Below are 64,074 nucleotides of genomic sequence, written 5' to 3' on the forward strand. Positions count from 1 at the left end.
CTGGTGTGTCTGTGCAGATGACCATCGCTTTCGACTTGGCTGGATTTATCTTGAGTCCAAGTCTGTTGCACTCCTCTTCTATAAGTTGGAGTGTGTGTTGCGTGTTGGCTAGTCTGTTTGCTCCTCTTACTATGAGCTGTAAGTCGTCTGCATAGCAGAGGAGCTTGGCTGTTTGTCTGAAAGAAAGTCTGACTAGATTTTCCATCAGGACATTGAACAGCGTTAGACTGAGGATGCCTCCTTGTGGGGTTCCGTTTTCATGGACCCTGTAGCTTGATGTTGCTCCCTGAAAGCGTACTCTTGCTTCTCTCTGTGTGAGGTAGTTCTGGATCCACCCCAGCAACGTTCCTTTGACGCCTTTTTCAGCGAGCGTCGTTATAATGGCCAGTGGATTTGCTAGCTCGAAGGCCTTCTCCAGGTCGAGGAAGACCACCAAAGCTGGTTTATTGTCCATTGTGCTGAGTATCTCTGCGATTTTGTTGCCTGTTCCGGTGTTCTCGGTGTAAGCAAAAATGTGAGGGTGTGGGCTGCCTACTTTCCACTTGAGTCTGTTGAGAGCCATTCTTTCTCCCGTCTTCACTATGCAGCTGAGGAGGGAGATGGGTCTTGGTTTGTCTGGTTCTCTGGGCTTCGGAATGGGCTGTATATCTGCCTTCTTCCATTCCGGTAGAAGTCTTTGTGCTGTCCACGAAGCATTGATGACTTGTAGCAAAGCCTCGTGCCTCGCTTCTCCGGCATGGGAAAGCATGGAGTAGGTTATCCTGTCGGCCCCTGGTGCTGTGTCCTTGCTTCGTTTTATCAACTTCTGGAGTTCTTGCTGGTTGAAGGGTCTGTCGGTGTCATCTTCACTACACACACTTACCTGCAATACTAATGGCCGACCTTAATGCACGTCACACTGCATTCCAACACAACCACACCGACCCCCACGGCCAACAACTACACACTGTGGTCACACACAAAAACCTTCACCACATTGGACCTTTCTTCCCCACATTCTACTCTGGTCACAGCAAAGGCACACCAGACATCGTCATTACCAACACCCCTGCCCTCCAATTCCAACACTACATTACGCCCGGCCCCCTATCAGGCTAAGACCACATACCCATCACACTTCACCTCTCCAACAATCCCATCCTCCTCCCAACACCCACACCTCAATACCAGTATCAACACGCATACTGGAATGCCTTCCAAACCACACTCTCTGAACAACAATACGCACTCAACCTCGAACACCAACCCACAAGGACGATTGAGGAAACCTGGACACAACTCTTTAACAATATCACCGCCATAGCAGATACCCATATTCCAAAACACCATTTCAAGAGAAAATACTCCTTCACTCCCTCCATAAGAACTCAACGCCTACTTCACTGCTACAGGTCGCGAGTCGAACTAAACAAACTTAACCTCACACCAGTACACGCAGACATCTCCACACTAAGAACACACATCATCCACAGCCTCCGACACGACCATGAAGTTCACTGGGCAAAACTCATAGAGGCCGCCCAAGAACACAGAACACATAACCCCAGAGAGTTTTGGCAAAGGATCGCCAAAATATTAAGAGGAGCAGCTAAGCCCCCCTTCGATTACCTACTAGTAAACGGTAGGAAAATCAAAGAGCCAGCAGACGTAGCACAAACGCTAAAACAACACTGGGAACACATTTTCCACCCACACCCCCCCCCCCACACACAACAAAGGCACATCTCAAACCACATAAACAACATCACCACTCAAATGCAAACACTACACTACAGAACAACTCCTGATAACACAATAGATACCTCCACACTCACACGGAACCACATCCTCACTGTTCCTTTCACTCCAACAGAAGTCAAACAAGCACTTGACAGAACCAAAAAGAAAACACCAGGCGACAGCAACATAGGTCAAGCAATCCTGAAGCACCTGCCCCCAGAAACAGTCACAGCCATTACCTCTACAACACCCAACTGGCTACAGGATACTTCCCAAAACTCTTTAAAACAGCCACAGCCATCATGATACCTAAACCAAACAAAAACCAAACAGACCCACAAAACTACAGACCGATCAGCATACTAGAAGTCCTAGGCAAAACTTTTGAAAGACTATACAACACCCGCCTCAGATACCACCTTGAAGATGAACAACTACTGTCCTACAAGCAGTTCGGATTCAGGGCACACCACTCAACTCAAGACGCACTCAACATAATGACAAACTACCTTCATGTGAACAAAGGAACGTACAAGACAGCACTCATCACAAAAGACGTACAAAAAGCCTTCGACACAGTTTGGCACAACGGACTAAAGTATACAATATGCACCAATTTTAACCTCCCTCAAAAATCACAGCAATTACTATGCAACTTCCTAACAGAAAAATGAGGATAAAATTCACACCTGCTCACTCGGACTACTTCACCCTGCAAGCAGGAGTCCCACAAGGGTCAGTCCTGTCCCCAACTCTATACATTATTTACAAAAATGACACCCGACCCCTTACACATCGACTATCTGACAATACAGTACGCCGACGATGTAACCCAACTAGTCAGACACATAAGAGATCTCGACCACCTAACAGACAAAGCACACAGGGAGCTAGAACAAGTTACACAATGGGAACTCCTATGGCGAATACTAACTAACCCTAACAAAGCACAAATCACCTACTGCGGCACCAAAAGACGCCAACCACGTCACTTGTACCTAAACCCTTACATCGACAACCCTACACCCATTACTGTCAAACAAACAAATACAATCCTAGGAGTCACATTCAGCAACGCCCTCACCATGACACACCACATCAAGATGAAGTCAGCAATCGCAAACAAAACACTCGGAAATATAAAGATTCAGAACCGCATCAATCAAAACCAAAACACACCTATTCAAAGCCCTCATACGCCCACTATTGACATACGCACCTAACACACTCCAACTGGCACCACCAACAAACGCCAAGAAACTTCATCAAGTCATACAAAACAAAGCACTAAGATTCATCCATAACACACACTGGTCATCCTTCACCCCAAATAGACACCTACATGAACTCAGCTCCATCCCTCCACACAACATCTCCTGGAGACAACTAGGAGACAAGCAAATAGAATCACTCCCCACTTCTTACCCTCAATGGCAGGAATACTTCGACAACATCATACTCCCACGCAGACTCAGAAACAGGAATCCCTCCATACTAAACAGACCAAGCACACCCCACCCACCTCCCCTATAGTAACAACCAAATACAGCTACCCGATGCCCTTCCCTATACACAACACAACCACCCCCACATCAAAACCTAACACCCCCCGTAACCATACCCAACAACCTCCAAAGAAATCAAACCCCTCCTAACCCACACCCAACCACTCCTCCCTAACCTAACCTAGCCTAGCATAGCCTAACCTAACTCACCCAACCTCTGTTAAAAAAAAAATCAACTCTTGACCCTGCCCCAGTCATACAGAACAACTACCACCCTCCACCCCACCTCCCCCCCCGGAATCAAAACCCTACGCCCCCAAACTCACACCCAAACACCCCTCCCGAGCAAAACCAAACTCACCCATTCTCTTTATATAAAAAAAACTTACCCAACCTTCACTAACAACCCCCCAAAAGAAAAAAAGAAAGAAAAACCTTACAATCCCCAAAACAAAAACCTAACATACCCAACCTTTACTAACAATCCCACCCAAAAGAAAACTAACCCAACTCAACCATTCACTAACCACACCCTACCACTCCTCCCAAAACAAAAACCTAACATACCCAACCTTTACTAACAATCCCACCCAAAAGAAAACTAACCCAACTCAACCATTCACTAACCACACCCTACCACTCCTCCCAAAACAAAAACCTAACATACCCATCCCATACTAACATACAGATCACTTGGACGCCTCCCTTAGCCAATGAGGTCGGGGAGGGATGCATAGTACCTATACACAAGCCCTCCCCCAAGAATGAGACTTTCCTCCCTCGAGAAACGGAGCTGTCCTCGCAGAAGAAGTGAAGCTGCTCGGGCCTCAATGAATGAGGTCATCCTCCCTCAAGGTATGGGGCTGTCCTTGTAGAGGAAGTGACGCCAGAGGTCCCGTGGGGAGTGCACAATACCTGCAAAAGCCCTCTCCGAAAATGCAGAAGACCTGTATAAGCCCAAGGAAAAAAAAAATCAACTCAATCAACCACTAACAAAACCTACAATCCTTCCAAAGTAAAAACTTAACATACCCGGCCTTAATAAATAACCCCCTTCCACCCCCCCAAAAAATAATATTAAAAAATAAAAATAAATAAATAAATAAATAAATAAATAAACAAACAAATAAATAAATAAATATAAAATAAAAATAAATAAGTAAATATAGTAAATATAATAAATAATTAAAACTTAACTTAACTCATTAACTACACAAAACAAATCACCCCTAAGCAATCCTACCACACCATAAATCAACTTAACCGACCTCCAAAATCCACCCCCACAAAAAAAAATAACAACTCCTCCAACCACATATCCATACCTACAATCCCCCAAGAAACTCATCATACCTGACCTTATAACCCCACCTCCCCCACCTTCCTAGATCCACACAACAATCCCCCTAGCAATCCTATTTTAGCACAAATCAACATACCGACCTCCACCCCCCCCCTCAGACAAAGCCTCACAGAAATACTTACAACTCTCCAGAACCAATCCAAACATACCACACCTCAGTGACAACCCTTCTCAATAAAAACAACCTAACTCAACAACTCCTCCCTAAACAAATACTATTACTCCACATATCAACTTACCGACACCATAAGCCCAGCCCCCGATTACAATTAAAACCAACCAACCTATATACACAACAATCCCCCCCCCAAAAAAAAACATCTCATTCTAATCTCCGTTCATAATTTGACAAAAAAGCTCAGATCTGTCTCCTGCTATTACTAAAAACTCTCCTACGATACGCTCATCCTTCCTTGCTACGAATACTTTGACATTTCAAGCTCAAAGAATCAAACTCTTCCTCCAACTCGCTCCGTTCCTCTTTGACATAGCTCAGAGACTTTACCTTCACCTTTCTCCAAACAACTCTACAACGATCTACATTCCGTTTTCCCCTTCCTTGTCTTTCTTTGAGCGAGTGGTGCCCATGCATCCGTCCACCTGCGCTTCTCTGCTTGCACCGCCGCCGTGGCGGGACGGCTCTTTCTCCGCTTCACCAACACAGCCTGAGCTCTAGAGTCTAGACGACAACCAAACCACCCACGCTTGGCCCGTTTGCCAGCCCGATCCTACTCCTGCCCCCCCTCTGCCTCGTCCTGATGGTGATTGTGTTGCAGCACCAGCCACCCATCTGGGCACTTTGCCTCACGCAAGCGGTGTTTAAGCCACTGCACCTTTCCTCTACTTCTAAAATTCACTTCAATCCTCCCTAAATCCTTTCCCCCTGTCACTAGCCTTTAAGTTAAGTTAGAAGCTTCTATTACTTGTAAGCTGATTGGCTGGTAGTTGTAGGGGAGAGTATCCACTACAGTATCATTGATTATTCAGCTCCAGTTCTAGCTTCTTACTCAGGAAAAGATCTTAGGCCATTAGAGCTTATTCAAAATGAAGCAATGAGGATTGTGCTTGGTTGTCCAAGGACAACAAGAATAGAGATTATGAGGATGGAGCTAAATGTCCCGAGCATAATACACAGAATTAGGGAGTTGACTGTCATTTCTATTCTAAGGCTTATTAGGCGTGGTGATGGGTATCTGAAGTCTGCTGTTGATAAATTTACTAATGCAATTACTAGTAATTTTAAGATGAACACTTAAACTAAAAAACTTTGTCAGATGTTGTGTGAATATAATATTGTAGATTTGTGTGCACCTTTGCCAAACAAAGTTTATTTGAAACCTTGGTTCATGGAGAGAGTATCTGTAAGAATGGATAAGTTAGTTTAAAAAGAATGTAATCCTTTTGAGTTACGGCAAATATTCCTTGAGAAAATATCTGAGTACTTACTATAAGGAAAATGTTATTCACATGTATTGTGGTGGTTCAGTTAATGGGAATCGGGCCGGATGTGGCATTGTTATTAGGGATTTTTTTTAATATGGTATTAGTGTTGAAGAAAGAATATCCAAGAGAATTGGGGATAGAAGTTCCAGCACCACTGCTGAACTTTATGCTATATATGTGGGACTTTGTGAGGAAAAAGACAGTTTTGGGTTTGTTGACAGTCAAAGTGCTCTATTTGATTTAAATTCTAAAGTGCCTCTTGATGATGATTTAGTTTTAAAATGTAAGAAGTGTATTCATGACATAAAATCACTTGGATATGATGTTAGTTTTATGTGGAATCCATTCTATTGTGGTATTTATATGAATGAGGTTGCTGATGATTTGGCTAAGCAAGGGTGTGGCAAAGAAATTGTTGAATACGATCGTATTTTGGGTATTAAAAGAATAAAATCTGGTGTGAGAGGTTTGAATAATAGACCAGGTTCCTTGCATACTTAGTACTACAGCGTCAGATGGTGACTGGCAACTGGGCGCTGCCATAGACAAGCTCCCACCTCAACACATGGGAAAACATATCGTATGATGATACTCCATTTCACAATCTCACATCTTCCCCCCCACAAGTTAAAAGGAAATGACAATGCACATTTGAACTAACAAAAGTTAAACAATGCATTCATAAAAAACATTAATGCAAGAGAAAACCAGCAAAACAAAGAGACACAGGAGGAAAAAAAAAAAAAAACTAATTTTACACCACATACACTACACCACGTAGTCAGCCAACCAACCCGGGGGCCTGCGGCCTCTCCCGGGCCTGGCCACGCCCGACTGGGGAGGGGCCGAGGGTGCAAGCGAGGGCGCAGGTACGGAGGGCACCGCAGAAGGGAGGCCAGGAGGCATAGCTTGATGCATCACCGGAGTGGTCGGCACAGGCGTGGCGCCACGTCGCAGGTGGCGTCTGTTGCGGATGGACACCCTGCCACTGCCAATCAACCTGACGGCATACTGCCTGTGAGGGCGGGCTTCCACCACTATGCCTGTCCTGTCCCAGAGCTTGGTAGCTGCGTCCTGCACACGCACCTGCGTGCCCACGGCTAGGGGAGTCAACTGGCGGAACATCTCCCCCCGCGACAGAAGGACCCCGTCCTGGGTTTCGGCCAAGCGCACCTCCCTCATACGAAGTGCCCGCCGCCAGTGCTGGTCCACCTTATTATAGTGCTGTCTGACCACGGGAACGCCGTCATGGAGCTGGCGGCCCGTGGCAAGTTGGGTGGGCGACTTGTTCACCCCCCGCAGAGGCGTGTTCAGGTACTGGAGGAGGGCCTGGGATGTCCTATCGCAGTCCAGGCTACCCCCAGGCCCAGTGCTCTTAAGTTCCTTTGATTTAGTGGGCCACAGATTGGGGATCTGTAGATACACCCGACGATAAGTAAGTCCCCTCCCTTTAATTTAATTTTTCACCACTTGGACTCTTCAAAAACATCCTCTCCCTGTACCCTCGCCTGGCTGGCTCTAAGGTCTTGCCTAGCATAGATAAGAACATAAGAACATAAGAATGGAGAAAACTGCAGCGGGCCTATTGGCCCATACTGGGCAGTCCCGTTTACACCCAACCCCTATTGCTCATATGAGCATCCAACATATGTTTGAAGCAATTCAGCGTATTCGAGTTAATGATGATATTTGGTAACTTGTTCCATTCATCCACTACTCTGTTTCCAAACCAGTGTTTACCTATTTCACGCCTAAATCTAAATTTATCTAATTTAAAACCATTGTTACGAGTTCGCTCCTGGTTGGATAATTTGAGTACCTTTGTAATGTCCCCTTTGTTTAGCCCTGCCTTCCACTTATACACCTCTATCAGGTCGCCCCTCGCTCTACGTCTCTCAAGGGAGTGCAAATTAAGATGCTTTAACCTGTCTCTATACTCAAGGTTCCTAATGCCCGGGATTAGTTTTGTCATTCTCCTCTGAATTCTTTCCAAGGATTCTATATCCATTCTGTAACACGGTGACCAGAACTGAACTGCGTAATCCAGGTGTGGTCTCACCAGAGCAAGATACAGTTTTAGGATGACCTCGCTAGTCTTGTAACTAACACTCCTTTGTATGAACCCAAGTACTTTATTAGCCTTGTTACGAGCAAAAACACATTGTTTACTTGGCTTAAGGTTCCTACTTATCATTACTCCTAAATCTCTCTCGCAGTCGGATTTCTCTATGGCATCGTTGTTCATCTGGTATCTGGTTTCCCTGTTTACATCTCCTATACTGAGTACTTTACATTTGTCGACGTTGAATTTCATCTGCCATTTTTCAGACCATTCGAAAAACCACACCCCTCTTGTAAGTTTCTTGAGAAAGGTTCGTAAATGAGTCATATCCAGCAAGACTGAACTCACATTCCTCTGGTTCAATAATCCTGTTCTTGTACAACAGTTCTACAGCTCCTAAAATATCTGGTTGGTGTGCTTTCAGTAGTGTTTCAAACTCCTCTCTCTTATCAAGAAACGTGTCAGTATTAGTGTACATGACATTCAAACCAGAATGTGTTCTCGGTAACGTCTCTGCACTTAGTAGTAACCCCGCCCCCCCACCACCCCCATTTTCAGAAGCTGCAGCATTTGCTAAGTACACTGTATTTTGCAGGGTGTAGTTAGAAATTTCATTGTTTACACGGCGCTCGTCTCCTCCTGTCTATTAGGCGGAGCTGGTGCCACCTCCCGGGTGTGGGGTAGAGCGGGTGGAGGGTGCGCTGCTGTCCCCTGGCCCTGTGTCGGCACACTTGTTTCCACTACCCTCCTCCTGAATATAACCCATGTACACCCGTCCCCGTTCCTCCTTGACTCCTCACTCTTCTGCTTCAAGTCCTGCAGGAGCTTCTTGTGCTGTTCCCTCTGCATTACCGTGCGATCTGGGTGAATGAATACATCCCGAAATGCCTCGCTCCTTGCTTAGTTTTTTGCCTGCCGAATAACCAGCCATTTCTCCTCCTCGCTCATTATTGTGATCCTGAGGGGGCGAGGCTTATCCCCCTGCTTTTGTCCCAGCCTCCTCACATCCTGTGGGGTTGATGGAATCTTCAGAACCTCTGTACAAATATTTTGAAACTGCATCTTATCGTGTGTTACCTTACTCTCAGTTCCCTCCGCCTGGCTCTCGGGGACTCCAAAAACTATTACATTGTTCCTGCGCTGGAGACGTTCCCGTTGTTCCTCCTCTCCCCTAACAGTAGGTCCATCCGTTAATTTTCATATCTTCGACACACTTCCCTAGCTGCTGTAGAACCTGTTCTGATCCTGCATTACTCTCCGCCCCCTCTCGTGGCCCTGCTAATGCCTCAGCATAACTCCTCTTAGCAACCACCTCCATTCTATCAGCTACTTCCTCAAGGATCTCTTTCCCAACTTGCTCTAGTTTGGCAACCAACAGGGCTCCAGCTTCATCTATTTTTGTCCTTAGGGAACTCGTTCCCTTATGGCTTGCAATCGCCTCTTTCACCTTGACTATGCAGTCAGGGCAATACCAGCAACAGCCTTCATGCTTTACGGCAGTTAAAAACTTCCTAAACGTTGCATTAGTCAGGCCTGTATCCTCCAAATCCGACGTCCCCCTGCAGTAATCACATATCAAACTCATGGTTGTTGTTGTTTGTGGGGGGGGGGATGCAGACTGTGTATAGATCTACACCTATTTAAAAAAAGAAAGAAAGGAAAAAAAGAACAGTACTTAGCTGCTCTCCTCTGGGTTTAACCACCTTCCCTGTTGCCTGTAGAGTTGTCTTATGCTATCACTGTGTACACTGTATCTCCCTGTGAATGGTGTATTGTAGACACAGTTTCAGTCCATGAGAAAGCACACAGACAAAAATAAAATTTAAAGTCTCTGTGGCACCTATAACACGATTTGGTTTCAGCTGGCAGCGGTGCCTTACCAGCTTGCTTGCTAGTTTGTATTTACTTTAAGTTATTTACAACCTCTTCCGCGATCACTGATTGCACTATGAACTGATTTACTTAAAATCACAGTACTACACTCCCTGGTTAGCCTTTATCACAGCCGTGACCACAACTCCGTAAATGAAAATAAAATAAAAGCTTTGTCATATGGCAGTGATTTTGTGGTTTTAGGCCTGACCTGGGCTGTACCTCCAACACGGTGGAAATTGAGTTTTCAAAAATACAATCGCGTCTAGCATTAAAAATCCTACATCGATGTACACTTTCACATCACTAAGACGATATTGATGTTCTTATGTAATCACTGTCCAATTCCTGCCACTCAACATCGAAGGCCCGAATGCCGAACACGCTTTGTTACAGAGACGCAACGACCGGACCCGCCCCCCGTAGTTATTAACCACAATATGAGTGTGTAACAAAAGTGTTTATAAACTGAGAAAACTCCTGTTACCTTAGTCCCCCCGACACCACACTCCCTCCGCGGGAGGCCCGCTCATGGCCTCCCCTCACACCGCTAATACGCTGTACAGTAGATGCCAATCTCCTTTGTCCTCTAAGAGGGTTACGCCTCCCAACCACCGCTGACTTCCTAGGAGTGCCAAGCAGTCCTCGGCCCTCTGACGTAGGCATATAAGTCGAGCCCTGTAACTCCACCATGTCTGAGTTGACTGGAGACCCAGCTGCTCGCTTTAACTCTCCTGATGCACTGAGTGAGCCAGGCGACTGTGGTGTTGACCTTGACACCAACGGAGAAGATGGCTTTCAACTAGTTCAGTCCATGAACAAGCGGAAGGCCGAAAAGGCAGAAAGACTTAGAGACAATCAACTACAACCACAACCCCCCATGAGAGTAAGATTATACTTCCCTGAAGGTACATCACCTGAAGACAAGTATCTCTGGCTGAACGATGCGGAAGACAAACACCCAGAGGCTAAGTTTCAGTTCAGAGTCGGTACACAAGATCATGTTCTGATTAGAAACGACCCAGCAGTCATACAGGATCTCCTCACCAATAGCATAAGGGGAATAACCATGGAACAATCATCCCAACCATGGAGCAAGAAAACCATCATAATCATAGGGCTCGACCAGTACCAGACCCCTACACTACTAGAAGCTCATCCCTACATCAGAAGGACGAAGCGACTCAGGGGCAAGAATGCAGTCATTGCAGACTGGGTTGGCTCGGAAGACCCACCCAAGACCACTCGAGTCCGTGGTGCCTATCGGACTCTGAAGGTAACTCTTTATCAGCCCCCTAACCGGAGGTGTTACAACTGTCAGCACTGGGGCCATGTGGCCCGGTTATGCCCCTCGACTAAGCCGTGGTGTGGTCTCTGCTCAAGGCAACATACAACACAGGTTTGCAGAGATACAGTTGCTCAAGGGGGTGTCATCCAACAGAAGTGTATTAACTGCAAAACAGTTGGAGTTCCTGTATGGCACCCTAACTGTTCTAGAGCTCCTACACCCCTTCAGCGCCCAGACCCGCCACCCAGGCAGGTCTCAAGAAACACTAATGCTGCTAGGGTACTCCCTACGGCCAACCCCTGGCCTGCCCTCCCCACCAAAGCTCCAGGATCATCACCAGCAGTCATCGAAAGATCAGCATGGGGCAACACAGACGTACCGACTCAACAGGTAGCTGCCAACACACTCCATGCACATCGTGAAGAGATCAATGATTTGAAAAATGAAATTAAAGAACTCAAAGCTCAGTTTACAGCTCAAGCTCAAGCTCAAACTGAAATGTTTAGGAGCCTCTGTGATACACTAAAGGAAAAAAACACCGCCAACACAGTGCAGCAGCTACGGAAAAATTAGTCAAACTGAAGACATTCAGATGTCAGTACCAGATGTGGAAACTCAAGACCCACCAGGAACTAGTGTCCACGCAGAGGAAAATAGTGATACTGGTAACAGTTCTACTGATGCCTCTGTGGACATGGTCAGTGAAGATGAACAAGCACAAACAGAAAATGGTGGTGATGTCGAGTGTAACCAAAGTGTGTTGTTGTCTGCCAATGAAATACAACAATTGTTGAGCCGTACGTGCTCCAGAAATGTTTCCAAAAGGTTAACTGGCCTACTGCCTGCCGAAGGGACAGGCAGCGCAGAAAAGAACAGTATCATACAGTGCCTTTTGCTTCTTTCCAAATACATTTCATAATGGCCAGTGTTAATACCAGACAAAGTTCCAAATACATTTCATAATGGCCAGTGTTAATACCAGGCAAAGATACAGAGCGGTGAAGGTGATGAGTTGGAACATCTCATCCCTTAGAAAACGATACCCTGACCTACACCACAAAGTTGTGACTGAGGACATCGATATTGTGTGTCTGCAGGAGTGTCTCACACCTAATGGTAAGCCCCCACCCAGTCTGCCCAATTATGTGTATTATGATCCTAGTTCTACTCACACATGTTTGATGTATGTTAAGAAGTCACTCCCGCATGTACCTCTTGTATCCAAAAAGACTACCAACCTTCAGTACCATGGGATCACTATCCACCTGGGCAACTCCACACTCAACGTGCTAAACGCCTATGCTCCCTCAGATCAGCTTCAATACACAGATCTCCCAGACTTTTTACACACTGAGCCCACTGTCCTAATGGGTGACCTGAATACTAGACACAAGAAATTAGGTGACTCCACCACTAACACCAATGGTAGGAGACTTATCTCACTTCTCAGCGCATATGAAGATGTTCAAATTATAGGTAATAATGAACCAACACACATCTATGGCGGGGGTCTAGACAAATGTATTGGCTTTAATCTATCATACACAACTCATAGCTCTGATGTTGTCACTGATCTTATGTCTGACCACAGCCCAATCCAAGCTAGTATACATGTAGCCAATGACACCCCCACTGGTGGTAAACTCAACAGACGTAGAATCACAGTCAAGCAAGAACATGAAAGCTAGTTCATAGACTTCATCCATGACTGGTACAAGGACTACAAGCCTGACAACTACCAAAGTTTCCATGATGATCTGATAGATAGGACTTATGCATACTTCACCAACAATGCCTCCACCAAAAAAAGGAGAAAACGTGGTCAGCATAATGGGAACAGGCAACAGCAGTGCTATAATGACCCTGAGCTGAAAAAACTCAGGGCTAGGGTCAGGAGGGTGGGTAAGGGTTACAGACAATTTAGAACACCTCAAATGTTACAATTGTATCAAGCTTCCCTTGCTGCTGTCAGGGAACGTGTAAACGAACTCAGACAAAATGCATGGGAGACATATGTCAACAGTCTGAACCAACACACATCCCTCAGCAAAGCCTGGAAAGACATAAACATAATCAGAGGTAAAAACAGTAGACACGTCTCCCATCCAAACCCTCTGCAAAAGTCGAATGAGCTAATAACAAAGTGGGCTCATGTGTCGAGCTATGACATGTTACCAGCTAGGACTCGGGGACTCCTTGATGCGAAGTCTGTAGAGAGAAGTAATCTTATTAGCTTTATGCTGGGCAAACAGCACGATGAGTGTGATGTTCCATATACTGAGTGGGAGCTTGACGCCGCCCTCGCCAGGGGTAGGTCTACTTCCCCTGGAGAGGACGGAGTCACCTACAACATCATTAGACTACTAAGGCGCGTGCCAGGCAATCCATTGTTGGTATTGTACAATATGAATCATGCCGAGGGCCAACTACCCACATCATGGACCAGCAGTATTGTTGTACCAATACCGAAACCAGGACAGCCTGATGCCTTTCGTCCCATATCACTAACCAGCTGCCTGTGTAAAACCTTTGAGAGGATGGTTCTTGGCAGACTCTTATATAGAATCAGAGAACACATGTCTCCTAACATAAATGGCTTCACCCATGGTAAAGGTGTACATAATTGCATCACCACATTCCTAACTGTGCATGGTGATGAAAGGCACAGATACACCACATTTCTTGACCTAAAAGCTGCATTTGATGTTGCCAATAGGCAACTGATATTGTACGAACTAGCCAAAATGGATATAGGAGGTAGGCTGTTACACTGGATAAGTGGTTACCTAACCAACAGAAGGGCTGCTGCACTGTTTCAGGGTTACAAAAGTGAAGTTAAAGATATGCAACTTGGTACCCCTCAAGGTGGAGTACTTAGCCCCACTTTGTTCAATGTTCTTATGAATGCATTATTAAATTTAATACCAGCCAACCCCAGCAATATCTCAATCAGCTATGCTGATGATATTCTTATACATACTAAAACTCATCGTGAAATGCAAACCACCCTGAACCATGTATACGCAGCCTGTGAACACCTCGGTCTTATTATCTCCACTGACAAAACTAAGGTGTTCAACAAACAAGCTGGGAACCGCAAACGCGGCCCCGCCAAGTTCAAGATAGGTAACAACACTATTGACTATGTTTCTTCTTTTAAATATCTTGGTGTTTCCGTCCCTTGTACCCTACCTGCCATACAACAGCTAACCAGCCAATGTACTGACAGACTGAGACCTCTTAGAAGTGTAGCGGGGTACAGCCCGCACTATGGTGCTAATATTAGAATTGTTAAAACAATGTGCCTAGGCTATATAAGATCTCTGATAGATTACCACGCACCAGCCCTGGTCATTCGTGACGGGAAAGGCGTTGACAAGCTCAAGAAAATGCAAAATAAAGCCCTCAGAATTATCCTAGGATGTCCCATGAGCACTAAAGTACTTAATATGAGGAAAGAACTAGGTATACCCAGTGTTAAAGATAGAATAATTGAAGTCAACCTCATGATAACCCTGAGGCTTCTGCGTGGTGATCCTGATAACATTGTTTCCTTAAAATTGTTAGAATGTATGAACCATGGGACTACTGAGTCTAAATGGATCCAAACTACAGCTACACATATGAAGATGTTTGGACTAGACCACCTGTGCAAAGTTGAGACACAACAGCGCTTCCTGCCACCCTGGCGGACAGTTCCCTTCGATATCACAATACCGACGTATCCGCCTAAAAATTAATTATACAAAGCATTTATCTCCAACACACTGCCAAATTGAGAGCTCTTGAACACATACACACTCTACAGACTGATGATAATATCACACAGACCATCTACACTGATGGATCTCTAAACACCGCCTGTGGGAGGGCTGGAAGTGCTATTGTTGTGACTCAACCTGACAGTAATATAATTGAGAAAGGAGTTAGAATTAACAACTGGGCATCCACTCTACAAACTGAATTAGTTGCCATACTCACAGCTATTAAATTCATTGAAACCACTGTTACTGACAGTCTCATCATCACTGACTCTCTATCCTCACTACTTGCCCTTGGTACCCTCGACTCAGGTTGTCACGATCTTGTCTCTGAAGCCAGACACAAATATGCGTGCCTTGTTGACCGGGGTGTCAGGGTCAAACTGTTGTGGATCCCCTCTCAGATAGGCCTCATAAAACATGACAGAGTTGATGCCCTCGCCAAACTCGCGTCTAACAAAGACACCGTGGAATACAATTTGGGTCTGTCAAAAAGAACCCTTAAAACTGTAATTAGGAAAGAACTTATTGATGAGTTTGACGCAAGTAGACAAGTGCAAACAGGCACTAGTCGATCCATAGTTTACCATGATGAGATGTATCAAGTGAAACATGTATATGGAGCAAGTAACAAGATCACTAGATTACAAGATGTTGTAACCGCTAGATTAAGGTTAGGATATAAGTACCTTTGGCAGTATGTTCCTCAAGCAGATGTAAACAAAACTAAATGTAAAGTGTGTGGCCATACATATGGCCACACACTTGAACACTACGTCCTCGACTGTGTGAAGATAGAACCTTTTAGGGACAGTTCCAAGCACACTGTGTGTGAAATGGCACAACACTTCATCTCTAATGGCAAGATAGCCGACATATTAAGATTGTATCCACTTTTTTGCACCTAGTAACTATATCAGTATAGAACTAAACAAATAATGTAAATGAAATACTGTGTAACTTTCAGTGCCATAATATCCTGACAACCGGGGTTAATTATATGACCCTTTGTAAACCCTACTCTGTAATCCTTTTGCGCTACCGCTCACAGGATGAGTGTGGGGTGCACAATAAAGTAGCCGCTGCAAGCGGCAAAATCAAAATCAAATATGAGACTGAATGTGAAAAGGACCTGGGTGTGTATGTCGACAAGGAACTTAACTTCTCGGACCATTGTGAAAAGAAGGTGAATCAGGCACAGAAACTAGTTCTTATAAGAAGGTCGTTTAGATATCTAGATGGTCAATCGCTCATCACGATCTTCAAGAGTGAAATGCTTCCCCGTCTGGAGTACTGTCACCCCGTGTGGTCCCAGAGGTATGCTAGAGACTGTCAATTGATTGAAAATGTCCAAAGGAGGGCCACCAGACTGGTGCCTGCTCTACGGAACCTCAGCTACCCAGAGAGATTAGAACGCCTGCAACTGCCTAGCTTATACTACAGACGGGCAAAGGGCGACCTAATTGAAGTGTCTAAACATCTCAGAGGGCACTACTCGATCGAGTGTACAGTCTCCTTCAAGATTCTTTGAACACTGCTGGAGACAGCTGGCAACTCAAGTGATCGGTGATTTTTTATTTAGTTCCCCGTTGCTTAATTTAAGGGTAGGCCTTTGTTGTTTCGTATTATATTATACTACGTACTATAGTAAACAAACGGCCATGAGTTGCCAGCTGTCTCCAGCAGTGTTCGAAGAATCTTGAACGAGACTGTACATACCTGAAGCTGGAGGACGCCCGCCCCACAAGGGGTCACAGCTCAAGGCTGAAGAAGCCACAAGTCCTGAAAACAGCGAGGGCCAACTTTTCGGAGTGAGAAGTGTGAACTCTTGGAACACTCTGCCAGAGTGTGTTGTTACGGCACCGAGTGTGAGATGTTTCAAGACCAGACTTGACCAACACTGGAGCAGGTTCAGATACATTCAGGAACCAGTGCAAGCCAGTACTTGCTAACAGTGTGTAACAGAGACGTGACCGATCGCCCAAGCGGCTAACGAGCCGATCAGTGACGAAGGTGATAAAAGTAAAAAAAGTATGTATTGTCAGTGTGTTAAAAGGTTTTGATGATGATAATAATAGACACAGTACAGCAGCCGCCTCAGTCCAATATATATATATAGGGAGATGGAAAAAAAGATGTTTAAACAATATTATTTAACTATAGCATTTTGGTCATAAATTTATATTTCGAATATTTTTACTTTTCGATTTCACTTAAATGTACTTCTGATCACTCAAAGTGGGCAGGGCTTTGAAGTAGAGGGAAAGAGTGGAGTCAAACACAAAAACCTGACAGTAATGATAATTAGGAATCTTAAACCAAGTAAACAATGTGTTTTTGATCGAAACAAGGTTAACAAAGTATTTTGGTTCACACAAAGGAGTGTTAGTTACAAGACTAGCGAGGTCATCCTAAAACTATATCCTGCACCGCTTGTGAGATCTTACTTGGATTACGCGGTTCAGTTCTGGTCACCGTACTACAGAATGGATATACAGGATGTCCATAAATGATTCCCCTGATTAAAGCATGGTCTACCACTGTTTTTAGGATAATCATTTGTGGACACCCTGTAGAATCTCTAGAAAGAATTCAGAGGAGGATGACAAGACTAATCCCGAGCATTAGGAACCTTGAGTACAGAGACAGATTAAAGCATCTTAATTTGCACTCCCTCGAGAGGCGTAGAGTGAGGGGCGATATGATAGAGGTGTATAAATGGAAGTCAGGGCTAAACAAAAGTGATATAACAAAGGAACTCAAACTATCCAATCAGGAGCGAACTCGTAGCAACATTGGTTTGGAAATAGAGTAGTGGATGAGTGGAATCAAGTTACCAAACATCACCCTTAACTCGAATACGCTGGATAGTTTCAAATATAAGTTGAATGGATAGGGGTTGGGTGTAAGCGGGACTGCCCAGTATGAGCCAATAGGCCGCTGCAGTTTCCTCCATTCTTAGGTTCTTAACTAGTCCTAACCTAACTCCACGTATTAAAGAAAACTTTATAAAGGATAATATTTAACATTAGGTTTAGAAAGAACATCCCAAAAATGGCGGAGGAAGTAGATATTTGCTGAACAAAAAGATGATCAAGAACTTACCTAACGACTCTCAAAATATCAGAATACATATCTAACCTAACCAGTGAAACCAGAAGGACCGGACCTAATATCCTTCCTCAGAATGGCCACATTTAGTGGGTGGCCATTAGGTAAAGATAATAATCAAGATTCTCAGCTTACTTGGGACAAGTTAAGAGACAAGTGGAGTCTCAGTTGATCTTTTGGGCTGTTATTGTGTCAGTCAGTAGTGACTCGTGTACAAGAGTGAGGTTGAAGGATGTGGCTACGATACAAGCCCCGCCCTCCTCGTGGCTCATACATAATGTTCGATTAATATTGTTATATCGCAAATAATTCTTATTTAACTGTTAAGGATACCCAGTTCTGACTCATATTAATGCCGAATTTAATGTCTGTAAAGATACAACTGCTTGAAAACATTAACTTTCACGATATGAATGGAAATAAAAAGTTTGAAATAAAGAATATTTACCGTCGAAGCCACAAACAAATTCACGCTTTCGGATAAGTGGGGGAGAGAGGCTTGTAGTGGATACTCATCCCCTACAACTGCCACTGCCGTTAGTCGCTGATCAGCCAATCCCGATCCCGCGTCATGTTTCTCTGACAAGCCTAGTGTTTGACTGCGTGGGGTCGGCCACCAGCGACACTCACTTCCGGCCACCAGCGACGCTTACTTCCGTGAAGGGGATTCTACTGAGTGCACTTAAACAGACAAGACCTCCTCTCAACAAGCTCCTCACCACACAGCAACTCCCTGGCACTGCATTGTACATATAATATAGTATATAGAAAACGCCATAGCTGAATTTCCCTTCTCACCCCCATCCCTTTGCGATTCAACATAACGTTAACCCCACAAATGGTGACCCCCGGAGTAACGCACTCATACATGATGGATGAGATGCGGATCACTCTTCCAATCTTCAATCACAACATTGAAGACTGGCTAATCCACACGGAGGCAGCTTTCATCGGCTCTACAGCTACAGACGAACAGAAGTACGTCGCCCTGGTCTGTTCCCTGCCCACAGAAGTCGCCACACAAGTTGCAGAAGTCATCACTAAGCCCCAGATGACAACACGTTCACAGCTCTACGAGATGCTCTCAAGAGGCGATACCAGCAGCCTGACATCAATCTCCTGCGAGACCTATCCGGTCTCTCCTTCAGTAACTCAACGCCTGCACGTCTCTGGGACGAGATGCGGAGACTGAACTCCCGCCACACAGACAGGCTTCCTGACACTATCCTGCGCCAGCTTCACACTCAGACGCTCCCTGCAGAAGTTCGTCTCGCCCTCTCGGCATTGGACTACTCTACTACCCCGGCGACCTATGCAGCCACGGCAGACAGTGTATTCCACGAATACACTGCTGTGCGCCATGCTGCCGCGGACAACTCAGCGGCCACACCGTCACTTTCCTCCGGTTTCGTCAACCAGATCAACGCTCCTCAGAGAAGTAGCATTCCACCGGAAAAACAAGACATGAGGGACCTGCTACACTCTCTACACCGCAGAATGGACACCCTCGAGCAGCTCTGCTTCTCCATGCCTGCTGCTGCTCCTGCCCCACGCACTGTGTACTGCCAACCCCAACAGCCCCGTCCTGCCTTAGACGCCGCCGCCAGCCCCCAGCACAGTGTACCTATCCTTTGTTGGTACTATCAACATTTTGGTGCGAGAGCTAGACGCTGTGAGGCTCCCTGCAACTACACGAGGAAGCGACGTCAACGGGGGTTGGTAAACGCCACTACCTCCGTCACTTCAGGCGTCTCACTGCTGCATGTCTCCGACCACATCCGTGGACTCAGTCACCCACGTGTACGGGCTACCCAGTGCCTGGCCTACCAGTCCTCCAAGATACATCGACCCACACGGGCTCCCTTAGAAGCCTTTCCTGTACCCAAAGGACGCTTGCAGATAGTGCACCTCGACATCGTGGGACCTCTTCCATTATCCTGCGGCAACACCTACATCTTCACCTGCATTGACCGTTTCACCAGGTGGACAGAAACCATTCCCATGCCTAATGCTACAGCAGAGTCAGCCGTCCGCGCCTTCCTGTCCGGTTGGGTCTCCCGTTTCAGTCCTCCCACGACTGTCATCACTGATCGAGGAGTCCAGTTTGAGTCACAACTCTGGCATAGTTCTCCTGCAGTTCCTCGGCACTTCCAGACAATGCACTACTTCTTACCACCCTCAATCCAACGGCATGGTAGAGCGGTTTCATTGTCAGCTGAAGGACGCCATCAAGGCACAGCACGACCCCTCCAGCTGGACGTATGCTCTACCCTTAGTGCTCCTTGGCATCCGCGCATCACACAAAGAAGACATGGACTGCAGCCCAGTGGATCTCACCCTAGGCGCACCCCTTCGCCTCCCCGGGCACTTCTCACCTACTCCTGACCTCGACCACTTCACTCCTGCTGTCCGTCACGACCTACTGCAAACACTACGACAAGCAGTTTCATCATTCAAGGCTACTGCCCCTCGCCAGCCTTCCCATCGCCCTGAATATATTCATCCCGCGCCTCCTTCGTCAGTCTGCCCACCGTTGCCACTTGCAGCACCACCTCGCCCACAACATTTCTGGTACCCTCTTTTCATCCTCAGGTACCTACTGCTCCTGATACGGACCCTGCTCCTGACGTGGATCCTGCTCCTGATGAGGATCCTGCATCCGGTCCTATGGACCCAGACACCCCACCCGGCACCCCTGAGGACTTTGCACCTGCCGCGAGAGAAGCACCACATTCCTCGCCTGTTCAACCTTCCCTTATCCACACCCTCCTTCTCCTCCCACAGATCTCGAGTTACTAGACGGAATCGTCACCCGTTGAGGTCGAATGGAATACAACCCTGCCGACAAATTTCCTGCAGCGCTTGGAGGGGAGGGGGGAGTATTGTAGTGGATACTCTCCCCTACAACTGCCACTGCCGTTAGTCGCTGATCAGCCGATCCCGCGTCAAGTTTCTCTGACAAGCCTAGTGTTTGAATGCGTGGAGTCGGCCACCAGCGACACTCACTTCCGGCCACCAGCGACGCTTGCGGTGGACGTGTATATAAGCTCACAGCCTCGCCGTGAAGGGGATTCTACTGAGCGCACTCAAACAGACAAGACCTCCTCTCAGCAAGCTCCTCACCACACAGCAACTCCCTGGCACTGCATTGTACATATATTATAGTATATAGAAAACGCCATAGCTGAATTTCCCTTCTCACCTCCATCCTCGTGCGATTCAACATAATGTTAACCCCATTGGCTTCTTCGCTTAATACCATCAACTAAAAAATGAACCTGAGTACAGGAACTGCTGCAGGTTAGTCAAAACAAGATACTTGTTCCAGGTCGTCTTTATTATACATACAATATAAAAATAGACTAGGCTAGAGGTCCAGTGGCCCGACTTCAGGTCTGGCTGGCCATGGCCAAACAGACGCAGCAGGTAGCCACATAGTGTGGGGGGGGGGGGGTTGTTTACAGTTTTACAGGGAGCTAAATTACACTGACATTTTGTCTCAAACCTGACCTCTCGCTCTTTAATCCCTAAAACTGTACATATATATATATATATATATATATATATATATATATATATATATATATATATATATATATATATATATATATATATATATATATATATATATAGTTGTTATTGACATTATTAACTTTAATAGTAAGTAATTATCATCAACCCAAATCTAGTATCTACTACATATTTCTTCACGTTTCAGCTATAAGGGAAGATGAGCTATATGTAAAAAAGAATAATTTCCTAAATATTATCATGTTGATAGAGATAATATGATGGTCTTACAAATCCATGTGTTGCGTTTCTTCATATGTATGAAAATAAGCCTCAAGACATTTGGTAAATATTAATTTACAAGTGAACTATTGATGGCAACTAACAAAGAGGCGAGGCGTTACACCTGATAACAATACCCGGAGCTGGTGAGCATGAGAGGTGGCAGAGACATCAGACTTCAGAACATCGCGAAGTAGAAGAAATTCCGGCATCTGCACTCTAATACCAAGAGCTTCTTCCACACTTACTGTACTGTACTGTACTAGATCATTACTGCTAACCATAAAAGGAAGGTGTCATTAAGCGAAGTTCTGGAAATCCTGGCAAGATAAGCTATGAGAGCAGCAGCGACCCTGGCGGTAGTGTATAGTACTACTATTACTACACGCTGGGTGCTCCAGGGCGCTCCTCTGGTACCCCCACACACCACCTGACACACATACACACACACACATACACCACTGTCGTGTGTCGAATGTCGTTGGAGAATAAAATGAGAAATCTTACCTAATTTGGCCTTCTGTATGCGTGGCACTATAGGTAATGGGGTATGTACAAATATATACATATATACTCAAATTACACATTATAGTCGACTCACTGATATTTGATACAGTACTCTTAGAGCACCAACATTACAACATTACTGTATAGTGTTATTATCGACACATTATCTTATTGTCTTGCTCTATGACAACACATAACAACTGTAGTGCTCCTGAAGCACTAGAGGCTTCTCTCATATATATATATATATATATAAAACATATTGGAAGCATCAAAGTCATCAGTATTGTCGTGGGTTGTCGTGCTCAGTCTCGAGTTCGTGTTCTCTCAGACGACCGAAAGGACGATCTGACCGAACTCAATCTGTGGCTGGCCGCTCCGGAGACTATCATCTGAATGAATTCTTGACCTTGTCTGTCTCGGCTGTTGTTGCCGGGTGAGGGAAGAGGGCGATACTTGTTGGGTAGGAGACGAGAGGGGAGGGGGGCGGGATGGAAAGGATGGCTTAAGTGGTGGAGCTTTGGGGAAGTTCAGTGGTATGGAATGGAGGGTCAGGTGGCGGGTGGGACAGGGCTGCAAGGTTCAACAGGAGTAGGAGCGCAGGAAGTAGCCAAAAATGAATCGTGCTGAGGAGTCTCCAGATACAAGGGAGGAATGTGAGGAGAGGAAAGCCTAGGGTAAGCAAGCTGACTCGGAGAGACCTGAAGAGTGAGGTGATGGGAAAATGATGTGTGTCGAGAAGAGCGGAAATCGGACGCACAAACGTCTGGAGAAGGAATCTGACGAGGAGACAACTGGGGAGAGGAGTGTTGGGAGGAGGAAGACTGTCCTGGATAAAGTTGTTGTGAAGAGTGTTGAAGAGATGGAGAGTCCTGTGGAGAGGAACCTTTGGCGGGAGAGTGTTGAGGAGAAACACGGTCTTCTGGGAACAGTCTTTGGCGAGAATTAAAATGCTCAGAAGGACATTCATCTGAAAGTGTTTGGCAATGAGAGACTTGAGGAGACGAATGTTTGGAGAGACAATCCTCAGGAGGAGGACTATGGCAAGGAGAAAGAGAGGGAGATGAATTTTGGGAAGAAGAGTAATCGTCAGGGAAAGGACTCTGGTTAGCTGATACTTGAGAATAGTTGTCTGTAGAAGAGTGGCTCTGGCGGGGAGTAGAGTGTTGGGAGGAAGAACAGTTCTGTGGAGAGGGAGTTTGCCGAGAAGAGGAAGGACACTCTTCAGTAAACTGGCTTTGATGAGGTGAATGTTCAGTGGTAGACTCTTGGGAAGAAGGACACTCTTCATGAGAAGGACTCTGGAGAGGCAAAAGGTTTGAGGAAGAGTTTTGAGAAGGACACTCTTCAGAGGAAGGACTCTGGGGAGGCGAGGAGTAAGACGATGAAGGTTCTTTTGAAGGAAGATGTGGTGGGACAGGGTAAGCGTACTCCCGTGCTGATGAGGGCGAGTCAGAGGTGATGGGAGGGGGGAAGGAGGGGAGTACGAGGGGGAGGAATTGGGACCGGGCGTAGAAGGGCGGAATGCGCGGGAGGGGCTGGGCGGAGGTGGGACCATCAGGGCCACCACTTTCTTCAGGAGTTGGGAGTGGGGTAGGGAGGACTTGGGGTGTCGCCGGGGCGGCCGCTAATTGTCAGCAAGACCCATCAGAGTCTGGATGATGGGTCAGCTCCTGGTGTCGCCGCCACAAGTTCTGACAAGGAGACAGGATAGCTTATGAAACATAAAGTCCATCTAATATACATATGTTAACAAAATACTTATAAGTGATACAGTGAAACTAAACACTGTTAAAATGTTGTAGTTCTAAAAGAAAGTGAATGTGATTCCTTTAGGCTTGATGGTCTATCAAGAGATGCTTTCGTTAAGATGCGAGACAATAATATCAATACGTAGTTATGGAGGTTGTTGCACTTTTGGACAATTAACAGTAGTCACAAAACGGAACTCTTTGGTCAATTAATACCACTGTAGATTAACCTGAGACTCAATACAAAGATGCCTTACTACAGCCTTCATAAAACAATATATAGCAAGTGTTTTTGTTGTTGTATTTTTGACCATGTAACAGAGGTCAAAACCAAAAAGTCATGTGTAACTGACTGAGGGAATTATGTTACATTCACCTGAGAAACTTGGCCTCTCACACATCCTAGTAATAAACATCTAGACACATGAACACATTTTCAATACTCAGACAAATTCTTATTGATATAAATGGTGGAAGTCACACTACTTAGCGACTCTTCACTCTCATGTATAGTAATTAATAAGAAACAACTACTCGGGTGTTGTTAGTTATGGTGAGTGTGACTGTCAGTTATGGCACAATACAGCGAGTGGAGTGGTGACTAATGTAGTGCACCTCTGACAGTTCTGGTACAGTAGTGGAGTGGCGACTGATGTAGTGCACCTCTGATAGTTCTGGTACAGCATGTGGAGATGGCTTATCTGGTGAAACGAAAGAAGAAGAACGGAAGGGAGATAAAGTTAGAGACACAACAGCTTACCTGACGGAGGGAGGAGAGGCTCTTGAGGATGACCCATTTGTCGGGGGAGACGAGAGGCTCGGAGAGGGATCTGGGCTCCCCTGAGGACCTCCTGCCAGACTCGTAGCCGGAGGAGGTGACACTGACGGTACGTACGTCCTCGTCTTGCCCGGAGGTGGCGCTCCCCGGCCGGGAGGACACACCTGTACAGGTAACACACCTTTAGTATTCCTGGGAGGTTAGGTACTCGAGGCGCGGATGATATTACAAAAAATAAAGAAAAATAATTCTGGATTATTCTGTTTTAAGTCACCACTGGATGACTAGTCAACACTATAAGAGTACAAATTAAAAATATATAAACACATCATTTTCTTTTAAGAATATTAAACAAAGATACTTGCTCATTATAGAGCTCCAGCCTCAAGACAATGATACAATTCATGAAAACAGAGATAATTATTGATGACATGTCTACAGCCGTATAGTGTTTGTCTGAATACAAACAGCAGCTGTCTAGAGCCGTGTAGCGTTTGTCTGTCTACAAACAGCAGCTGTCTAGAGCCGTGTAGCGTTTGTCTGTCTACAAACAGCAGCTGTCTAGAGCCGTGTAGCGTTTGTCTGTCTACAAACAGCAGCTGTCTAGAGCCGTGTAGCGTTTGTCTGTTTACAAACAGCAGCTGTCTAGAGCCGTGTAGCGTTTGTCTGTTTACAAACAGCAGCTGTCTAGAGCCGTGTAGCGTTTGTCTGTTTACAAACAGCAGCTGTCTACCAAGCACAGGAGACACGCCTTTATGGTCTTTCTTCCTCTAAGTGTCCTGAGCAGTGAGTGCCCCATGTACTGTCTAGGGATTACATCTGCCGTAATGTCATAAATAGTAATTGACACGTCTACTTTCTAAAGATGACGTCTGTGACAGTGTCCGGAGACCTTAGTGATGTTCCTATTGTCAACACGTTAGATCAAATCTTCAACAGTGTCCTGAGGTGTGTGTGTGTGTGTGTGTGTGTGTGTGTGTGTGTGTGTGTGTGTGTGTGTAGGCGTCCAAAACTGACGAGTGACAGATTGCTTTGCTAACTAATAATTCAGTGTTCTCTGCTTGCTAGTAATACAGTGTTCTCTGCTAGCTAGTAATACACTGTTCACTGCTAGCTAGTAATACGGTGTTCACTGCTGGCTAGTAACACGGTGTTCTCTGCTAGCTAGTAATACATTGTTCTCTGCTAGCTAGTAATACATCGTTCTCTGCTAGCTAGTAATGCAGTGTTCTCTGCTAGCTAGTAATACAGTGTTCTCTGCTAGCTAATAAATTAGGGTTCTCTGCTAGCTAGTAATAGTGTCCTCTGCTAAATTAGCAATACAGTGTTCTCTGCTAGCTAGTAATAGTGTTCTCTGCTAGCTAGTAATACAGAGTTCTCTGCTAGCTAATAATAGTGTCCTCTGCTAGTTAGTAAAACAGTGTTCTCTGCTAACTAATAATAGTGTTCTCTGGTAGCTAGTAATACAGTGTCCTCTGCTAGTTAGTAACAGTGTTATTTGCTAGCTATTAATAGTGTTCTCTGCTAGCTAGTAATGGTGTTCTCTGCTAGCTAGTAATGGTGTTCTCTGCTAGCTAATAATGATGTTCTCTGCTAGCTAGTAATGGTGTTCTCTGTTAGCTAGTAATAGTGTTCTCTGCTAGCTAGTAATGGTGTTCTCTGTTAGCTAGTAATAGTGTTCTCTGCTAGCTAGTAATGGTGTTCTCTGTTAGCTAGTAATAGTGTTCTCTGCTAGCTAGTAATAGTGTTCCCTGCTAGCTAGCACTGGTGTTCTCTTCTAACTGGCAATGGTGTTCTCTGCTAGCTAGTAATGGTGTTCTCTGCTAGCTAGTAATGGTGTTCTCTTCTAGCTGGCAATGGTGTTCTCTGCTAGCTAGTAATGGTGTTCTCTGCTAGCTAGTAATGGTGTTCTCTGCTAGCTAGTAATGGTGTTCTCTGCTAGCTAGTAATGGCGTTCTCTGCTAGCTAGTAATGGTGTTCTCTTCTAACTGGCAATGGTGTTCTCTGCTAGCTAGTAATGGTGTTCTCTTCTAGCTGGCAAATGGTGTTCTCTGCTAGCTAGTAATGGTGTTCTCTGCTAGCTAGTAATGGTGTTCTCTTCTAGCTGGCAATGGTGTTCTCTGCTAGCTAGTAATAGTGTTCTCTGCTAGCTAGTAATGGTGTTCTCTGCTAGCTAGTAATGGTGTTCTCTCTAGCTAGTAATGGCGTTCTCTGCTAGCTAGTAATGGTGTTCTCTTCTAACTGGCAATGGTGTTCTCTGCTAGCTAGTAATGGTGTTCTCTTCTAGCTAGTAATGGTGTTCTCTGCTAGCTAGTAATGGTGTTCTCTGCTAGCTAGTAATGGTGTTCTCTTCTAGCTGGCAATGGTGTTCTCTGCTAGCTAGTAATGGTGTTCTCTGCTAGCTAGTAATGGTGTTCTCTGCTAGCTAGGTGTTCTCTGCTAGCTAGCTAATGGTGTTCTCTTCTAATGGTGTTCTCTGCTAGCTATGGTGCTAGCTGGCTCTGCTAGCTAGTGGTGTTCTCTGCTATGGTAGCTGGCAATGGTGTTCTAGCTAGTAATATTCTCTGCCTGGCTAATGGTGTTCTCTGCTAGCTAATGGTGTTCTCTGCTAGCTAGTAATGGCGTTCTCTGCTAGCTAGTTCTCTTCTAACTGGCAATAGTGTTCTCTGCTAGCTAGTAATGGTGTTCTCTTCTAGCTGGCAAATGGTGTTCTCTAGCTAGTAATGGTGTTCTCTGCTAGCTAGTAATGGTGTTCTCTTCTAGCTGGCAATGGTGTTCTCTGCAGCTAATGTGTTCTCTCTAGCTAGTAATGGTGTTCTCTGCTAGCTAGTAATGGTGTTCTCTGCTAGCTAGTAATGGCGTTCTCTGCTAGCTAGTAATGGTGTTCTCTTCTAGCTGGCAATGGTGTTCTCTGCTAGCTAGTAATGGTGTTCTCTGCTAGCTAGTAATGGTGTTCTCTTCTAGCTAGTAATGGTGTTCTCTGCTAGCTAGTAATGGTGTTCTCTGCTAGCTGGCAATGGTGTTCTCTGCTAGCTAGTAATGGTGTTCTCTTCTAGCTGGCAATGGTGTTCTCTGCTAGCTAGTAATGGTGTTCTCTTCTAGCTAGTAATGGTGTTCTCTGCTAGCTAGTAATGGTGTTCTCTGCTAGCTAGTAATGGTGTTCTCTGCTCGCTAGTAATGGTGTTCTCTGCTCGCTAGTAATGGTGTTCTCTACTAGCTAGTAATGGTGTTCTCTGCTAGCTAGTAATGGTGTTCTCTGCTAGCTAGTAATGGTGTTCTCTGCTAGCTACCCTGTGACGCCTCCTGCACCATGAAGATCCTCCGCCGGCTTCCTGCTTCTCTCCCTACGTCAGAAATTTGAGAAAACTCGAGTCAGTGGTTTGGTTTCTATATAGAATCATTACGGAGAAAATCTATCAACATACACTTAATATTCTTAATGAAATGAAAACAACAGTAATACCTCGATATAACCGACTTATCTCGCCATATACAGGTAATCCGTTAAATGGAGGGTCGCATGTAACGGACCCTCGATATAACGGACTTTCATCTCTATATAGTTCGTAAGATAGAGGTTTCACATCTAATGGACCCTCGATATAACGGATTTTCCTTTCCATATAGTCTGTTAAATAGAGGTTTCACAGAATATAATACATTACACTCTGGAAATGATTTGAGTTTTATAAAATTAGGTCACGTAACTTTGTTAAGTAAATCGTAATTATTGTGGTTGTTAGTTTAACTTCGAGAAATATTTAAATAAAATATGAAATACTGACAAAAAAATTGAGTGCAGGTCCCCACTCCCACAGTACAGCTCCCCACTCCTACAGTACAGCTCCCCACTCCTACAGTGCAGGTCCCCACTCCCACAGTACAGCTCTCCACTCCCACAGTACAGCTCTCCACTCCCACAGTACAGCTCCCCACTCCTACAGTACAGCTCCCCACTCCTACAGTGCAGCTCCCCACTCCCACAGTACAACTCTCCACTCCCACAGTACAGCTCCCCACTCCTACAGTACAGCTCCCCACTCACACAGTGCAGGTCCCCACTCCCACAGTACAGCTCTCCACTCCCACAGTACAGCTCCACACTCCTACAGTGCAGCTCCCCACTCCTACAGTGAAGCTCCCCACTCCTACAGTGCACCTCCACAGTGTGGGTAGCCCGTACACGTGGGTGACTGAGTCCACGGATGTGGTCGGAGACATGCAGCAGTGAGACGCCTGAAGTGACGGAGGTAGTGGCGTTTACCAACCCCCGTTGACGTCGCTTCCTCGTGTAGTTGCAGGGAGCCTCACAGCGTCTAGCTCTCGCACCAAAATGTTGATAGTACCAACAAAAGGTAGGTACACTGTGCTGGGGGCTGGCGGCGGCGTCTAAGACAGGACGGGGCTGTTGGGGTTGGTAGTACACAGTGCGTGGGGCAGGAGCAGCAGCAGGCATGGAGAAGCAGAGCTGCTCGAGGGTGTCCATTCTGCGGTGTAGAGTGTGTAGCAGGTCCCTCATGTCTTGTTTTTCCGGTGGAATGCTACTTCTCTGAGGAGCGTTGATCTGGTTGACGAAACCGGAGGAAAGTGATGGTGTGGCCGCTGAGTTGTCCGCGGCAGCATGGCTCGCAGCAGTGTATTCGTGGAATACTCTGTCTGCCGTGGCTGCATAGGTCGCTGGGGTAGTAGAGTAGTCCAATGCCGAGAGGACGAGACGAACTTCTGCAGGGAGCGTCTGAGTGTGAAGCTGGTGCAGGATAGTGTCAGGAAGCCTGTCTGTATGGCGGGAGTTCAGTCTCCGCATCTCGTCCCAGAGACGTGCAGGCGTTGAGTTACTGAAGGAGAGACCGAATAGGTCTCGCAGGAGATTGGTGTCAGGCCGCTGGTATCGCCTCTTGAGAGCATCTCGTAGAGCTGTGAACTTGTTGTCATCTGGGGCTCAGTGATGACTTCTGCAACTTGTGTGGCGACTTCTGTGGGCAGGGAACAGACCAAGGCGATGTACTTCTGTTCGTCTGTAGCTGTAGAGCCGATGAAAGCTGCCTCCGTGTGGATTAGCCAGTCTTCAATGTTGTGATTGAAGACTGGAAGAGTGATCCGCTTCTCATCCATCCTGTATGAGTGCGTTACTCCGGGGGTCACCATTTGTGGGGTTAACGTTATGTTGAATCGCAAAGGGATGGGGGTGAGAAGGGAAATTCAGCTATGGCGTTTTCTATATACTATATTATATGTACAATGCAGTGCCAGGGAGTTGCTGTGTGGTGAGGAGCTTGTTGAGAGGAGGTCTTGTCTGTTTAAGTGCACTCAGTAGAACCCCCTTCACGGAAGTAAGCGTCGCTGGTGGCCGGAAGTGAGTGTCGCTGGTGGCCGACCCCACGCAGTCAAACACTAGGCTTGTCAGAGAAACATGACGAGGGATCGGGATTGGCTGATCAGCGACTAACGGCAGTGGCAGTTGTAGGGGATGAGTATCCACTACAAGCCTCTCTTCCCCACTTATCCGAAAGCGTGAATTTGTTTGTGGCTTCGACGGTAAATATTCTTTATTTCAAACTTTTTATTTCCATTCATATCGTGAAAGTTAATGTTTTCAAGCAGTTGTATCTTTACAGACATTAAATTCGGCATTAATGTGAGTCAGAACTGGGTATCCTTAACAGTTAAATAAGAATTATTTGCGATATAACAATATTAATCGAACATTATGTATGAGCCACGAGGAGGGCGGGGCTTGTATCGTAGCCACATCCTTCAACCTCACTCTTGTACACGAGTCACTACTGACTGACACAATAACAGCCCAAAAGATCAACTGAGACTCCACTTGTCTCTTAACTTGTCCCAAGTAAGCTGAGAATCTTGATTATTATCTTTACCTAATGGCCACCCACTAAATGTGGCCATTCTGAGGAAGGATATTAGGTCCGGTCCTTCTGGTTTCACTGGTTAGGTTAGATATGTATTCTGATATTTTGAGAGTCGTTAGGTAAGTTCTTGATCATCTTTTTGTTCAGCAAATATCTACTTCCTCCGCCATTTTTGGGATGTTCTTTCTAAACCTAATGTTAAATATTATCCTTTATAAAGTTTTCTTTAATACGTGGAGTTAGGTTAGGACTAGTTAAGAACCTAATAATGGAGGAAACTGCAGCGGCCTATTGGCTCATACTGGACAGTCCCGCTTACACCCAACCCCTATCCATTCAACTTATATTTGAAGCTATCCAGCGTATTCGATTTAATGGTGATGTTTGGTAACTTGTTCCACTCATCCACTATTCTATTTCCAAACCAATGTTGCTACGAGTTCGCTCCTGATTGGATAGTTTGAGTTCCTTTGTTATATCACCTTTGTTTAGCCCTGACTTCCATTTATACACCTCTATCATATCGCCCCTCACTCTACACCTCTCGAGGGAGTGCAAATTAAGATGCTTTAATCTGTCTCTGTACTCAAGGTTCCCAATGCTCGGGATTAGTCTTGTCATCCTCCTCTGAATTCTTTCTAGAGATTCTACAGGGTATCCACAAATGATTATCCTAAAAACAGTGGTAGACCATGCTTTAATCAGGGTAATCATTTATGGACATCCTGTATATCCATTCTGTAGTACGGTGACCAGAACTGAACCGCGTAATCCAAGTAAGATCTCACAAGCGGTGCAGGATATAGTTTTAGGATGACCTCGCTAGTCTTGTAACTAACACTCCTTTGTGTGAACCAAAATACTTTGTTAACCTTGTTTCGATCAAAAACACATTGTTTACTTGGTTTAAGATTCCTAATTATCATTACTGTCAGGTTTTTGTGTTTGACTCCACTCTTTCCCTCTACTTCAAAGCCCTGCCCACTTTGAGTGATCAGAAGTACATTTAAGTGAAATCGAAAAGTAAAAATATTCGAAATATAAATTTATGACCAAAATGCTATAGTTAAATAATATTGTTTAAACATCTTTTTTTCCATCTCCCTATATACATATTGGACTGAGGCGGCTGCTGTACTGTGTCTATTATTATCATCTTCAAAACCTTTTAACACACTGACAATACATACTTTTTTTACTTTTATCACCTTCGTCACTGATCGGCTCGTTAGCCGCTTGGGCGATCGGTCACGTCTCTGTTACACACTGTTAGCAAGTACTGGCTTGCACTGGTTCCTGAATGTATCTGAACCTGCTCCAGTGTTGGTCAAGTCTGGTCTTGAAACATCTCACACTCGGTGCCGTAACAACACACTCTGGCAGAGTGTTCCAAGCGTTCACACTTCTCACTCCGAAAAGTTGGCCCTCGCTGTTTTCAGGACTTGTGGCTTCTTCAGCCTTGAGCTGTGACCCCTTGTGGGGCGGGCGTCCTCCAGCTTCAGGTATGTACAGTCTCGTTCAAGATTCTTCGAACACTGCTGGAGACAGCTGGCAACTCATGGCCGTTTGTTTACTATAGTACGTAGTATAATATAATATGAAACAACAAAGCCCAACCCTTAAATTAAGCAACGGGGAACTAAATAAAAAATCACCGATCACTTTTACAATTATTCATAAATTTTACTACGTACTATAGTAAACAAACGGCCTTGAGTTGCCAGCTGTCTCCAGCAGTGTTCAAAGAATCTTGAACGAGACTGTACACTCGATCGAGTAGTGCCCTCTGAGATGTTTAGACACTTCAATTAGGTCGCCCTTTGCCCGTCTGTAGTATAAGCTAGGCAGTTGCAGGCGTTCTAATCTCTCTGGGTAGCTGAGGTTCCGTAGAGCAGGCACCAGTCTGGTGGCCCTCCTTTGGACATTTTCAATCAATTGACAGTCTCTAGCATACCTCTGGGACCACACGGGGTGACAGTACTCCAGACGGGGAAGCATTTCACTCTTGAAGATCGTGATGAGCGATTGACCATCTAGATATCTAAACGACCTTCGTATAAGAACTAGTTTCGGTGCCTGATTCACCTTCTTTTCACAATGGTCCGAGAAGTTAAGTTCCTTGTCGACATACACACCCAGGTCCTTTTCACATTCAGTCTCATATTGTGGTTAATAACTACGGCGGGCGGGTCAGGTCGTTGCGTCTCTGTAACAAAGAGTGTTCTGCATTCGGGCCTTCGATGTTGAGGGGCAGGAATTGGACAGTGATTACATAAGAACATCAATATCGTCTTAGTGATGTGAAAGTGTACATCGATGTAGGATTTTTAATGCTAAACGCGATTGTATTTTTGAAAACTCAATTTCCACCGTGTTGGAGGTACAGCCCAGGTCAGGCATAAACCACAAAATCACTGCCATATGACAAAGCTTTTATTTTATTTTCATTTACTGAGTTGTGGTCACGGCTGTGATAAAGGCTAACCAGGGAGTGTAGTACTGTGATTTTAAGTAAATCAGTTCATAGTGCAATCAGTGATCACGGAAGAGGTTGTAAATAACTTAAAGTAAATACAAACTAGCAAGCAAGCTGGTAAGGCACCGCTGCCAGCTGAAACCAAATCGTGTTATAGGTGCCACAGAGACTTTAAATTTTATTTTGTTTGTGTGCTTTCTCATGGACTGAAACTGTGCCTACAATACACCATTCACAGGGAGATACAGTGTACACAGTGATAGTTCATAGTGTCATCAGTGACCGCAGAAGAAGTTGTAAATAACTTAAAGTGAATACAAACTGACAAGAAAGCTGGTAAGGCACCGCTGCCAGCTGAAACCAAATCGTGTTGTAGGTGCCACAGAGACTTTAAATTTTATTTTTGTCTGTGTGCTTTCTCATGAACTGAAACTGTGTCTACAATACACCATTCACAGGGAGATACAGTGTACACAGTGATAGCATAAGACAACTCTACAGGCAACAGGGAAGGTGGTTAAACCCAGAGGAGAGCAGCTAAGTACTGTTCTTTTTTCCTTTCTTTCTTTTTTTAAATAGGTGTAGATCTATACACAGTCTGCACCCCCCCCCCACAACAACAACAACCATGAGTTTGATATGTGATTACTGCAGGGAGACGTCGGATTTGGAGGATACAGGCCTGACTAATGCAACGTTTAGGAAGATGCTAACTACCGTAAGGCATGAAGGCTGTTGCTGGTATTGCCCTGACTGCATAGTCAAGGTGAAAGAGGCGATTGCAAGCCATAAGGGAACGAGTTCCCTAAGGACAAAAATAGATGAAGCTGGAGCCCTGTTGGTTGCCAAACTAGAGCAAGTTGGGAAAGAGATCCTTGAGGAAGTAGCTGATAGAATGGAGGTGGTTGCTAAGAGGAGTTATGCTGAGGCATTAGCAGGGCCACGAGAGGGGGCGGAGAGTAATGCAGGATCAGAACAGGTTCTACAGCAGCTAGGGAAGTGTGTCGAAGATATGAAAATTAACTGACCTACTGTTAGGGGAGAGGAGGAACAACGGGAACGTCTCCAGCGCAGGAACAATGTAATAGTTTTTGGAGTCCCCGAGAGCCAGGCGGAGGGAACTGAGAGTAAGGTAACACACGATAAGATGCAGTTTCAAAATATTTGTACAGAGGTTCTGAAGATGCCATCAACCCCACAGGATGTGAGGAGGCTGGGACAAAAGCAGGGGGATAAGCCTCGCCCCCTCAGGATCACAATAATGAGCGAGGAGGAGAAATGGCTGGTTATTCGGCAGGCAAAAAACTAAGCAAGGAGCGAGGCATTTCGGGATGTATTCATTCACCCAGATCGCACGGTAATGCAGAGGGAACAGCACAAGAAGCTCCTGCAGGACTTGAAGCAGAAGAGGGAGGAGTCAAGGAGGAACGGGGACGGGTGTACATGGGTTATATTCAGGGAGAGGGTAGTAGAAGCAAGCTTGCCGACACAGGGCCAAGGGACAGCAGCGCACCCTCCACCCGCTCTACCCCACACCCGGTAGGTGGCACCAGCTCCGCCTAGTAGACAGGAGGAGACGAGCGCCGTGTAAACAATGAAATTTCTAACTACACCGTGCAAAATACAGTGTACTTAGCAAATGCTGCAGCTTCTGAAAATGGGGGGGGGGTTACTACTAAGTGCAGAGACGTTACCGAGAACACATTCTGGTTTGAATGTCATGTACACTAATACTGACACGTTTCTTGATAAGAGAGAGGAGTTTGAAACACTACTGAAAGCACACCAACCAGATATTTTAGGAGCTGTAGAACTGTTGTACAAGAACAGGATTATTGAACCAGAGGAATGTGAGTTCAGTCTTGCTGGATATGACTCATTTACGAACCTTTCTCAAGAAACTTACAAGAGGGGTGTGGTTTTTCGAATGGTCTGAAAAATGGCAGATGAAATTCAACGTCGACAAATGTAAAGTACTCAGTATAGGAGATGTAAACAGGGAAACCAGATACCAGATGAACAACGATGCCATAGAGAAATCCGACTGCGAGAGAGATTTAGGAGTAATGATAAGTAGGAACCTTAAGCCAAGTAAACAATGTGTTTTTGCTCGTAACAAGGCTAATAAAGTACTTGGGTTCATACAAAGGAGTGTTAGTTACAAGACTAGCGAGGTCATCCTAAAACTGTATCTTGCTCTTGTGAGACCACACCTGGATTACTCAGTTCAGTTCTGGTCACCGTATTACAGAATGGATAAAGAATCCTTGGAAAGAATTCAGAGGAGAATGACAAGACTAATCCCGGGCATTAGGAACCTTGAGTACAGAGACAGGTTAAAGCATCTTAATTTGCACTCCCTTGAGAGACGTAGAGCGAGGGGCGACCTGATAGAGGTGTATAAGTGGAAGGCAGGGTTAAACAAAGGGGACATTACAAAGGTACTCAAATTATCCAACCAGGAGCGAACTCGTAACAATGGTTTTAAATTAGACAAATTTAGATTTAGGCGTGAAATAGGTAAACACTGGTTTGGAAACAGAGTAGTGGATGAATGGAACAAGTTACCAAATATCATCATTAACTCGAATACGCTGAATTGCTTCAAACATATGTTGGATGCTCATATGAGCAATAGGGGTTGGGTGTAAACGGGACTGCCCAGTATGGGCCAATAGGCCCGCTGCAGTTTTCTCCATTCTTATGTTCTTATGTTCTAATCTATGCTAGGCAAGACCTTACAGCCAGCCAGGCGAAGGTACAGGGAGAGGATGTTTTTGAAGAGTCCAAGTGGTGAAAAATTAAATTAAAGGGAGGGGACTTACTTATCGTCGGGTGTATCTACAGATCCCCAAACTGTGGCCCACTAAATCAAAGGAACTTAAGAGCACTGGGCCTGGGGGTAGCCTGGACTGCGATAGGACATCCCAGGCTCCACACTGCTACAGTGCAGCTCCCCAATCCTACAGTGCAGCTCCCCAATCCTACAGTGCAGCTCCCCAATCCTACAGTGCAGCTCCCCAATCCTCCAGTGCAGCTCCCCAATCCTACAGTGCAGCTCCCCACACCCACAGTAGAGCTCCCCACACCCACAGTACAGCTCCCCACTCCCACAGTACAGCTCCCGACTCCCATAGTAGAGCTCCCCATTCCCACAGTGCAGCTCCATACTCCCACAGTGCAGCTCCCCACTACCCACAATGCAGCTCCCCTCCCACGTCTTTGGGGTACATACCGGAGGTGACAGCAGAGGGCGGGGAGGCGGTGGGAGAGGAGGCGGATGGTGCCCTGGGTGATTCTGGTGTCTCCACAGGCGTCAACTGCCGCTCAAGACCTGCCGGAGATAACCTATCTTACTGACCAGTCTGTACTGTACTGTACTGTACTGTACTGTACTGTACTGTACTGAACTGTACTGTACTGTAAAGTAGTCTAGGCTAAACATGTATTATTGCAGGAGCAAGAGATAGTCTTTATACACAAGTGTTGTAATATAAGTATTGAGTTTATTTATATCTGCACCACAGAATACAAATGGCCAGGACCCACTGGGCCATGGACAGTAACAGTACGCCTGTCGACTCACAAGTTGCCTGGGGCGGCTGGCCAGGCCTAGAGGTAGCTGACAGCCGCTTGGCCAGGGCCGGCACAGGCGGGGAGGTGGAGCGTAACTCTGAGGCGGATCGAGGTGACGTCACCAGCTCCTCACTCCTCGAAGGTGTCATGGGCGGCAGGCGGCGAGGTGTGGGTGGCCGGGAGCAGGGTGACGGAGGCTGGCTGCTGCTTCTACCATCCAAGGACAAATCTGCTACTATTCGTCCTGTGAAGACATTTTCATAGAGATAGTTTATTGTGGTAAGACACTGCCAGAATGTTTGTGCCATGAACATTATAACACGCTCCACTATGGAAGCAGAAGAAACAGACAATTACTGGTATGAAAATTACCTTGTAGGGCCGGCTGAGAACCTGAGCTGCCGGGACGACTGCCGGGACGGCTGCCGGAGCCCAGACAGTTGGCTGCAGATAGACTCCTGGGAGAGGGTGGTCTTGAGAGAGGGCGTGAGGGAGGGTTGGGGAGCTCCGGAAGCATGGGCGTGGAGTCAGCACTCTGGAGGCGCTTAAGGACGGTGGGGATGGGCGGGCTGTTGGTGCGAGGCGCCGGGACACTGGTGTCTGGGGCGAACTCCGGCACGTCGAAAGTTGACTCACCTGCAGGAAGGTTTGTTTTACTTATTTGACCTTAACCCTTTCACTCCTGGATAGTTAAATCATCGTCCTCAAAGGGTTAAACTATTGTTATCAAAGGGTTAAACTATTGTTCTCAAAGGGTTAAATTATTGCTAGCAAAGAGTTAAATTATTGTTGGCAAAGGGTTAAACTATTGTTCTCAAAGGGTTAAACTATTGTTCTCAAAGGGTTAAACCACTGGTCTCACAGGGTTAAATTGTTGTTCACAAAGGGTTAAATTATTGTTCTCAAAGGGTTAAATTATTGTTCTCAAAGGGTTAAATTATTGTTCTCAAAGGGTTAAATTATTGTTCTCAGAGGGTTAAATTGCTGTTCTCAAAGGGTAAAACTACTGTTCTCAAAGGGTTAAATTATTGTTCCCAAAGGGTCAACTATTGTTCTCAAAAGGTTAAACCATCATCCTCAAAGGGTTAAATCACCACCCTCAAAGGGTTAAAATTTAAACACTTAGGATCATAAAATATAACAATAACACCGGGAGGGAGAATCAGTGGAATAAAATATATATTTGACCATAAGAAGAAGAAGAACTGACAGAGGCCAGTAAGCGACCCTCACCTGTGAGTTTCCGCATGAGGGCGGGCACAGGTGGGGAGGAGGATCGTGCTGGGGCTGGGGTGTACACTGTGGGCGTGGTCACCACCTGCACGTCGTCATCATCGTCGTCTGGTTCCTCCTCCCCCTGCATGCTCTTGTGGGTGGGTAAGGGAGGGGAGGGTGGTGGCTGCGACAACAATACCACAAACCATCATTATACACTACAGTACACACGAGTCAATTAACATTCAAAAGAAATATTTAAAATAAATGGTTATATGAAGTTTAAAAGCTACATTTCAAGAATTATTAAACAGCATTATTAATGCACATCAATGGCGCCGTGACTACAGACGCTCCAATTCATATGTGTCTTAGTCAATGCTCCCTGGAGATACTGTCGGTCACAACAATAACTCCATAACTGGTGCAGGGCGTAGACGAGTTATGGAACTGTACCATTCATAGAAACAACTATTTTCTGCGTTTTTCAACCGTTAAAAGCCATCATAACATCCAATAAGTCCTTCATAAAGCCTTGGGAAATAAAGGTCGCGAATGCAGAAGGATTTACAATGCATATGATACCAAGAAAATTTTTACAAAACCCCACATAAACAAACATACCAACGGACGGTGTGGATTTGGTGTGGGTAGGTAATGCAGTGTGGGTGTGATTTGGGTGGAGTGTGAATATGGCGTGGGTAGGTAGTGAACAGTAAACATGGTGTGGGCGGTGGACTGTGTTTGTAGTTACCTTGGGGGCAGGTTCGGGCGTGTAAGGGTAGTGGAGTGCCGGCGTGAGGGAAGGTTTGATGGTTGGCCACTGCCTGGAGGTGGCGGAGGTCCGGCTGCTGCGTCTTCTGTCTCGGGGCGATGGTGACCTGGAGAAGAGATAACACAGTAAATATTGTGGCGAAAGAAAGAAGGAAAGAAAGAAAGAAAGAAAGAAAGAAAGAAAGGAAGGAAGGAAGAAAGGAAGGAAGGAAAAAAAAAGAGAGAGAGAGAGAGAGAGAGCAAATCCACACCAATTGTGAATCTATGCTTAATAGAAACACCAAGCCGCTGAACTAGAAAAACAATATCAACCTTCTGACATAATTAGGAAGGCAGACAGACAGACAGGTGGAAGGAATGATAGACTGAAGATATTGTAATAAATAAGACGATAGACAGGTGAGTAGGCCAGGTGTGATGGACAAGTAAACAGGACAGGTGTGATGGACAGGTGAACAGGACAGGTGTGATGGACAGGTGTGATGGACAGGTAAACAAGACTACCTTGAGATATCAGATGACAGAGACTCCTGGCGGGACTTATCCCAGGTCTTGCGGCGTCGACGTTGGGGTTGTGGCTGATCACTCTCCTCGGTGCCCGTGTCCCGCTCACACCGACTCAGTGATCTGTAACACACACAGCCCGTCACTCACTCTCACATCACTCACAACACAAGATTTCCAGAAACTTTGAATCAGTAACTGGTATTTGGCAAATACAAGACTCGCTTTATTTTCGCTTTTATTTTTACGAGGTGAAATGAAATTTTGTGAAATAGAAACAAATTAATTAATAAATGCTAAAGTATTTTTTCACAACAATAATGTAAGAACAAATCATGTAGTTAAAAATTTTAGTATATTTCGAAAGGAAAATTATGAGGCGCTCTACAAGACAAGGATGAACCCGCCAAAGCAACATTGTGAGATATTGGGGTTCAGATGTTCTTATGGTCTCAAAAGCCTTGTGTACAAGGCGGATTTTCGAATTGATAGGGGCGAGCCCACCACATGATGTCAGTCTAGTATTATGGAGCAATATGACTGAGCTGTCTGGAGACCTAAAATAAATTTTTGACCCATGGCGGCCTCGCCCTTGTCATACAAGATTATCACTCGGGAACATTCAGGAATGTGAAGCCCTCTACTTAACGGATTACACAGAGAGAAAAGTCCGTTATATGGAGGGTTCACTGCAGATCTGAGGTTAAATTGTAGGTCAATGAGATGAACCTGACCTGGCAGCCCGCCGCCTGAGCCTCCTGCTGGAGTACGGATCCTTCTCTGACTGCTTCCTGTAGGGTCTGTCACTGTGGTTATGGCCCCAGGGTGGGCGGGCGTCGCTGCTGTGGCCACTGTCACGAGGCAGGGACGCCGTGTTCCTCCTACTACCTCGCCTACGGGACTCACGTCGTGGACTGCTCCTGAAGGAAACAGACAGCGTGTTCGACTGAGGCTCCGCCAGGGGCAGAAAGCCTCTATATTTTATTTATAATATAAGCCTCCTTATCAGCAGCAGATGTATCCTCTTACACCTGGCAGGTGGAGGGTCATCACACTGGGGGCCACAAACATCTGTCAGGTGGAGGGTCATCACACTGGGTGCCACACTCACTTGTCAGAGGATGGTCATCACACTGGGGGCCACAATCATCTGTCAGGTGGGAGGTCACACACTGGGGCCCCACCTGTCAGGTGGATGGTCATCACACTGGGTGCCACACTCACTTGTCAGAGGAGGGTCATCACACTGGGGCCACAATCATCTGTCAGGTGGAGGTCATCTCACACTGGGGCCACACTTACCTGTCAGGTGGAGGGTCATCACACTGGGGCTACACTTACCTGTCAGGTGAAGGGTCATCACACTTGGGGCACTCACCAGTCAGGTGGAGGGTCATCACACTGGGGGCCACACTCACCTGTCAGGTGGAGGGACATCACACTGGGGGCCACACTTACCTGTCAGGTGGATGGTCATCTCAGTGGGTGCGGACCTCACTTGTCAGGTGGATGGTCATCCACTGGGGGCCCTCACCTGTCAGGTGGAGGGTCATCACAGTGGGTGCGACACTCACTTGTCAGGTGGATGGTCATCACACTGGGGCCACACTTACATGTCAGGTGGATGGTCATCACACTGGGGGGCCACACTTACCTGTCAGGTGGAGGTCATCACACTGGGGGCCACACACTCACCTGTCAGGTGGAGGGTCATCACACTGGGGCCACACTTACATGTCAAGTGGATGGTCATCACACTGGGGGCCACACTCACCTGTCAGGTGGAGGGTCATCACACTGGGGCCACACTCCCTGTCAGGTGGAGGGTCATCACACTGGGGAGCCACTCACCTGTCAGGTGGAGGTCATCACACTGGGGCCACACTCACCAGTGGCCACTCCACTGTCAGGGAGGGTCACACAGTCACCACTGTCAGGAGGGTTGTCATAACTCAGTCAGTGAGGTCATCACAGGCACACTTCCACTGTCAGAGGAGGGTCATCACATTAGGCCAAGCACCTGTCAGGTGGAGGGTCATCACACTGGGGCACACTCACCTGTCAGGTGGAGGGATCACACTGGGTGCCACACTTCCGGGAAGGAGGGCCACGGTACTTGGTAGTGATGATGCGGTTGGTGATGGTCACCCGGGTAGTCGTACTGAGGCCCAGCAATCGCTGACCTGGTGAGTGATGGAAAGCGTGAGGACAGAACAGCCGTGAGTGACAGAACAGCCGTAAACAACAATTACGTCGAGGAAAACAGATACAGTGAATTTCTGGCTAATGCTGCAAGAGAATAGTCCGTTATATCGAGGTTAGTTAGATTTGGAACTTCCATCTAGCGAACTATATAGAAATGAAAGTACGTGATATTGAAGTTCCATAGATGAAACCCATCTAACGGATTATATTTACGGGGTATAGCCACCGCACAGGTCATCGAACGGGGCCTAGGGGCGAAAAAAAAGGAAAAACAATTAAAAAATAATGAAAAAATATTATATTAATCACACCTCGAAGATGCCGAAACCAGCTTTTTGAAGTGAGACATTGTATGGGTGGTAACACAGAAGAAGGCAGAACGTTCCACAATTTTCTGTGGAGGAAAAGGATAATGGAGAGAGAAGTCCGTTATATGGAGGTTTTACTGTAGTCTTACTGTTATCTGATGAACAGCCTTTACTCTGACCTTGGCTGTTAGGTTAGGTTATATGTTACTCATCTTTTTATTAGCATTAACAAAACAATAAATATCCCTGATATATCTTACAAGTGTGGGAGTAGTGTAGACAGGTGTGTGGAGGAGTGGGCGTGGCAGGTGTGGAGGAGGTGTGTGGGGTGGAGGGTGTGGAGGAGGTGGACAGGTGGTGGGAGGGACAGGTGTGGGAAGAGGGACAGGTGGAGTTGACAGGTGTGTGGTGGGTGACAGGTGTGTGGTGGAGTGGGACAGGTGTGTGGGAAGAGGGATGTGTGAGTGACAGGTGTGTGGTGAGTGTGTGTGGTGGAGTGTACAGGTGCATTCTTATGGATACTTGTTGTGTGTGTAGAGGGTGATGGGAGAGTGAGATAGTTGGAGGGTGATGGCTCGAAACTCCAGTCTGACCGGACATTAGCCGAGGGCAAAAGTATAGGGTAACTCTGCGGTTGACCAAGGATTGTAAATCAGCCTAGCTCCCCTCCCATGTGACATGTGGCCCCAACAAAACATGTAAGAAGGCACCAGCTGACCCTCTTCCGATATACAATAACCTACTCTCTGAACAAAGGCCGGACCTGACCTCACAATTAGCCAGGTCACTTGTAACCCTTGGAGCCCAACTCAAGGCCTCTCGTGTTACACGGCCCCACCTGACGACTTCTCCTTACATCTCAGAAACTCCAGTCTGACACGACGTTTGGGAAGTCAAGTGTAGGGGAACTCTCACGGTTGCTCTCCCAATATACACATGGCCCCACCTGATGACTTTCCCAGATAGTTCTGAAAAAGTCCAGGCCTGACCGCACATTTGCGGGGTCAAAATGTAAGGAGACCCTTCGCCGCCCCCCCAGGCCAGCTGAACCTGACGGCTCGCTTCCCAATATATAGGACGTCCTGGTCCTCCCTCGAGGATTCGCAGAGAAGTAGTTGTCTTGTAACAAGGTGGCCAGCTACTACACCACCAGGCCTGCTCGAGAGAAGTCAGAGGCCGGAGGCAAGTCGCCTCCGGTCAGGACCGAGACTTCCCTCCGGTGTCCCAGCTAAGCAGGCGCCCTCCCGACACCAGTGTTCCAGCTCAGCAGTCTCCCTGCCAGGCCTCCCCTAGGTCACGTGAGTGTTTGTCAGAGCTTTCCATGGGATGAGTTACCTACGTGGGAAGTGTATTCATTTCATGTTCGTGTCCGAGAATCAGAGTGTCTAGTAACGTAATATGATGTCCTAGTAACGTAAATATAATGTCCTAGTAACTTCAATAGAAGGTGTTATTAATGGGTCCATGTCATGTCGTTAATTAATAAAGAGTTGTAACGAAGCAGTGTTTGAGAAGTCGCCCTTAAGACGTAATAGAAGTGTATTGACGTATAAGATACGATAAGTGTACTGACAGTGTAAATAACTATCACGGCCACGCTACCGAAGTCTTCCTCTCTTTATACTCTTATACTATCAATATTCTACCTATATGTAATCTTCTTCTTGTGAGTTTTGTCTCATTACAATGGTGGCAGCGCCTTAACGTAATACTCACGCCTCTTAACTTTAGTGTTCAGTACAGTGATAGTTAGAATCTTTTGAAGTAATCTCGTAACTATCTTGACGAAGCAGGCAGTACAAGGGTGGTTGCATTCGTTACATTATATAGGTGACAGCGAACTATATGTAATTCACGCTCTCCTTGTCTCTTGTTATAGGTGACAGCGAACTATATATGTAATTCACGCCTCCCTCGCTTAGTTATTATAATGGTAGCAGCGAACTTAACGTAAACTCACGCCTTCCCTCGGTTAGCCATAACACCTGGCTCGTTTCATCCTTCATTTGTTTCAGTCTAAGTTTGTCTACAATTGTGTAATAAGTAATTCCCGTGTCGTAGCGTGAAAAGTGGCCTAGTGTGTCACCGCTACAGCTCAAGTAAATGTCTCTCGTCGTGGTATGCGCGAATTTTTTTTTTCTAGAAATATGTTCAGTGCTTAACGTGATTTCTCAGTGTCCCCGCGATCTGTGACATTCTCAGTAGCCCAAGAGCAGTTTGATTGTTGGTCAGTGTTGAACGTAGAAATTGTTTCAGTTATGAAAGCGGTGTCTGTACTAACTGTTATAACTTAACATGTCTTTTAACCTACATCCTCCTCCCTGTCCTAACCCTCACCTCACCCTCCGTACCCATCCGTTCCCGCCTCGCTCCGCCCTGCCCTGCCCTACCCCGCTCCGCCCCGCCCCGCCCCGCCCCGCAAAGCCCCGCCCCGCAAAGCCCCGGCCTGGCCCGATCAACCACGCCCCGGCTCCCCCCACCTCACCCGCCACGCCTCGCCCCACCCCGCCCCGCCCCGCGCCGCGCCGGCCTGGCCAGCCGCGCTCCGCAGCCGTGCCCCGCCTCGCCTCCCCTAGGTCGCTGTGACCACCAATCCCCATATGTTTTGTCCCGTGAGTTATGCTTTGAAATCGGTGGTTAGTGTTACTTAATATTGCGATAATTACAGAGCTTCACTCAGTGTGTTTTTATGCTAGTATGATTTGTAATGTTCTCTTTGACGCGTAGTGATAAATAATATTCAATGTAATGAGCAGAGCTTCACTCCCCGACCCAGCCTAATGAGAAAATTGTCGTGACGGAAATAATAGTTACCAAACATTGACGTAACTTATAAAGTAAATATTTGTTTCTTTTTGCGAATGCACTTCCAACTAATCCATCATCCCTTTAGGATTGTTTCTGTCAAATATCACACACAGTACCGCCCCACGGCTAGCCGGAATCCGTCCACAGCACATATACGAAGAGAAGAAGCAGCGTGAGGAATGCAGCACCACACCCGCCACGCACCACCCCACTTCTTTCAAGTCCTACCTGGTCTAGGATTAAGAAGAGTTTATATTTTTCTACTAGGAAGTTAAGGAGTGTGGAATGAAGTGCCACACAACGAACCCTGGTGAGCCCAGCCAGGGAGGGATTCACCACTGCGGAAGGTGTAAGACAGGACGGTCTTTGGTCTCGCCGACACTCACGTACGGAGGGCGAGCCCTGGTCCGCGGAACCTGCCTTACGAGTTATCTAAGGAGACGACAGCCCAAACAGTGGACCGGCTTTCATCCCAGCCGGAGAGGGCCGTCGGCAGATGAACAGAAAATCGTCTGGAATATGTTGAAAACGAAGATGTATAAAGAAATACAGATGGAGCAGAAAAATTCATCTGGAATATGACGGAAACGCAGATGAACAGAAAATTCATCTGGAATATGAAAATGCTCTAAACGTAGAGGAAGCGCAGGTGAACAGAAAAATCATCTGGAATATTATAGAAACCAGGAGGAAGTGAGAAGAAGTCAGATGTGGTGACACGACCTACAAAGTGCGGTATTGAAGAAGGAAAAACGTGCTATGTGAAGACAGAAGAGACGCTGTGCTGACATCAGAAGAAAGTCGACGATGACAAGGTGGATAATCAAAAGGACCAATCGACTACCGTTGTTGTGCTGCCAGCATTCCTTATTTTCAGATACCAGCTGGATGGAGGACTTGAGCCATGCTGGACCCAACAAATGTACTGATGTTGTTGATGTTGCTGATGTGTAATAAAAAGATATAACACCCTAACATGTTAAGCAGGAGCATTTTGTATGAAGTATTTCATTCTCTGATTTTTGTTAACATGTACTACAAAGAATGTTGTTTAAAAAAAAGATTAGTCACTTTGTCTATGAGTTCATTTGATCAATGTTTTGTATTACCAAACACAATGTTGTAGCCATTTACTGACTGAGATGAATTATTATTTTGACACGGCCTGGTTAGGCAATGTAACACCTGTTTTTGTTTGTAGAATGTGATTTGCAAGTTTGCCTCGGACACTATGCTAGATATGAAGGATCTTTAGATCACTCTATGTTCAATTACTGTGTATGTATTTTATTTTTTTCTCCTGTCATAGAAGCTTTAATCTTGGCGGGAGGTATAGTAAGCTTTGTCAGATCAAACTATGCCAGTAGAAAAACATACATCTCTAGGGTTATTATTTGTAAAATGTAAGGATGCATTATCGCCTGAGGGACTATATTAGATACTGCACATGATGTTACTGTCTACTTTAAATGTATCATCAGTTCTCTGAGCATGAAAGCTTTGGTCTTGGCGGGAGGTGTAGTGAGGGGTTGTCAGACCACAGCTTACATCTCAGAAACTCCAGTCTGACCGGACATTAGCCGAGGGCAAAAGTATAGGGTAACTCTGCGGTTGACCAAGGATGGTAAATCAGCCTAGCTCCCCTCCCATGTGACATGTGGCCCCAACAAAACATGTAAGAAGGCACCAGCTGACCCTCTTCCGATATACAATAACCTACTCTCTGAACAAAGGCCGGACCTGACCTCACAATTAGCCAGGTCACTTGTAACCCTTGGAGCCCAACTCAAGGCCTCTCGTGTTACACGGCCCCACCTGACGACTTCTCCTTACATCTCAGAAACTCCAGTCTGACACGACGTTTGGGAAGTCAAGTGTAGGGGAACTCTCACGGTTGCTCTCCCAATATACACATGGCCCCACCTGATGACTTTCCCAGATAGTTCTGAAAAAGTCCAGGCCTGACCGCACATTTGCGGGGTCAAAATGTAAGGAGACCCTTCGCCGCCACCCCAGGCCAGCTGAACCTGACGGCTCGCTTCCCAATATATAGGACGTCCTGGTCCTCCCTCCAGGATTCGCAGAGAAGTAGTTGTCTTGTAACAAGGTGGCCAGCTACGACACCACTAGTGCTGCTCCAGCGAAGTCAGGGCCGGAGGCAAGCCGCCTCCGGTCAGGACCGAGACTTCCCTCCGGTGTCCCAGCTAAGCAGGCGCCCTCCCGACACCAGTGGTCCCGCTAAGCAGACTACCTGCTAGGCCTCCCCTAGGTCACGTGAGTGTTTGTCAGAGCTTTCCATGGGATGAGTTACCTACGTGGGAAGTGTATTCATTTCATGTTCGTGTCCGAGAATCAGAGTGTCTAGTAACGTAATATGATGTCCTAGTAACGTAAACATAATGTCCTAGTAACTTCAATAGAAGGTGTTATTAATGTGTCCATGTCATGTCGTTAATTAATAAAGAGTTGTAACGAAGCAGTGTTTGAGAAGTCGCCCTTAAGACGTAATAGAAGTGTATTGACGTATAAGATACGATAAGTGTACTGACAGTGTAAATAACTATCACGGCCACGCTACCAAAGTCTTCCTCTCTTTATACTCTTATACTATCAATATTCTACCTATATGTAATCTTCTTCTTGTGAGTTTTGTCTCATTACAGAGGGTGATGGAGGGTGATGGAGGAGTGATGGAGGGGGAGGGGAGTGGGTGATGGAGGAGTGATGGAGGAGTGGGGGGAGGGGAGAGAACGCACCTGAAGAAGTATGAAGAAGGGTCAAGAGTGTACCTCGGTCCAGCAGGCCAGACGACGCCAGCAGCACCTCCGGCGTGATACCCAAACTACGCAGGAGCCTCGCCAGTTCCTCTGTGTCTCCCCCCACCTGTAGGAGCGGTAAAGGTAAGTTATTAGGTCACACACCCTAGACTGTCGCGTACCAGGGAAGTTTAGCCTGAGTACTGGTCACATCGTCAGGACACACGGCTGGACCTTGGATGAGACGTGAGCAAACATTACCTTGTGTTGGTGGAGATAAGGCAGAGACGAGAGACAGCGAGAGCTAATTGTACTTGCGTGAGAGGCTTTGAGACTATCGACCTCCACAGACAGTTATATACAGTGTTTTCATATGTTTGTTTACCTTCTGTGGGTGAGGTGTTGTTGGCTGTGGCTCCTGTAGTTGTTGTTGTTGTTGTTGTGGCTGCTCATGTTGTGGTTGTGGTGGTGGTGGTGATGATGGCCGTGGTTGCTGTTCCTCCACCGTCGACTGGTTCAGATCATGGGAGAGTTGTCTGCGGTGGTGGTGACGCTGGCGAGGTGTGGTGGCGGAGCGGGGCGTGAGGGAGACGGGGTCATCAGCTTCCTCCCTTACCTCAGGCAGGGGGCCACTCTGCTCAGGGATTAACATGATTTAGGGAACGTAAATTTAAAGGTTATCGGCATGATAGTGTTAACAGTTATATATAAGAGTGTTAAAAAGTATATATGGTAGCACAAAAAATAACCAACAATTGAGGATTTATAAATGTAAAACTGTACTTTATTAATATAATTTAAGGAAGAGAAAAGTCACTCACCGAGGAGAGGGACCGTATGTGGCCATATTTAATAACGGATTTCTCCTTCTTGGCACGCTCGGACGCCTCCTTGATGGCCGACTGCAACTGTATCTGCCGCCGCTCCTCTGCTTCCTAGACACATACAAGTACATACATATTTAAGTCATCTTATATTTCCTACACTTATCCTACCACCTTCAGTCTGAGTTATACACATGATCTCTGTCATACAACATACCTCCATAACCCGTCATTATAACGTGAAATTTCGCTGACTCAATGTTTACAGCATGAGCCTTGACTTGAATGGGGAAAACAATAATAATACTTGTTCTTCTACGACAACTGTAAATTTAAGATGATAAAAAAGACGTAAAAATATTGTCTCCGATATTCAGTTAAATTATAATAAAAAAAACAGTTTTTCCTCTCCTCTCCAGTTCCGTCTCCCACAAATCTCTCACTTAAAACATTCGTACACTGTCTCTTGGTCTCACTTCCTTCATTTCTTCCTGATATTATCCCTCCCATTCCCTCTCCTTCTCCTCCTCCTCTCCCCTCCCTCTCTCCTTCTCCTCTCCTCCCTCTCTCACTCTCCTCCCCTTCCTCTCCTTCTCCCCCCTCTCTCATTCTCCTCCCCTCCCTCTATCTCCTTCTCTCCCCTTCCTCTCTCCTTCTCCCCCCCTTCTCTTCTTCTCTTCTCCTTCCTCCTCCCCTCCCTCCTCCTCCTCCTCTCCTTCCCTCCCCCTCTCTCCTTCTCCTCCCCTTCCTCCCTCTCCTTCTCTCCTCCCCTTCCCTCTCTCCTTCTCCCCCCTTCTTCTCCTTCTCTCCCCTTCCTCTCTCCTCCTCCCCTTCTCTTCTTCTCCTCTCCTCCCCTCTCTCCTTCTCCTCTCCTCTCTCCCTCTCTCCTCTCTCCCTCTCTTCCTCTCTCCTTCTCCCCCCCTCTCTCCTTCCCCTCCCCTTCCCTCTCTCCTTCTCCCCCTTCTCTCCTTCTCTCCTCTCTCCTTCCTCCTCCCCCTTCTCTTCTTCTCCTCTCCTCTCTCCTCTCTATCTCCCTCCCCTCTCTCCCCTCTCCTCCCCTCCTCTCTCCCTCTCTCTCTTCTCTCCCCCCCTCTCTCTCCTTCTCCTCCCCCCTCTCTCTCTCTTCTCCTCCCCCTTCCCTCTCTCCTTCTCCCCCCCCCTTCTTCTCTCTCCCTTCTCTTCTTCTCTCCTCTCCTCTCTCTCCCTCTCCCTTCTCTCTCTCTCCCTCCCCTTCCTCTCTCCTTCTCTTCTTCTCCTTCTCCTCCCTTCTCTCTCTCTTCTCCCCTTCTTCTCCTTCTCTCTCCTTCCTTCTCCTTCTCCTCCTTCTCTCCTTCTCTTCTCTCTCCTCCCTCTCTCTTCTCCTCCCCTCCCTCTCCCTCCCCTCTCTCCTTCTCTCCTCCCCTTCCCTCTCTGCTTCTCCCCCTTCTTCTCCCTTCTCTCTCCCCTCCCTTCTCTTCTTCTCCTCTCTCCCTCCCCTCTCCTTCTCCTCCCCTCCTCTCCCCTCTCCCTCCCTCCTCCTCCTCTCTCTGTTCCCTCCGTTACCTCCCCCTAAGACACTGTCCACACACTCTTACCTCTTTCTCTTTTTTCTTTCTTATCTCTTCTTGGTACTCTCGAGCTTCTTTCTCTTGTTGTTCTCTCACTCGTTCCTCCCACATGGCTGCTTCTCTCTTCTCTTTCTCCTCCTCCAGGGTCTTTTGTCTCCTCTTCTCCTCCAGCTGGGGGAGAGAGATCACCGTGAGAAACATTCCTCACAGACAATCTCATGAGAATACAGTGAACCTAACCTAACCTAACCTAACCTCACCTAGCCCTAAGATTTCAAGACAATCTCATGAAAACACAGTAAACCCTCGACACAACGAACCCCCCGATTTAATGGACCCTCGATATAACGGACCCTCGATATAACGGACTTTCATCTCTATATAATCTGTTAGATGAGGATTTTGCATCTACATATAGAGGAACCAAACATATAATGGACCTACCTCTCCAAATAGTCCGTTTAAGAGAGGTTTCACTGCACGTATATTTATTTCAGTGTCTATAATCGGTCATATAATCTGTCATATAATCTGTCATATAACCTGTCATATAATCGAAACCTTACCTGTTGTTTGATTATTTTTTGCGTCTCCTCCGCTTGCTTCTTGCGTCTCTCCCTCTCAGCTGCTTCCTCTGGGTCCATTTTACTCATTCCTCCTCCCCGGGCGTAGGTCCTGCCATAACAAACACACAGACAGCGTAACACCTTATTAACCCTTTATTTAACAGCAAGTTTATATATACGTGTTACACCCTTGGGATGTTACTAGTCAATATCTTCTCTAATGTTTGTATAGCCCTATCATCACTTGGGGGATTAATCTACAGTCATCCACAAAAATCCGTTCATTTCTCCCCCTGAACCACGAACCCGGGGATTAAGACTCGTGAACCCAAAGCAGTGAACCCGAAGCAGTAAACTGATACAGTATTTTTGTCAAGGTAAAGTTGTCAAAGTTGTGAAGGAAAACACTTAGGCGGGCAGTGGGTGTCTGGGCATCAAGGAGCAGGAGGAGGGAGGTAAGAAACAGGAAGGAGGAGGTAGGAGTAGGGAGTAAGAGTTAGGAGGGAGTAAGGAGGTAGTAGGGGGTAGGAGGAAGGAAGGAAGAGGTTGGAGGTATAAGGATGGAGGAGAAGGTATGAGGCGGAAGGTAGGAAGGAGGAAGTAGGAGGTACAAGGATGAAGGAGGAGGTAGGAGGCAGGAAGGAAGAAGTAGGAGGAAGGAAGCAGGAAGAAGGAAGTATGAATCAGAAAGGATGAGGTAGGAAGGAGGAAGGACGAAGTAGGAGGCAAGAAGCAAGAGGTAGGAAGCCGGGGCAAAAAGCAGGAGGTAGGAAGCAGGAGGCAGGAAGCAAGAAGGAGTGAGTAGGAGGCAGGAATTATGATGAATATAATGAATAAAGATTTAATATCAAGTAAGTGTTTCATAATGGATCTTTATTATACAGAAAGATCATAGCAACACATCTGTTCTCTCTAATGAGGAAGATCTCGTGTGAAGTCGTTTAGTACGCTTCAGTCTTCTTGTTTTCTTAATTATACAAGTAATAAATAATAAAATGTAACGTATGAATTATAACATTGGATTTTTATGGCCAGAGGACCATCGAGTCAGGTTTAAGTCTCTCTACAGTCTTATAAAAACAACGATCTATATTAGAACAAAATTATCTTTAAGATTCGAGAATTTTTTTCTTCAAAGCACCATTTCCGAGATTAAACCTTGGAGGAAGAAAAACTTGACAAGACAGGAGAGTCTTATAAAGAGAAGCTACCGAAGAAGTTCATGGAGAAAGAGGAGGCCCTCCCCCGACGGAGGAATACATTGTTTACCTTTCGTCCTTTCCTCCCTGGTCGGTGCTGCTGGTGTCTCGTGCTAAAGGTCGGTTTAAAGTACCGCATTACTTTTAGTAACATAGTTTTAGAGAGCGGTAACTGTTACCACGCAAGGTTTCGTGTTCTGACGCACTCAAAAGAAATTTCCTAAAAAAACTGTGAAAGAGTTACAAGAATCAAGTGGCGAGAGAAAAGGTACGGGGTGCCCACAACACGCACGGCAGTTACCTTTAACGACGATAATTATTTAACCATTTAACGAAGATGATTTAACCCTTTAACGACAATTATTTAATTCTTCAGGACTCAAAGGGTTAAAAATACCTATACTGGCATTGTGGAAAGCCTAAATGGTTTTAACACTTATACCAGATAGGGCATAAAGGTGTTGTACAGGAATTAGAGGGTGACGTTGAAGGTTTAATCTGGCATCACTCACCTCTGGCCAGTCTTAGAGAGAGGAGCGCCCGGTAGAACGTTTTCTTCATTCTGGTCAGCCCATGCCGGGGGCAGCACCTGACTCCCACGACTCCCTGGAGAAGTATCATCCCCCGGCGCCCACAGGTGACCGACACCCACTCCCCGGTCACCCCAGCGAGCCCTGCCAGCGCTCCGGTCGTCTTGTATGGATGCTGCCGAGGCTGACTGGTGGTCAGCTCGACCTGGCTCAGGAGACGCTGACCATCTTGATCCTTCAGAGGAGGTGGCTGACAGAGGCACCGAGTCTGTCCCCTGCTGGAGGAAAGTGAGACAGAGTGAACAGTGTGTGTGTGTTTGTCCGTCTGTAAGGGTTTTTATGTGTGTGTTTCTGTCTATCTGTGACTGTATTCATGTGTGTCCACGTACACTACAGCAGCGACCCACAGGTGAAGGGCCTTAGTGGATCGTTCTCCATTTAACGGACTATATGTAGAGAAAAGTCTGTTATATAGAGGGTCTGTTAGATGTGAAACCCCCATCTAACGGGCTATATGGAGCGAGAAATCCGTTATATGGAGGGTTCACTGTACAGGTGAGGTAAGGACAGTTCGGGTCAGGTTAGGTCAAGTCAAGTCAAGACAGGACAGGACAGGACAGGACAGGTCAGGTCAGGTCAGGTAAGGTCAGGTAAGGTAAGGTTAGGTTAGGTCAGGTTAGATCAATTCAGGACAGGTCAGGTTATGTTAGGTCAAATTAAGTTAGGTTAGGTCATGTTAGGTCAAGTTAGGTTAGGTTAGGTTAGGTGAATAGCACAAGGAAGACAGTGATGAGGCGGGGAGAGTAGTAGTAGTGGGGGGCAGGAGAGTGCTTGAAGGGGGAACTACACGAGGATGCAATTAAGCTGAGTTGTTGACTAAGCCTCGACTCTAATATGCTCAAGGGGGAGGTAAATGTAAGGTTGAGTATGAGCAGTGGAGACCGTGGAGACCAGTGGAGAAAAGCGTCACTCAGTAGTAACAACGTGGAGTAACAAAGTGAAGGAGTGACAATGTGAAAGAGTGACAATGTGAAGGAGTAACAATGTGAAGGAGTAACAATGTGAAGGAGTAACAATGTGAAGGAGTAACAATGTGAAGGAGTAACAATGTGAAGGAGTAACAATGTGAAGGAGTAACAATGTGAAGGAGTAACAATGTGAAAGAGTGACAATGTGAAGGAGTAACAATGTGAAGGAGTAACAATGTGAAGGAGTAACAATGTGAAAGAGTGACAATGTGAAGGAGTAACAATGTGAAGGAGTAACAATGTGAAGGAGTAACAATGTGAAGGGGTAACAATGTGAAGGAGTAACAATGTGAAGGAGTAACAATGTGAAGGAGTAACAATGTGAAGGAGTAACAATGTGAAGGAGTAACAATGTGAAGGAGTGACAATGTGAAGGAGTAACAATGTGAGGGAGTAACAATGTGAAGGAGTAACAATGTGAAGGAGTAACAATGTGAAGGAGTAACAATGTGACGGAGTGGCAATGTGAAGGAGTAACGAAGGAGTAACAATGTGAGGGAGTAATAATGTGAAGGAGTCACAATGTGAAGGAGTAACAATGTGAAGGAGTAACAATGTGACGGAGTGGTAATGTGAAGGAGTAACGAAGGAGTAACAATGTGAGGGGTATGTCTTGAAGGGTAACAATGTGAAGGAGTCACAATGTGAAGGTGTGTGTGTGAGAATGTGGAAGGAGTAACAATGTAAAGGAATGACAGTAATGTGAAGAATTGGCAACATGAAGGAGTAACGAAATAACAATGTGAAGGAGTGGCAATGTGAAGGAGTAACAATGTGACGGAGTGACAATGTGAAGGAGTAACGAAGGAGTAACAATGTGAGGGAGTAATAATGTGAAGGAGTCACAATGTGAAGGAGTCACAATGTGAAGGAGTAACATTGTGAAGGAGTGGTAATGTGAAGGAGTAACGAAGGAGTAACAATGTAAAGGAATGACACTGTGAAGGAGTGGCAATATGAAGGAGTAACGAAGAGTAACAATGTGAAGGAGTGACTAAGTAAAGAATAAAAACATGGGAATGAAAGAATGTTAAAGGACAAATGATTAGAAAAGATACGATTACTTATGAATGTATTTGATAGTAAGAAAATACAATTGATTATCCGAGACTTCAGTGTTTGCGAAGGTTGACATCGAGGCAAAAAATATATTTTAATTTCGTGAACTGTGATTGGAAAAAAAGAGTGTGTGTGGAGTTGGAAGTGGTGCTGGAATTGAATTGAATTGAATTGTAACATTTTATTTAGCCCACAAAATACAGATACAGAGTGGATAATAATAACAATATTAACATGGCTGAGCCAGTTGAGAACCTGAGCTCTCTTTGAGGCACCTGATATATACTATACATTTATCTCAAGGAAGTATTATGTAACATTAAGTATCATCTGGAATAGTACAATAGCATGGTAGTAATAAGTACATCTCATAGTGTTACCACGGTTATCACTTCAATATTTATTTATTGTATTATTTATTTTGTTTTATTTGTTTATTATTATTATTTTCTTTTTTATTATTATTATTATTTTTATTTATTTATTTATTTATACATACATATACACATACCTATACATATATACACATATATACATACATATATACATATACATATATACATATACATATATACATATACATATATATATATATATATATATATATATATATATATATATATATATATATATATATATATATATATATATATATATATATATATTTATTTATATATATATATATTTATATATATATATATATATATATATGAGTAAAATAGAAGTATATATATGCAATATATATATATATATATATATATATATATATATATATATATATATATATATATATATATATATATATATATATATATATATAAATTACAGTGGAATTGTAAAACATAAGTATAATGGGGGAGCAGTACAACCTGGGTTGTACAGTATTAAGGTTGAACAAGAGGACAGAGCTTTCAGGATTATGTTTAGTTGGCAATTATGTGTATTGCAATGGTAATTACTTATTTATTTACATGAATAATTTCCGATAAAACGGTTTTGATGGTACAATAAAAGCAGGTACTGTAAATATAGTAAGTGTTACAAGAAATATTAATACTTCGACAATGGATATTTTTTTAGAGATGATTTAAAGGAAGGGAGCGCAGTCTTTGCTCGGATGGGTGGGGGTAAGTTGTTCCACACCTTCACACCATAATATTTTATGGAGGTCTGGGACTGAGAGGAGCGCATGGGGGGGGGGTGGTCTTAGTAGTTCTGGGTGCCTTAAGTTGTATCTCTGATTATTCCGGAACTGGAAATAATTATTGTCAAGCAAATGATTGATAGATTTGTAAACAAAGAGGGCACAGCAGTAGGTGTTAATATCCTCGAATTTTAAAAATTTCAATATAGCAAATTTTTCGTTTGTGTGATCTGTTTTTTTCAAGTAGGTCATTGTCCGTACAACTCTCTTTTGTGCAGTAACCAGAGATTGTGTTTTTGAAGAGCCAGAGGCCCCCATTGTGTGTGGCAGTGTATCAGGTGTTGGTAAACAAGATCGTGATAGATTTCTTTCATTTCTGTGAGAGTGAGTGACTGTCGAGTGTGATACATGATACCGCACTGTTTATTGACTTTACTGTGAATGGCTTGTATGTGGTTTCTCCAGTTAAGTTTCTCATCAACAATTACTCAGAGGAATTTAGTATTTTGTTCGCGTTTGAGGACTGTATTACCAAGGTACAGGGGGTTCAAGTCTGGAGGTAAGTTTTTTCTTCTGTGAAAAATCGTGTAGTGGGTTTTCTCAAGGTTTAAGGTCAGTTTACTACGTATTACCCAGGTCCCGACTTTAGTTAATTCAATGTTCAAAGTTCTCATCAAGGAATGGAGGTCTGAGTTGCTGGCATAGAGATTACTATCGTCTGCAAATAAGTTGTATTTTATGAGTGAGCTGGCGTGGACTATGTCGTTTATGTACAACAAAAACAGTACTGGACCGAGAATGGAACCTTGGGGGACTCCATACAAAATTGGCGAGGAGTCAGATTGGTGGTTATTATAGCAGACATACTGCAACCTGTTGGACAGATATGAGGTAAACCAATTGTGGGACAGGCCCCTAACGCCGTAATGTTCAAGCTTTGAAAGGAGGATGGTATGGTCGACAGTATCGAAGGCTTTAAAGAGGTCCAAGAATATACCGACTGTGAACTGACTGTCATCAAAGGAATTTAAGATGTCATTAGTAAAGGATAGCAGAGCACTCTCAGTCGACCTTCTAGCTCTAAATCCAAACTGGGAGTCTGTAAAGATGTCATTGGCATTGCAGAAGGAATTTAGTCTATTACATGCTAGCTTTTCCAGTATCTTACTCAAGGCTGGGAGGACTGATATGGGGCGGTAGTTCTTGAAGAGACCTTTGTCCCCAGATTTTTTATATGCCGGGTGGACTTAAGCAATTTTCAGTTTATCAGGAAAGACACCACTAGTGAAGGAGGAGTTACAAATGTGGAGGAGAACAGGTAGTAATAAGTGGGCCACTTTCTTAATGATGCTCATTGGTATATTGTCTTCGCCTGCTGCTGCATCTTTGGACATTTTTATGATGGCCAGTAATTCATCTGCTGTGACAGGGGATAAGAATAGTTAATTTTGCTGTCTGTTTTGCAGGTAGGCTCTAAATTCCTCATGGTGATCAGGGATGCTCTCTGCAAGATTTTTGCCAACATTAATAAAATATTCATTGAAGTGGTTGGCAATGAGGGAGGGTTCCGTTATAACTGAATCGTTTATCATAAAAGCTGAGTGGGGGGCCGAAGGCTGAGTGTTCCTGTTCTGAGTAGAATTTATGACATTCCAGGTTTTCTTACTATCGCCTGATGCTGACTGGAGCTTATTTGTATAATAGTTACGTCTGGCATTTCTAACTGCTTGAGTTACTCTATTTCTGATACTTCGGTAAGCATCACCGAAAGATATGGGTCTTTTTGCAAATTTCCTTTGGAGTTTGTGTTTTTCCTTTATCATTATCTTAATTTCGCTTGTGATATAGGGTTTGGAAATGGATACAGTTTTCACTGACTTAGTCTTGAGCGGGAAGCATTTATCAAAGCAAGCATTGAAGATGCTAGAGAAGTTACAGCTGTTCACGTTAGGGTTGTTGGAGGCATAGACAAGATCCCAGTTAGCATTCATTTGGTTGTTTTCAAAAAGGAGCATGTTGTCGGCGCAGTAGTCTCTGTATTGAATTGAGACTCTACTAGACCTTTCAGGTCTTGTGGCTGTTTTATACATGGCAAAAACTGGGAAGTGATCTGAGATATTGTTATAAATAATTTGCTAGGTTGTTAGGAGTGTTGCTAGTCCAGATAAGATCTATCACAGTGGCAGAGGTGGCAGTTACTCTAGTGGGTTTGGTTATAGTGTTGAAGAAGAGTTTAGAATGACAGGTAGCAAGAAGGTCTAATACTGAGGTGTCGGTTTCTGATTTTAATAGATCAAGGCTGAAATCTCCTGTGATGTAGCAGTCTTTCCTCTCTGAACTTATGATAGAGATAAGCTCCGAAAATTTAATAAGAAAATTCCTTACATTAGTCTGGGGTCTTCTGTAGATTATCCCTACTAGGATATTTCGTGTGTCGTTACGTAATTCAATGAAAACACTCTCCATGTACTCCTCCTGAACCTTTAAATCATCTCTTACAGAAGTGTTATACTTGATATCAACATATAGGGCTACACCACCACTGTGTCGTGACGTGTTGACGCAGTGTCTATTATAATTAGGAATGTTATACAAATGGTCAATATCGTTAGTGAGTTTGGTCTCACCGAATCCAAGTACATCAAATTTGTGGGCAATAGAAGATAAACACTGATCTAAAAAGGTATCTAGATGAAGGGGAATACTGCTGATGTTATGGCTAATCAAGGAGAAGGAATGAGGTAGTAGGAGACTAGAACTAAACTCGGGAGAGTCAGGAAAGTAATAGTTACAGTTTGGGTTGGTGTAACCCAGTGAGTTTTGTAGAAAGACATCAGGATCGAGATGAGGGAGTATTGTGTCGACACCATGGGTAAATGGGGTGTATGAATGGTGTATGAATGTGTGTGTGTGTGTGGGGGGGGTGCTGGATGTGTATGAGTGAGTGAGTGTGTGTGTGTGGGGAGGGTGCAGATGGTGTATATAAGTGTGTGCCAGGGTGGATGGTGTGTGTGCGTGTGTGGGGGTGGATGGTGTATGGTGTGTGTGTGTGGGTGCAGGATGGTGTATGAGTGTGTGTGGGGGTGGATGGTGTTTGGTGTGCCTTGTGGGGGGTGCAGGATGGTGTAATATGAGTGTGTAGAAGTGCAGGATGGTGTATGAGTGTGTGGGGGTGCAGGATGGTGCCAGTGTGTGTGGGGTGCAGGATGGTGTATGAGTGTGTGTGGTGGGGGGTGCAGGGGATGGAGTGCATGAGGTGTGTGGGGGGGTGGATGGTGTATGAGTGTGTGTGGTGTGGGGGTGCAGGGATGGTGCACGAGAATGGGGTGGATGGTGTATGAGTGTGTGGTGGGGGGGGTTGCCAGGATGGGGTTTTGTAAGGTGTGTGGGGGGCTGCAGGATGGGTGCATGTGTGGGGGTGCAGGATGGTGCTGGTGTGTGTGGTGGGGTGCAGGATGGTTGCATGGTGTGTGGGGGTGGATGGTGTGGGGTGTGTGTGGTGGGGTTGCAGGATGGTGCATGTGAGGTGTGTGGGGGGTGGATGGTGTATGGTGTGTGTGGTGGGGGTGCAGGATGGTGCATGTGTGGGGGGTGCAGGATGGTGTATGAGTGTGTGTGGTGGGGGTGCAGGATGGTGCATGAGTGTGTGGGGTGGATGGTGCTGGTGTGTGTGGTGGGGGTGCAGGATGGTGTGTGGTGTGTGGGGTGGATGGTGGATAGTGTGTGTGGGGGTGGATGGTGTATGAGTGTGTGTGGGGGGTGGATGGTGTGTGAGTGTGTTTCCGGCGGTAGTGAAAACGAGTGTATGAAGGATGGAAAGTTTGCTCCAGAGGAAATAGAAAGCTAGTTTACGGGGCACAGATCGTGAGTCTTCATGTTGCGGCCGTCGTTCGATACTTTCCACTGATGACCAACCAGATAAAGGTGTTTTTTATAGGTGTATTTAAGAACACCTTTAATAATACTGGATATATGTATGGAGAGAGAGAGAGAGCATTACCAGGTGAGATAGTCAAGCTGGTACACACATTCCAGTCTTGATTGAGCCCCGCACCATCTAATATGTATCGTCTCGCCAAACTAACTATACCAAATACCAACACTTGTCAACCTCAGTACCTACCCGTGGTCGGTGCTGCTGGTGGGCATTGTCAGGAAGCTCGTAGATGGTGACGCCGCCTCTGTGGTTGGGACTGTAGGGGATGTTCCTCAGTAGGTCCTGGATGTAGGCGCCTCCTGGATGTCCTGGTGGAGGCACTGCAGTTGCTCCTCCTCCTCCAGGGGACTGCATCACCACATACACAGGGGCGCCACCGAACCCACTCATCCCCATTGGCAGCTGCTGCAACCAAAGCTCTTATGTTAATGGAGGAAAAGCTGTAGTATACCTTGACTATACAGCCCGCCCCCCTTGCAGCTCATTGGCTCATACATAATGTTCGATTAATATTGCTGCATCGCAAATAATTCTTATTTAACTGTTAAAGATACCCAGTTCTGGCTCATATTAATGCCGAGTTTAATGCCTGTAAAGATGTAACTGCTTGAAAACATTAACTTTCAAGATATGAATGGAAATAAAGTTTGAATTAAAGAATATTCACAGTCGAAGCCACAAAAAAATTCACGCTTTCGGAGAAGCGGGGAGGGGACTTCTTGTTTTAGTACCATAAATTGAAAAAACACCTTTTTTACAGTAAAGGACAACTGTAAATATAATGTTTTTATCTTTTCATATAAAGTCTAAGATAATATTTTTCTTTTATATCTGCTTTTCAATTAACTTGAATAGAGGACAAGATCGTTCCTGATGATAAATAACTACTTAATGTCTTGATGATGACTATTTAACCCTTTTTGAACGATGATATTAACCCTACTTGAGGACGATGATTTAAACCTTTAATATGATGTTTAACCCTTTAGGACGATTTTAAACCTTTAATGATGATGATTTAACCCTTTGAGGACGATGATTTAACCCTTAAGCGATAAATTAACCCTTTGAGGACGATGATTTAAACCCTTTGAAGGATGATGATTTAAACCTTTGAGAGACGATGATTTAACTTTGAAGACGATGAATTAACCCTTTGAGGACGATATTTAAACCTTTAATATGATGATTTAACACTTTGAGGACGATGATTTAACCCTTTAATATGATGACTTAACCCTTGAGGACGATGATTTAACCTTGAAGACGATGAATTAAACGCTTTAGGACGATGATTTAAAACTTGTATATGATTAACCTTTGAGGACTATGGTTTAACCTTTGAAGACGATGAATTAACCTTTGAGGACGATGATTTAAACCTTTAATGAGGATGATTTAACCCTTTGAGGACGATGAATTAACCCTTTGAGGAAGATGATTTAAACCTTTAATGATGATGATTTAACCCTTTGAGGACGATGATTTAACCCTTTGAAGACGATGAATTAACCCTTTGAGGACGATGATTTAAACCTTTAATGAGGATGATTTAACCCTTTGAGGACGATGAATTAACCCTTTGAGGAAGATGATTTAAACCTTTAATGATGATGATTTAACCCTTTGAGGACGATGATTTAACCCTTTGAGGACGGATGATTTAGCTCTTTGAGGACGATGATTTAACCTCTTGAGGACGATGATTTAACTTTTGAGGACGATGATTTAACTCTTTGAGGACGATGATTTAACTCTTTGAGACGATGTTTTAACCATGAGGACGATGATTTAATTCTTGAGGACGATGATTTAACCCTTTGAGGACGATGATTTAACTCTTGAGGACGATGATTTAACTCTTTGAGGACGATGATTTAACTCTTTGAGGACGATGATTTAACTCTTTGAGGACGAGATTTAACCTTTGAGGACGATGATTTAAACCTTAGGACGATGATTTAACTCTTTGAGGACGATGATTTAAACCATTAGGACGATGATTTAAACCCTTAGGACGATGATTTAACCTTTTGAGGACGATGTAGATTTAACACTTTAGGACGATGATTTAACCCTTTAGGACGATGATTTAACTTTAGGACGATGATATAAAACCTTCAAGGACGATAATTTAACCCTTAAGGACGATGATTTAAGTCTTAAGGACGACGATTTAACCCCTTAAGGACGATGATATAAAACCTTCAGGACGATAATTTAACCCTTTAAGGACGATGATTTAAGTCTTTAGGACGACGATTTAACCCTTTGAGGATGATGATTTAACCCTTTAAGACAATTAATTATCAAAATTTCAGCATTTCGACCACAGATCCTTCACCAGCGTGTACAGGTCGACCTTTAGTAAGAGTTTCAGCTTAATTAATTTTCGACCTCAAAAATATTCAAATAAATAAAAGGAACTCAAAATATTTCTCTTGTTTCATGGTTCAAGAGGAGAGGACGGCACTGGGAGAGTTAGTGCCCAGTGTACTGTAGCCTTTATAAAGAGAGTCATACTTATCTCTCCCTCTCTCTATTACTCTCTCTCACTCTATCTCTCGCTCATTAGTCTGTATATATCTCTCTCTCTCTCTCTCTCTCTCTTCTCTCTCTCTCCGTCTTGTTACATCACACCATCCTCCCCGCTCTCACGCCCTGACCCCTCTCACGCCCCCTCCACAGACTGTACCAGCAAATCGATGGGAGAGTTACTCTTTGTACCCAGGAGAAACTCTCTCTCTCTCTCCTCCCTCCCTCACATACATTCTCTCTCTCTCTCTCTCTCTCTCTCCCTTCCTCCCTGACATACATTATCTCAGCCTCTTCTCTCTCCTTCCCTTCCTCTCACAAATATCTGCCTCTCTCTCTCTCTCCCTCCCTCACACAAATTCCAGCCTCTCTCTCTCCCTCCTCTTCCTCCTCACTACATTCTCAGCCTCTTCCTTCCTCCCTCACATACATTCTCTCAGCTCTCTCTCTCCCCTTCCTTCCTCCTCCCTCACATACATTCTCTCAGCCTCTCTCTCCCTCCCTTCCTTCCCTCCCTCACAAACATTCTCTCAGCCTCTCTCTCTCTCTCTTCCTTCCTCCCCTCTATACATTCCCTTCTCATCTCTCTCCCTTCCTCCCTCTCAAACATTCTCTCAGCTCTCTTTCTCTCCCTCACAAACATTCTCTCAGCCTCTCTCTCTCTCCTCCTTCCTCCCTCACAAGCATTCTCTCAGCCTCTCTCTCTCCCCTTCCTCCCTCACAAACATTCTCTCAGCCTCTCTCTCCTCTCTCTCCTGTCCTCCCTCACATACATTCTCTCAGCCTCCTCTCTCTCTCCTCCTTCCTCCCTCACAAACATTCTCTCAGCCTCTCTCTCTCCCTCCCTTTCTTCCTCCCCTCACAAACATTCTCTCAGCCTCTCTCTCTCCTCCTTCCTCCCTCACAAACATTCTTCAGCCTCTCTCTCTCTCTCTCCTCCTTCCTCCCTCACATACATTCTCTCAGCCCTCTCTCTCTCTCTCCTCCTTCCTCCCTCACAAACATTCTCTCAGCCTCTCTCTCTCCCTTCCTCCCTCACTACATATTCTCTCAGCCTCTCTCTCTCTCTCTTCCTTCCTCCCTCACAAACATTCTCTCAGCCTCTCTCTCTCTCTCCCTCTCTCCTCCTTCCTCCTCCCTCACATACATTCTCTCAGCCTCTCTCCTTTCCTCCCCTCACAAACATTCTCTCAGCCTCTCTCTCTCTCTTCCTTCCTCCCTCACAAACATTCTCTCAGCCTCTCTCTTCTCGTCCCTCACAAATATTTCTCTCAGCCTCTCTCTTCCTCCTTCCTCCCTCACATATACATTCCTCTCAGCCTCTCTCTTCCTTCCCTCCCTCACAAACATTTCTCCCTTCTCAGCCTCTCTCTCTCCTCCTTCCTCCCTCACAAACATTCTCTCAGCCTCTCTCTCTCTCTCTCTCCCTCCCTCCTCCCTCACAAACATTCTCTCAGCCTCTCTCTCTCTCTCTCCCTTCCCTCCGTCACATACATTCTCTCAGCCTCTCTCCTTTCCTCCCTCACAAACATTCTCTCAGCCTCTCTTCCTTTCCTCCCTCAAAAACATTCTCTCAGCCTCTCTCTCTCTCTCTCCTCTGTCCCTCACAAATATTCTCTCAGCCTCTCTCTCTTCTTCCTTCCTCCTCCCTCACATACATTCTCAGCTCTCCCCTCTCTCTCTTCCTTCCTCCTCCCTCACAAACATTCTCTCAGCCTCTCTCTCTCTCTCTCCTCCCTTCCTCCCTCACAAACATTCTTCTCAGCTCTCTCTCTCTCTCTCTCTCTCTCCTCCCTCCTCCCTCACAAACATTCTCCTCTCAGCCTCTCTCCCTTCCTCCGTCACACTTACATTCTCCTCTCAGCCTCCTTCCTCCCTCACAAACATTCTCTCAGCCTCTCTCCTTCTCTCTCTCTCTCTTCCTTCCTCCCTCACAAACATTCCTTCAGCTCTCCCTCTCTCTCCCTTCCTCCCTCACAAGCATTCTTCTCAGCTCCTCTCTCTCCCTTCCTCCTCACAAACATTCTCTCAGCCTCTCTCTCTCCTTCCTCCCTCACAAACATTCTCTCAGCCTCTCTCTCTCTCTCTTCCTTCCTCACAAACATTCTCTCAGCCTCTCTCTCTCTCTCTCTCTCTCTCTTCCTTCCTCCTCATCTACATTCCTCTCAGCCTCTTTCTTCCCTCCCTCACAAACATTCTCTCAGCTCTCTCTCTCCCTTCCTCCCTCACAAACATTCTCTCAGCTCTCTCTCTCTTTCTTC

At 45.5% G+C, this 64,074-nt stretch overlaps 2 protein-coding genes across 2 annotated transcripts; both read right to left on the bottom strand.

The window, feature by feature from the left end:
• Positions 1 to 21,442: 21,442 nt before the first annotated feature.
• LOC121875921 (proline-rich receptor-like protein kinase PERK9) lies at positions 21,443 to 40,690 on the bottom strand. Its single transcript, XM_042380675.1, has 10 exons — positions 40,670 to 40,690; positions 40,102 to 40,287; positions 39,368 to 39,490; positions 38,844 to 38,970; positions 38,108 to 38,273; positions 37,247 to 37,510; positions 36,885 to 37,118; positions 36,534 to 36,632; positions 24,935 to 25,116; positions 21,443 to 24,117 (listed from the first exon to the last, which is right to left on the bottom strand). The coding sequence occupies exons 5-10, from the start codon at positions 38,235 to 38,237 to the stop codon at positions 24,058 to 24,060; spliced, it is 969 nt and encodes a 322-aa protein (XP_042236609.1). The 5' UTR covers positions 38,238 to 38,273; positions 38,844 to 38,970; positions 39,368 to 39,490; positions 40,102 to 40,287; positions 40,670 to 40,690; the 3' UTR covers positions 21,443 to 24,057.
• Positions 40,691 to 41,428: 738 nt separating this feature from the next.
• On the bottom strand, positions 41,429 to 59,683 carry LOC121875920 (alpha-protein kinase 1-like; the record flags this gene model as incomplete). The annotated part of the gene is given in 8 exon segments (XM_042380674.1): positions 41,429 to 41,550; positions 47,478 to 47,571; positions 47,830 to 48,078; positions 48,266 to 48,379; positions 49,843 to 49,986; positions 50,382 to 50,490; positions 52,093 to 52,388; positions 59,465 to 59,683. Coding segments are annotated over 8 exon segments (1,338 nt in total).
• Positions 59,684 to 64,074: the final 4,391 nt, after the last annotated feature.

The sequence above is a fragment of the Homarus americanus genome, unplaced genomic scaffold (assembly GCF_018991925.1).
Source record: "Homarus americanus isolate GMGI-L3 unplaced genomic scaffold, GMGI_Hamer_2.0 scaffold27806, whole genome shotgun sequence".
Classification (NCBI taxonomy): Eukaryota; Metazoa; Arthropoda; class Malacostraca; order Decapoda; family Nephropidae; genus Homarus; species Homarus americanus.

Excerpts from the sequence above, each read along its gene's own strand:
- LOC121875921 (XM_042380675.1), bottom strand. The coding sequence starts at position 38,237 with ATGCAGGGGGAGGAGGAACCAGACGACGATGATGACGACGTGCAGGTG. Across the intron at positions 37,511-38,107 it reads CCTCATGCGGAAACTCACAG|GTGAGTCAACTTTCGACGTG; the intron begins GTGAGGGTCGCT and ends ACCTTCCTGCAG. Across the intron at positions 36,633-36,884 it reads CCAGCCGCCCCAGGCAACTT|GTCTTGAGCGGCAGTTGACG; the intron begins GTGAGTCGACAG and ends TATCTCCGGCAG.